General features: G+C 35.9%; 2 protein-coding genes and 1 long non-coding RNA gene across 6 annotated transcripts; 2 read left to right on the top strand and 1 right to left on the bottom strand.

Annotated features, from left to right (window-relative positions):
- The first annotated feature begins 19,904 nt into the window (after positions 1–19,904).
- LOC124826088 (uncharacterized) lies at positions 19,905–21,026 on the top strand. The gene is made up of 2 exons (XM_047298846.2): positions 19,905–20,224; positions 20,494–21,026. Exons 1-2 carry the CDS (start codon positions 20,013–20,015, stop codon positions 20,906–20,908), a joined length of 627 nt encoding a protein of 208 aa, XP_047154802.1. The 5' UTR covers positions 19,905–20,012; the 3' UTR covers positions 20,909–21,026.
- A 1,283-nt stretch (positions 21,027–22,309) lies between these two features.
- On the bottom strand, positions 22,310–40,585 carry SEX1 (Pyruvate phosphate dikinase, PEP/pyruvate binding domain-containing protein). Of its 2 annotated transcripts, XM_047298847.2 has the most exons (34): positions 40,445–40,585; positions 40,032–40,296; positions 39,289–39,330; positions 39,078–39,187; positions 38,864–38,942; positions 38,641–38,732; positions 38,386–38,539; positions 36,920–37,141; positions 36,463–36,801; positions 36,270–36,377; positions 36,052–36,150; positions 35,826–35,963; positions 35,629–35,717; positions 33,730–33,864; positions 33,319–33,481; positions 33,137–33,226; positions 32,862–33,047; positions 31,949–32,011; positions 31,797–31,859; positions 31,647–31,706; positions 31,345–31,497; positions 31,142–31,225; positions 28,232–28,408; positions 28,047–28,153; positions 27,705–27,918; positions 26,589–26,692; positions 26,307–26,445; positions 26,085–26,210; positions 25,440–25,550; positions 24,732–24,830; positions 23,985–24,158; positions 23,776–23,868; positions 23,478–23,593; positions 22,310–22,858 (listed from the first exon to the last, which is right to left on the bottom strand). In XM_047298847.2, exons 2-34 carry the CDS (start codon positions 40,266–40,268, stop codon positions 22,654–22,656), a joined length of 4,371 nt encoding a protein of 1,456 aa, XP_047154803.2. In that variant the 5' UTR covers positions 40,269–40,296; positions 40,445–40,585; the 3' UTR covers positions 22,310–22,653. The 2 variants fall into 2 exon arrangements, with proteins under 2 accessions (XP_047154803.2, XP_087960318.1); XM_088104192.1 differs by lacking the exon at positions 40,445–40,585 and having other exon boundaries at positions 40,032–40,325.
- A 24,505-nt stretch (positions 40,586–65,090) lies between these two features.
- On the top strand, positions 65,091–67,802 carry LOC124826087 (uncharacterized). Of its 3 annotated transcripts, XR_015783535.1 has the most exons (5): positions 65,098–65,322; positions 65,403–65,528; positions 65,828–65,883; positions 66,559–66,693; positions 66,933–67,731. It is a non-coding gene; the product is annotated as an uncharacterized LOC124826087 (long non-coding RNA). The 3 variants fall into 3 exon arrangements; XR_007027814.2 differs by having other exon boundaries at positions 65,091–65,528; positions 66,448–66,693; positions 66,933–67,802; XR_007027815.2 differs by having other exon boundaries at positions 65,111–65,528.
- The last annotated feature ends 4,287 nt before the right edge of the window (positions 67,803–72,089 follow it).

Genomic DNA, 72,089 nt, shown 5'->3' with positions numbered 1-72,089 from the left:
ATATATGGCAATATGTTTAATTTATTGATACCAAAACGGGTTATTATGAATTCATGATTAAAGAATGAACATGATTGAGTTAGGTGGATAAGAGGGTATGAATTGTTGGTTTTATGAAATGTTGGAGTGGATATGAGAAATCATTACTTATGAAATGATGTTTACTGGGAGTAGTATGTTCGAGTTATACCATGAGAGTTTGGTATGAGCAATGTAACACCTGAGGTTTATGAAAGCAGGCAGAAAGTGGTCTGACCATAAGGCTTTGACATAAACATATGATTCGTAAGTTATATAGAAGCAGGCAGAGAGGGGTCTGACCATAAGGCTTCAGAAAGTAAGACATAGTATATAAGTGAGGCTTAAGGAAGCAGGCAGAGAGCGGTCTGACCATAAGGCTTCATGAGTAAGCATGGTACACTTGTAAGATTTATGGAAATGGAAAAGATGATTTTGATAATGATGAATTAATGACATCGGAATAATGATATTTTATCAATTGCAGAAATACATGATTATAATATTTTTATTACAAGTTTAATGATTTTATGATATGGTTGGCTTACCCTTATTTGTTTGTACTATGATCATATAACTCATGTTATATGTGATTAGATAATGTTGCAGATGCGGTTGAAAAAGCTTAGAGATGAGAGAGATGCGGGGAAAAACTTTCAGGGATTTTTGTAAAAAGAATAAATTTGTATTGGGAAGATTATGTTGTGTAAAACTTATAAGTTGAAATTTCAATGGTGAAGACTATATTGTTTAAAGTTTGTAAGTTTGGTACTGTACTTTGGAGTAATTGAAATAAAGTTTGATTGTTTATATGAGATATCAAATTAATTTAGTCTCTACTATTAGTAATACCCTTTAAAATATTAGGGTGTTACATTCCCTCCACCACCACAGTTTCTTCCTCCACCTCCCCAATTTATTTTTTTTTTCCAAAAATATTCTTAAGTTAATTTTTTTTACTTTTACCATTAACTTTTTATACTTTGAATCAAAAATACTAATTCTATACCCTTCTTCCAGCACATACCACACTTACCCCCTCTCTCTCTCTTCTCCTTCTCCCATTTCCGTCACCCACCCTCACCCCCCTCCCCCACCCCCATAGAAACTAATCTGAAATAAACAGTAAATAAATGGAAGGAGATATTGTTATATTAGTTTAAAATATCATAATATCTATTAAAAGAGCAATTGCTTTAAAATATTGGGAATTGAAAAATAATGTATATGTGAAGGAGATAATAATTGGCGAGACTTGAAATTTGTAAAATGGAATGGTTTTAGAAAAAAAAAAGAGACAAAAACATCAATGCATATATTTTGAGCAAAGATGCTTGTATTTACAAAAATTATTAAAGAAATGGGAAAGAGAAGGAAAAGAGGGGGAGGCAGTGTAAGGATTGGTGACGGAAATGGAAAAGAGAAGGAGAAGAGAGAGGGAGATAGGTGTGGTGTGCGCTGGAATGAAGATATAGAATTAGAGTTTTTAATTAAAAGTATAATTAGTTAATGGTAAAAGTAAAAAAAATTTAACCTAAGAATATTTTTGAAAAAAAATTGGAGAGGTGGAGGAAGAAAATTGTGGTGGTGGAGGAAGAAAATTGTGGTGGTGGAGGGAGCAACACCCATTAATTAGTTGTTCTATCCTAGCTTAGGTTCCAACATTGTGTCCAATAATCAGATAGCCACAAATATACACTCAATAAATTATCATGCAATTATGAATGAGAATAGACCCAAGAGTAATGGAAAAAAAGTATTAAATAAAAGAAATCATAAAGAGTTAAGATACATTACATCTAACCCTAGTGAATTAGGGAGTTAGATACTCCTATACATTTTGAACATTGGAAAAATATAATAATGAATGCCTCTAGTCTTTGAAATGAGTCTCCATCCAAGAATTGAATTTTAACTTTGTAAGGTCTTCTATTTATAGATTTTCATAAATGCATAGCTCACTAAGCTGGATATGAAATTTGTAATTAAAGTAACTAGTTCTATTGATAATTAATTTTGTTGATATATTATTTACAAAATTATAAATCAAATAGTTATATTTTCCAAATTATTAAATGAAACCTAAATTATCTAAAAAGATAACAATCAAAATACTAATAAGAGATAAAGAACTTATTATTTTTTTCTAAATTTATGTATAAAATCTTAGTTATCTAAATAGATAATAATCATAACACCAATAAAATATAATTTTTAAAATTATTTATTAAACCCTTAATTATTTAAAAGATAATAATAAAAATACCAATAAAAGATAAACATAAACAAAATAAAAAAACATTATAATATGATAAGGAATAACATGCTTAGATAAAATTAGCCTAACGACAATTAAGAAATGGAAATTGAAAAAGATTTGAAATGGAAGAGATAAGGAAGAGAGGACTTATGAACTTGTAGACACGCCACTTGAAATTATACAAGATGAGTGTCAAGGTTGGATCGTCACTTGCTTATCACAAGATAAGATCAAAAATATGACTTAGAGGCAAATTTCTATCTCAAAGAAGATAAGCAATAATGCAAATCACTCTTAAAATTCATTCAATTCAAAGGAGACCCCTAGGTTGCTTATATAACCTTAAGGATGAATTAAGTGGAGAGTTTAGGGGATGCGGGACTTGGACTTTAAGCCTAACTCAACCCCACAAAATCGGCTTATAGGGTGAGGTTTGCACCCACTTATAAACTATGAATTGGCCTTATCTCTAGTCGATGTGGGACTTCCAACACACACCCCTCATGCCGAGGTATATACATCTCGAGCGTGGGATTAGACATTTTTAATGGGTGGTCCGATAGCGGCCCGATAGCAATATGCCCAGCAAATAACAAATATCGCTAGGATAGACTCTAACGAGGCTCTGATACCATGTTAGAAGTGGACTTTAAGCCTAACTCAACCCCACAAAACTAGCTTGTAGGGTGAGGTTTGCACCCACTTATAAACTATGAATTGGCCTTATCTCTAGGCGATGTGGGACTTCCAAGGTATCACTGACCTGAACCGCTCGGTTGTTTTAATTCATTACACCGTTCGGTGTTAACAGTTATATCGTTCGATTATACTGTTCTATCGTTCGCTCTTGTATTGATTCAATGCATCGTTTGATATCACCGACCTGAACCGCTCGGTTGTGTTGATTGATTACACTATTCGGTCTCACTAACCTGCATTGCTTGGTTTACAGTTAGGCTTGTAGTTTCTGTTATTCTGTTTCAGTTTCTTTTCCTATATATTTCTTTTCATGTATCTCTTTCAAGAATCAATAAACTTTACATCTTTCTCAGCCTGCTTTTCTCTGGCTTCTCTCTTCTCTTTTCTCCCCTTTATCAGCTTTCTTTTCCACTATTGCATAGTAAATCTATGATGGTATCAGAGATAAGGCCAATTCCTAGTTTATAAGTGGGTGCAAACCTCAACCTACAAGCCGGTTTTGTGGGGTTGAGTTAGGCTTAAAGTCCACTTCTAACATGGTATCAGAGTCATGGTTAGAGCCTATCCTAGCGATATTTGTTGTTTGTTGGGCATATTATTCCACCTGCTATCGAACCACCCATTAAAAATGTCTAGTCCCACGCTCGAGATGTATATACCTCGGCATGAAGGGGTGTGTTGGAAGTCCTACATCGACTAGAGATAAGGTCAATTCATAGTTTATAACTGGGTGCAAACCTCACCCTAAAAGCCGGTTTTGTGTCCTCAAGTGCTTCTTAGTCCCACATCTCTTAATTCTTCCATTCCTAAAGGGTTTATAAGCTTCCTAGCAAGTCTAGAAACCAAAAATTATAAATTATGCATGTTTACTTGCACTATAAGCAACAAAAGGAGAAAGCATATCTATTGTTCTTTTCTTTTCAGTCCAAACTATGTGAAGTCCTACATTGCTTGTTCTTTAAAGAAAAGAAGAGTTTATAAACTTCTTTACAACCAAAATAAACGAAAGAAGACAAAAGAGGCAAAAACACGCCAAGAAACCTATTCTACTCTTTTTGTGCTTTTTGTTACTCTTTAAACTCTTTATTCTTGACCTATGTATGATCATATCATCCCCCAGGTGGGAGAGGATTCGACCTCGAATCTTGAAAAACCTACAAAAAAGAGAGATTAATGACTTATTTCTTGTGTAATCCAAAGGACTCCTCCTGGGTCAAATGTCAACCTGCAAAAATCATCAAACATTTTGTGAATGAATTGATGTTGTCCGACCAATGTATATAAACAAGTAATAGTTGAAGAAAGTCTCCTTATATTTTTATTGTATTTATTAGTGAAAACTAGGAGAGGTTTTAATATGACCTTGCGCCCTTGGAAAGTAAAAGACATTATATTACTAAGACCATCATGTTGAACATTTCTATCAAATTGCCAAGGTCTTCCTAATAGGATGTGAGTTGCTTCCATGGGAACAACATCACAAAGAACCTCATCTTGGTACTTTCTAATAGAAAAGGAAATATGGACTTGTTTATTGACCAAGATTTCACCCTCCTCATTTAACCATTGAAGCTTGTAGGGCTTGCTATGCATAATAGTGGGCAACTTGAGTTTGTCCACTATAGTGTGCTAGCCACATTGTTGAAACTTCGACCATCTATTATCATGGAGCAAACCTTGCTAGCTATACGACATCTAGTGTGAAAAATATTTTCTCTTTGAGTTGTATCAAAGTCCTTGTGGACTTGTCCCAATAGACTTCTTATAACTAGTAGGTCTCCATCAAAACAAACTTTATATTCATCTTCACTAGAGGAAGAAGAAGAGTGAGAAGTGTGTGAAGGTGAAGAAGGAGGAGAGTCATCGATGACAACCTCTTCTCCTCTAATGCACATGGCCCACTTGTTTGGGTATGCAGATGCAATTAATATGACCTAAGCACTTGAAACATTTAATTTGACTAGATCGCGTAGGTGACTTAGGCTTAGAAGAAGGCGTGGGGTTAGTAAAAGAAGGGTGAGATTTATGAATGGTCTCCCTAGAAACATGTTTATCTTTTTCCCTTGATGATGAGGTCTTGTAAAAACTTTCTTTTGAAGAGCTTGAAAACTTGTTGCGATAGGACTCTTTTCTTAAAATTTGTTTTTCCACTTTCATGGCCCTATGTACCACAACATCTAAGATCTCATCATCATGGAGTTCCATAACATCTTGGATGTTTCTATTGAAACCACTTATAAATCTAGCTATTTTTTGCTTGATCGCTCTCGAGTGTGTTTGTACGATGTAAGAGCACTTTGAGTTCTCGAGCATACTCCTTCACACTTCGTCTACTCTAGGTAAGTCATTGGAGCTTAACCAAGAGGTCCCTAAGGTAGTGTGGATATCCTCCATACAAGGATATTCTTCTCCTTTGAAGGGTGACAAATTCACTTTAGGCAAGTGAAGGCATTGGTCCATGGCTTTATCTTCTTGATGCCTTCTATATGTACCATGACCATGAGATGTGTATTTGCGGTCTTGGTGTCCATAGGCTTGCTTTCCTTTTGCCTTATCCTCATTATCCATCCTTCTACTAAAAGAATCAAGTTGATGTTGAAGTTGTTGAAGAGCCTTTGCCATGTCCAACTTACTAGATTCTATTTGTGTGATTATTGATTAGCTTTGACTTGATTTTTTATCTTTTTATCTTTTTGTTTATCTTTTTATTTTTTTTTATCTTTTTGTTTTTATCTTTTTATCTTGTTATCTTTTTAGTTTATCTTTTCTATCTTTTTGTGCTAACAAGTGTTTCTAGGGTCTTGTCTTGTGTATGCAGGATACAATTCGAACTAGGAGCAAGAAAATTTTGGAACCTGTTCTTGAAGGATTGGACGAAAGTAGAAGGAGGAGGAGAGTTCGAACATCAAGACAATTATTCCCTTCTCCGGAAACAGTTCTACAACCCTTACCACAAAGGTCTAACTAGAGCACTGAAGATATGGCTGAAGAGAACAATGTTAGACGTACTCTGGCGGATTATACCACAACTGTTGGCCCTCATCACTCTAATAACATTGCTAGGCCAAGGGTCAATGCTGCAAATATGGAAGTGAAACTAGCGTTGATACAGTTGGTGAAGAGCAATCAATTTAATGGGCTATCACATGAAAGTCCATATGAGCATCTACCCACATTCAATGAGATTTGCAACACTATGAAAATCAATGTTGTGCCGGATGAAGCTGTAAAACTTAGTTTGTTTCCTTTCTCATTGGGAGACAATGCTAAGTTATGGTTGAATTCTTTTCCAGAGGGTAGCTTTGTTGAATGGGAAGCTGTAGTTTCAAAGTTTCTTAACAAGTACTTCCCACAGTCCAAAATCAACAAAGGGAAGTAAAAGATTTCTTCTTTTAAACAAGGCATGGAGGAGACGCTAGGTCAAGCATGGGATAGGTACAAGAGTTTGTTGAGAAAGACACTCACTCATGGCTTTGACGAAGCAACATTAGTCATTCTTTTCCTTGGAGGTCTTGGTTCACAAACCAAGTTGATGTTAGATGCCTCAACTGGAGGTAATATTAAATGCAAGACTCTAGAGGAAACCACTGAATTGATTGACAACATGGCTACTAATGATAATGAGATGCATAATGAGAGAGGAGCTCCAATTCAACAGAAGGAAGTTCTACAATTGCAATCAAATGATGCCTTGCTTGCGCAAAACAAAATCATAACTCAACAGTTGGAGAATTTGACAAAAACACTTGCTCAGTTGCCAAAGGAGCTAAAGAATGTTGCACAGGTTCAACAACTTTGTGAACTATGTAGTGGTGATCATATCAATGGTCAATGCGCTTTTCAAGTGGAGGCCTTAGAAGATTTCAATTTTATGGCCAATCAATTTCAATACCGCCAAGGGAATTAACACCAAGGGTAGAAACCTCACCCAAGCATGGGTCAAGGTTAGAATGGACAAGCTGGACAAGCAGGACAATTCAATAGACCACAGCAGCAACCATCAAAGCTTGAAGAAACTCTTCAACAATTTATTCAGGTGACTATTTCCAATCATAAAAGCACTGAAGTTGCAATTAGAAATTTGGAGATACAGGTTGGTCAAATGGCTAAGAAGCTGGAAGATATGCCTGACAAGAGTTTTGGGGCCAATACTGAGGTTAACCCTAAGGAAGAGTGTAAAGCTATTGTAAGTGCAGATGATGAGAGGGTGGACGAGAAAAAAAAAAGAGAGTTGAGTTAGAAATAAAAGAAGAAAAAGAAGAGAGAAAAGAGAGAGTGGAGAGAAAAGAAGAGATAATATGTGAGGATGAGAGAAAAGAGAAAGACAAGAAGAGGGGAGAGAAAAAATTTGAGAAAAATGAAAAAATTCTTCCTTATCCTAAGAGGAGTGAAAAGATTGAAAAAGAGAGACAATATGGGCGCTTTAAAGATATCTTCAGGCAATTAGAGATTACTATACCTTTGAATGAAGCAATGCAACAAATTCCAGCTTATTCAAAGCACATGAAGCAAGTCTCCACAAAGAAGAGATATCTAGATGAAAAGGGAGATTGCAGTGTTATTGAGAAGAAGCCACTTCCTCCAAAAGTGAAAGATCTAGGAAGTTTTACTATTCCTTGCGTCATTGGGAAGGAGAATATAAGGAAAGCCCTCATTGATTTAGGGTCAAGCATTAATTTGATGCCTTTATCTCTGCTCAAAAGAATTGGTGATCTTGAAGTCAAACCAACAAAGGTGACTTTGCTAATGGTGGATGGATCTTCCAAGAAACCTTATGGTGTGGCGGAAGATGTGGTGATTTTCATAGACAAACTAAAATTCCTGGTAGACTTTGTGGTAATGGAGATGAAGGAGGATGAGAAGGTCCCAATTATTCTTGGAAGACCCTTTATGAAAACGGCAAAGGTAATCATCAATGTGGATGATGGGATGATAGTGCTTCAAGACCGAGGAGAAAAGGTGATCTTTAATGTCTTCAAAGTGGAGCAGCAGATTCAAGAGAAGGAGGCTAGTCATAAAGCTGCATGTAAGGATGCACACTTGACTAGTTCTAAAGCTACAAAGTCGGTCATCAAAGGTAAAAATTGTTTCTTGTCACAGGTTAGGGAAGAAGAAAAAGATGGCAAAGGAAGAAAGGTTCATGATGACTTAATGGAGGCACAATTCAAACTTGGCGCACCTGTAAGATTCAAGAACAAGTTGTGGGTTGTGAAAGATTTCAAAGAGAATAGAGTGATTGAGATTGAGGCTCCATATTCAAGAAGAGTCAAAAAGGTGAACCGGAAGCAGTTGATGAGTTGGTGTGGTAAAAGAAAGATGAACACCAACATTGAAGATGGAACTTGAGCTTTATTGGGTCAAGCTAATGACGTTAAAAGAACGCTTACTAGGAGGCATTCATGTGATTTGAGAACATTAATTTCTTTGATTTTGTTATTTTGGTTATGTAATTTTATAAATTTCGAGACATTGATTTATGTTGTTTTGAGACTTTATGGTATAGCATCTACTAATGGATGCTAGGTGATTGAGTATCTATTGAAGGATACTATGCTATCAGACACTTATTGATGAGTGTTGATGAAAAGGGTATACACCTACTGATGGGTGTTGGTAAGAAAGATTTGCACCTACTGAAGGGTGTTAGAGGATTTTAGGTCAGGCTCGTGACGTTAAACAAGCGCTACCTGGGAGGCAACCCAGTTGATTGACTTTATCTTTGTTTGTTTGTTTTGATTCTGTTTTAATTGCATTGTAGGGATTGAATGTTTGAGTGATGTGAGAAACAAAATGCATTGGGGTAGTGAGAGGCATTGGTAAAGGACACCTAGGGCAAGCTAGGAAGAAGAAGAGATGGTGTCGCAAATGTCGCTCAGCGGTAATTACCGCTAAGCGCGACCGTTGCATATTGGGTGGACTGTTTTTGTTTTAATTGGGCTTAGCGGTATTTGGCCCATTAGGACTCTTTTATACCCTAGGGTGTGTTTTGGCCGCCACTTTCAGATTTCACTCTTCTCACACACTCTTAAGCACTCTTCCAAGTGTTCTCTTCATTTTTCCCTTCTTCCCCCTTCACAAAAACTCTCTTCCAGTCACTTTTGCATAAAGTTTTCATCCAAGTTTGGGGTTTGGTGAGAGCATTGTTGTTAGGGGCTGATTTTTGCACATTCCTAGAGCATTCTTCACTCATCTAGCATCTCCACCCAAGTAAGTATAAGTATTTTACATTCTAGGGTTTTTGAAAGCATGAATTGGTATGAACATGGTTGTCTAAGCATGATTCTTGAGGGATTTTGATTTTTATACATGATTAGATGAATTAATTGTTGTTTGGACCGATTAAACTGCTTGATTTGTATCTGGAACTAGGAAGATTGCATTTGGGTGGAGATTAGAACATTTTCAGGGCATTTTGCAAAATCTACAGAATCACCGCTCAATAGAAATTTCCCCTGAGCGCGATTCTGGCAGAATGGTTTTTGTGCTTCTTGTGCTTGCTGGTTTTGATGCACAAGTTGTGCTGAGGGGTTTTGATTGCCCTCAACGGTGATAGGAACTCTGTTAGGGAGTTGTTTGTGGTTTACTAATGCTTAATGATGTTTCTTGTGGTTTTGTGAATTATGTTTGATGTAGGGAGGCCTCCTCATCGGGCAGGAGGATCAAGACTTTGGGATCAAAGAGGAAGGATAAGGAACCAGACCGCTCCTAATCCAATAAGTTCCTTTCCAGCAAGCATGAGCGTCACTTCAATGTTGTCCAAGATAGGAGGCTATTAATGGAAAGAAAGGTTGGACTGATACCTGATAACAGTTGAAAAACTGTTATTTTCATGCTTAAAATTGATACTAAAAGCAACCTTTAATACTTAGAAACTAGCTTGGAATCATACTTTTGTTCATGTTTTGTGAAATAAGAGAGTTGGACAGGTTTATGCTTGATTTCAGTGTTTTATGCAGGTTTTAAGGTGAATTTGGTGAAAGAAGTGAAGAAGGATAGAGATGGAATCAGAAAAGACATAAAAAAGTGAAAAAAGGAGAAGTCGCAACTACCGCTCAGCGGCAGTTTACCGCTCAGCGGCACTCAGGAACTCACGTTGGATCCGCTGAGGGGTGAAAATGCCGCTGAGGGGGAAGAATCAACTCACGCACTTACCGCTGAGCGGTAGTTTACCGTTGAGCGGCACTATTTTGGGCTTGGGCCTAATTTTCTGTAATATTACGAATAGTATATAAGCTTTAGGTGTTCCTAGGGTTTGTATCTTTGGTTGAGACGAAGAAAACACTCTCTTTTCCACCCCTTGAAGGAAGATCTTGGATGCTCGGGCTACCTCCTCATCTTTCTAGGGTTCTATCTTTCTTTCATTCATTATTGTTCATCTAGTTTCACCTTGAATATGGTGAACTAAACCTTGTATTGTTGTTGGGGAATCAATGTAGTCTTGTGAAACTCTCATATATGGAATTTGTTTTAACATCTTATTTTAAGACTTATGCTTTCTTTCATCATTAGTTAGGGTTTTTCCTCTTTGCTTAAAGCTTGCATTGTTTAACTCATTCATTGCCATGATTATTGATTTTGTCGATATGGAAACGTACGGGGAAATCTAGATCCGGGGAATTTCTCCCAATAGCATATTGGTTGCCGTTAAGCTTCTACACTTCAGAATTAATTATTAGGGATGCTAGGAATTGTATGAACTCTCGTAATGAAGGATAGGCCTTCTTGCAAGGTGATTTAGAGAGTGGCATTAGCATTGATGAAAAGAATGATGAATTCCTAAAAGTATATGAGAGTGGATAACATGAAATTGATAACTCCAACAACATACTCATCCATCTAATTCATTAAAGTGTTTGTATTCCTCTTTTCCATTGATCAAATTCATGCATACATGTTTAATTATTGTCTTTTGCATTTAAACCCTATAATCAATTGTTAACAAGTCTTAAATAATCAACAAATCATATAGCTAACTAGGCCGTGAGTCCTAGGCCGTGAGTCCTTTGGGAAAACGATACTTGGTCTTACCTAGTTTTATTACTTGATACGAGTCGGTCACACTTGCCGATTGTTAAACAAGTTTGTGGCGCCGTTTTTCGGTGTTCATAAATTTGTCATCAATACCTGATTTTGCTCCACAGTTTTGAGAGAAATTGAATAACAGGAACTAGGGGAGGCTAGCCACTTATTCTGCACTAGCTAAAATAGCAGTGGTGAAAGAAGTCTACACTAACGCAAGGAGGTTGGGTGATCATCCTACTGAGGATTATTTGAGCTATGTTAGAGGACACGCCATTCGGTATGACCATAATTCTATCAACAGATTTTTAGATACTGAATGGGCTGGTGAGCAGTGTTAGTTTGCTCTAAATATGGAAGGCCAGACTTGGGTGATGTGGAGAGTGTACTATGTGTTCCTGGAGGGAACTTTCAGAGAAAGAGGAATGATGCAATTGTGCACATCAGGAGACCTGATCTGACTCCTCTAGCAAAGTATTGGATGGCATTTTCTCATGCCAACATCCAGCCATGCTCACATGTCTCAGATATTACTGTTAGCAGGGCACTTCTTTTGTACTGTGTGCTCAGAGGGATGAGCATTAACATTGGGCAGGTCATAGCCAATGAGATACAGGTGTGTGCCAACACTATGAACAACAAGGCACCTTTGGGACATCCCTCTTTGATTACACACTTATGTGACCTAACCGGGGTGAATATCTCTACACCGTCATTTGAGAAGCTTAGGAAAGCTATTGATTAGGCCTATTACAGACATTATTGTGGCAGTGATGAGGCAGCTCAACCAGTACCACCACACCATCCTCGTAGAGGGAGAAGACCACCACAGGGCCAGGCACCTACAGAGCCTCATGAGGCAGAGCCATTTCAGATGAGGGACATGTATATGTCTCTTATGGATCCCAGGATGCAGTCCCTTCACAAAGGGAAGGTGGCCAAAGCTGAGATGATTATTCGGATGTATGATACACCCCCAAGACATAGGTGGACCATGGATGAGTTTAATAATGTGGTGGCGTGGCTAGAGGAGCAAACCCAGGGCAGTGGAGTTGGAGCAGTTGGAGCTTCAGCTATGGATGATGAGGATGCTTTTGAAGATGCTGAGGATGAGGAAGAGAAGGAAGATTTAGATGACAACATGGGATGAGATGGCATCTACTGATGGATGTTATCATTACTAAAGCAGGATTTTTTTTCTATCTTTTGTTTTGTATTGTTGAACTCATTCGCTTCTGTTTTTAGAATAAGGTGTGATGTACTCAGTGTGAAACTTTATCTATTATGATGGTTTGCTTGTTCTTTATGCATGATGAGTATTGCTTGATGATGCTTAGATATTGATTGATGTTGAGATTGTGCACTATATGTTGAAACATAGGTGGTTGTTCACAAGCTATGTGAACATATGCATGATGTTGTGATTGTGATTATGATGCTAAGCAGGATGTGTATGTGTTAACCCTCAGCAAGTGTAACCGAAACGTATCAAGTAATAATAAATGGTAAGACCAAGTATCGTTTCCCAAAGGACAAACGACCTAAACAGTTATGTGATTTGTTGATTAAATTAGACTTGTGAACAAATTCTTGTAGGTTTAAATGCAAATATTGAAAATTAAATATGAATGCATGTATTGATCAATTGGATCAAAAGAAGCAAAAGTGATTGATGTAAATTATGGAATGATGATGTTGTTAGGGTTTTCAATTCATCCTATCCACTCTCATGTATTCAAGAATTCATCTTTCTTCATTAATGTTATTGTCACTTTCTAATTTACCTTAAACCCGATGTCTCGGTGAAGAAAGCCTACTCCTAATCACTAGTTTACAATGTCTTGTCTCCCTAGCAATTATTCATGCATTAGATTCGCATAGAAGCTTAAAGGCAACCAATCCTCCTATCCCTATATCTAGGTAATATTACTATTGGGACAATTTCTTCATGTCTAGATTTATCTATATGTGTCCATATAAATAAAATCAATGATCATGCAAATGAATGAGTTAAACAAAGCATGCATAGAGTATAGAAGAAAAACTCTAACAATTAATGAAAGAAAGCATGTGGATTAAAGAACCAATTCAATACATGAGAGTTTCAAAGGATTACATTGATTCCCCAACAACAATGAAGGTTTAGTTCACCATAATCATGGTGAAACTAGATGAAAAATAATGAAAGAAGGAAATATAGAATCCTAGAATTTGAAGACTGGAGCTTGAGCATCCAAAATCCTCCTCCAACGGGTGAAGAAAATGTGATTTTGCTTCGTTCTGGCCAAACGATACTAACCCTAATTCGGCTTAAACCTAATTACAAAAAAGTGGCCCAAGGCCCAATAAAATGGCGCAAAGCGGTAATTACCGCTCAGCGGTAAGTGCGGTTCTTCTATTTGACGCTCAGCTACAGTTTTGCCCCTCAACGCTGACTGCGGAACTTCAGAGTGTCGCTCAACGGTAAAAGTGGCGCTGAGCGGTACTTCCAGCTCTTCTTTTATGCACTTTTTCTTCCTTTTCTGAATCCAACTTCTAGCTACTTCACTTATTCCATTCAATTCATCTTAAAACCTGCAAAAGCAAGGAAAGCCAAGCATAAAACCCATCCAACTCTCTTATTTCCAAAACATAAACAAAATCATGATTCCAAGCTAGTTTCTAAGTCATAAAGGTTATTTTTTATGTCAAAATTAAGTATAAAAATATAACAGTTTTTCAACTGCTATCAGTATGTGGAATGATTGGATGAGCTTATGTGTGAGGTTTTGAAATCTAGAGTTTTTGTGATTGAATGCTATTACATTGAAAGCATGAATGACTTTGCCTAGGTTTCTATGGTTGAATCACTTGCTTGTATGTGTCATATGATAAAGGCCATTTGTTGGTAATCCTTTATTAACCAAATGCATGATTTTAGCCCAATTAAAGAGAGCACAATGTGTTCTATCCTTTGAACCCTTAACCTTGAAATTGATAGAAAACCCTTTTTGAAAAGTTGTACCTTGAGTTGAGTTGAAGATATCTTGTGGTATTGATAAATGTTCAAGTTTGGGGTTGTTGGGAAGTCTAGAAAGGGAAAATAAAAAGCATTGAGCTAAGCATGTGAAAAGCAAAATAAAAAGGAAAGATAACTTGTGTGTTTGAGTGAAACACTTTATCTGGTGAGGAAAGATTCCATGAGCACATGATTACATTTATGCTTAGCTAATTGATCATTCATGAGAATAGCATTTTTGGATACTGTGTGATTATGTGAACACCAAAGCATGTGTGCATCTTGACTAAATTCTCTATGATGAGCTGATTTGAGTAATTACTTGTCTTGAAAGAAAGAGTTGAGTGTGGTGAACCATTGTATGGATTGGTGGAAGACTAAGTTACATCTTTTTTGCTTGAGGACAAGCAAAGTTCTAAGTTTGGAGTTGTAATAACAATTGAAAAATAGTTATTTTTATACTTAATTTTGACAACAAAAACAACCTTTATGACTTAGAAACTAGCTTGGAATCATGCTTTTTGCTTATGTTTTGGAAATAACAGAGTTGGATGGGTTTTATGCTTGGTTTTCCTTATTTTGTAGGAAGTGAGATGAATTAGATGAAAGAAGTTGAAGTAGTAAGGAGCTCGACTCAAGAAAGGAAGTGAAAGTGATTAAAAGAAGAGTCGCAGTCACCATTGAGTGGCATTTTGAAGTCCCGTAGTCACCGTTGAGGGCCAAAACTGCAACTGAGCATCAATTCTAGAGACCCGCATTTACCGCTGAGCAGCAAAAGTGTCGCTGAGCGCCATTAATTTGGGCTTGGGCCTATTTTCTGTAATCTTTAGGAAACTATATAAGGTTTTAGCCGAATTAGGGTTAGTATCTTTGGACATAAAGAGGCAAAATCACACTTTCTTCACCCCTTGGAGGAGGATTTTGGATGCTCAAGCTCTATTCTTCAATCTCTAGGGTTCTATCTTTCATTCTTTCATTGTTTTCCATCTAGTTTCACCATGTCTATGGTGAACTAAACCTTCAATATTGTTGGGGAACCGATGTAATCCTTTGAAACTCTCATGTATTGAATTGGTTCTATATTCTATATGCTTTCTTTCATTAATTGTTAGGGTTTGTCTTCTATACTCTATGCATGCTTTGTTTAACTCATTCAATTGCATGATCATTGATGTTATTTGTATGGACACATATAAGTATATCTAGAACTGAGGAAATTCTCCCAAGAGCAATATTACCTAAACATAGGGATAGGAGGATTGGTTGCCTTTAAGCTTATGTGCGAATGTAATGCATGAATAATTGCTAGGGAGACAAGACATTGTAAACTAGTGATTAGGAGTAGGCTTTCTTCCCCGAGACATTGGATTTAAGGTAAATTAGAAAGTGGCATTAACATTAATGAAGAAAGATGAATTCTTGAATACATGAGAGTGGATAGGATGAATCGGAAACCCCAACAACATCATCATTCCATATTTTACATCAATCACTTTTGCTTCTTTCGATCCAATTGATCAACACATGCATTCATATTTACTTTTCAGTATTTGCATCTAAACCTACAAGATTTCGTTTACAAGTCTAACTTAATCAACAAATCACAAAATTATTTAGGCTGTGAGTCCTTTGGGAAACGATACTTGGTCTTACCATTTTATTATTACTTGATACGTATCGGTACACTTGCCGAGTGTTAACAATAACCACCCGAGGTGTATAACCCTCCATATTTGACTTAATTCTGACCTTTCATATCACACCTTTTTGGAAAAAGAGCTACTACGTTGTCAAAAAGAACCGAGGCACATAACGCTACAAAAAGCATAAAGTAAAATGCAGCGTCTGACACCTTTTTGGTCAGGTGCTACTACCTCAGTTGCTTGGGGATCCAAGGCATATAGTGTCAAATATTTTGAATACTGAAACCTTTAGGTATCGGGTTCACAAAAAACTGAAGTAGTAGCTCTTTCTAGGACTTTTACGTTTCTGCGTGAACAATTTTCTTCTTCGTCTGCACTTTGCTCTCAACCACCACTTCTCAGTCTCTACCACTGCTAGCGCCTCCCTCGCCGTGTCTCCACCGCCACGTTCGTCGTGCCTCTCTCGCCGCGTCTCCACCGCCACGTTCGTTGTGCCTCTGTCGCCGTGGTTGCCCCTCCTCTGTTGCGCCCCGACACCACTGCTCGTGTTCTCCACCACTGCTCGCGTTCTCCAGCACTTCTCGTGTTCTCCATCACTGTAGATTGGTTTATTTAAATAAATGTGTCTGACTTTAGCAATTGCGTGGTGGTGAGGCGTTGTCCGATGACATTTGGTATAGTGAAGGTAGTGTCTTGGGCTTTCGGTCTTTTCGATGATGGCGCTCCTACTGACCCTGGCGGTGGCCATGGAGATCTCGCCCACCCAACAGTTTTCGTTGTCAAAGACATCGACTTACTGGTAGGGCGTGAAGGAGGAAGCAGCGATGAAAACGCGGCGCGACGGCTCCGAGTAGAGGAGATCGAGGAGCTGTGATTCTCTCCGACGAGATTAGGCGACGAGTTTCCTACTATAGCAGCACCTTCTCTAAGGTCGCCAGCGAGGGAGTCCAGAGTTATCAGCGCCCGCACAGGCAAGATGCTTCATTGACGCGACCACCTTCAACAACATCCATGGCAGCGGTTTTAGTCAGGAGCTATCACGCTGATGGCAATACTCGCCGGCGACGTAGGTAAGGTAATAGGTTTGAGGGTGTTTTGGGTTTCTATGTTCTACATGTTTCGCTTCACACGCAATCTTCTTCTTCTTCTGGAATATCAATTTAGGGTTTCCTGAATTTTGGGGTCTCTCTTTGTCGATGAGAACATCCTTCGTGAATAAGAAATATTCCATGTCTGGTGTGAGTGGTTTTTGGCTTTTACTACAGGTGGTTAGATGATTGATGGAGGCATTGCGTGAAAAGGATGATGAACTGGGTTCTTGGCTAGGTGTTTTTGCAAGTCTGGAAATTTCTGGTGATGGACGAAGAAGATGGTGGTTCGCAAATTGGGTGGCAGCGAAGGACGAAGGTGGTCTATGGTGGTGTTTTGGGTGGTCCGATACAAGAAAGACGAACTTGCAATGGTAGATCATGGTGGTGCATGGTCGTGTTGACGGCGTGTGGAGTGGAAGATAATTCAAACTGAACAAAGGTGCAAATATGGCGATCTCGTGGTGGTCGACGGCGTCCTGATGGCGAAAAAAGGAAGACCATACTACATTGGTTCAGAGGGAACCGAGGCATAAAGTCCTACGGAAAAAAAATAAAAAAAAAAGCCTTACTGCTTCAGTTAACTTTGAACCGAGGCAAAAGCCTACCATTTTATGCCTCGGTTCAAAACCGAGGCATAAAAGGGTAGACTTTTTTGCCTCGCTTGTATATGTCTCGGTTCAGGAACCATTGCCTATGGACGAAAATAACCGATGTCATTTCCGCTGACTGCACTAGTGTCAGCACCAACTATAAGCATATGTAGTCGATTGGTTGGTACCTTAGCATGTTAAAAAAATATAAAAAAAATTGATAACTTATTATTTGGTTTTACCTAGAACTCCGTGATCTACTACATCAGATTTATATAAAAAGGGTTAAATATGTTTTTAGTCCCTAAACTATCAAGCGAAATTGTTTTTAGCCCCTCTTTTAAACTAAGCTACATTTTGGTCCTCCTCCTTAAGGAAACTTTAATTTTTCGTCCTCCAAAACCAACAAAGTTAAAAATCAGCTGAGGTGGCTAACGGTGATGTGTCACGTTATTTTTTTTTCTGGGTCAATCTCCCTCCCTCTCCCTCTCTCTCCCTCCGTTTTCTCACTCCTACTCGCTTTGCTGAGTCTTCTTCTGACTTAGTCCAATTCGGCACCACAAGCTAGAGAAAAACCGGCCACCCTCAGTGGCACCACGACGCCTTCCACGACGTCCACGACAACGTCCGATCCGACGTCCGTCGCATGCTCCATTCTCGCGCCGAGGTCATTTTTTTTTTGTCAAATGAAAATCAACGTCAACGTCCAATTAATTGATTTGTAATGCACGAGTTTGTGGTTTGCGTAGGTTTTGTTTCAAGTTCCGCTCGAAGTGAACATGGTTCTAATTTGTTTCAACGGAGACAGAGGTTACAGATACAACATCGACGCGCATCAATTTGAACAGTTTCTCAAAAATAGCTTTCCAGCTCACAGACCTTCGTGTCTGGTGACTGGAGAGCTACTTGATATTGAGCATCACATGGTCTATAATGCATTTCATGTAAGCCACATTTATATTCCTTGTATTCTATTTAGGCTCATTGTTGCTTCATTATCCCTATTTTCTTGGTGATTGAATTTTATTGAAAGTGAAATTGCAGCTCCCAAGCTTTATCGTGGTGGCTACTGTTTAACTGTGTACATATTTTTATATTGGAGAAAAAATAGTCATGATTGGATTCCCATAGGAAGGTCGAGAGAGGAAGAAACATTGAGCTTTTGTTTAGATGACCTTAAATACCCTTATAAATAAAGACTAGTCGGCTTTGTTTGAGAATCAAACTGTACTTTAGAAATCTTATGGATCGATTAGACTGTTATATTTTGGTATTGTTGTTGAAGCATATTTTATAGTTGGACATCTTGTTTCATGTTATTATCTGTTTCTTTGTACAGGTACAAACTGCTAGATATGAACACTAATAATTTAAAATCTAATTTTCACTGTAGGCTGGGCAGCCTAAACTTATAGCACTTGAGAAAGCACTAAAAGAAGCAATGGTTCCTACAGGAAAAACAAGAGAGGTAATTTTGTGGTCCTTTCTTTTTCTTTGCCACTTTCTTTTGTTTTATTCTATATGGCACTTGCTAAAGCTTACCACAACTTGTAGACTGAGTTTGGAAGAGAGGTACCTTTGTTTTAAATTGAATTCCTTCGAGTCGTGCAAGCCCCCTCCTACGACGAAATCCGCTCCATCATCCAAGCCCTTCCGCCGATCCACCACCCCAGCAACAAAGAGTCACACCACTGCTACGTCTTATCTCACCTCCTCTAACCTGACTCCAACAGTGTTCGTGAAGCCCTCGCCAAGTCCAAACCTACCAGTAAACTCACGCGTCTCGCCTACTTCGACCACAGCGAAACCACCTCTGACTTTTGTCTCTGCCTCCTCCTTACCATCCTCCGCGACCTTCGCAGGTGCCACTCTCAAATCTGTATATTTCACCACACCACCGCTGGGTGAGCCGTTATTTCTGTCACTGTAATTACCGCTTCGTGATCTTCGCGGACGTTGTGGAAGGCGCCGTGGTGCCAATGAGGGTGGCCGGTTTATCTCTTGAAGGCTTGCGGCGTCGAATTGGACTGAGTCAGGAGAAGACTCAGCAAAGCGAGTAGGAGTGAGAAAACAAAGGGAGAGGGAGGGAGATAGACCAATGTCAGAAAAAAAATTGACGTGACACACCACCGATATCCACTTCAAGTGATTTATTGTCGTTAGTTTTGGAAGACGAAAAATTAAGATTTCCTTAAAAAGAATGGCCAAAATGTAGCTTAGTTTGAAAGAGGAACTAAAAACAAATTCGCTTGATAATTTAGGAACTAAAAATGTATTTAACCCATATAAAAATGATATAACAACTTACATTTATGAATGAATTCAATAATTTTTTTATTGAAAAAGCCATTTTAATTTTAATTTATTTTACTCTATTTTTAATTGATTTCTTTTATAAATTTTTTAGAAAATTAAAGTTCATCACATAAAAATTATTTAAAGTTAAAAAAAAAAAAATCACCGTCCCATGTTATTTACCGTGGTAAAGAAAAATGGAGTTTGCTTACATGTATAATTTGACACGGAAATCTGCTCAGATTGCGCAAAAAAGTAAAAGAGAAAGGGAACAAAATAGGTAATGATTAAGGACTAAAACCCCACCCCACTCCTGCTTCCACTCATTTTCTGTGTGCTGTGTGCTGCTTCTGCCTATTTAAAATTGGCACATAATTTGGAAAGAGAAGACAGGCAGTGATGGAAACTGCAGCGCTGCACTTTCTTTACTATTTGTTCATAGCAGTTTGTTGGTGCAGTGGTAACATACTGCAGGCAATTGAATTACCCAAGTACACACTAATACTCTCCGAATCAGATTTTCAGATTAGACTCTACGATGAATCCACATGGCTATCATCCCGTGTTTCTGGAACTTCCTTCGACCAGTCCTACAGAATTGGATTTCAGAGGTTTTATCTTTTATTTCCCATTTCACAAATTCCATTGCTTTATTAATTCTACTCTGCATCTTAAAATCTCTTTTTGTTGATGTTTTTTTTTTTCTGCAAAACATGTGCAAGAGTATTTGCTTTCACCGCATCTTCACTCTTCTCCTTCCTTTTCAGATTAACTTTCATTCAAAAATAGATTTTGTGTACGTATGCTGCTGATAATGATGTGCTGATGGCTATAATAACATAATCCTTTTGTTAATAAGTGATTGTAAATGATGCACCAGGTTATACCAGTATATCCATGGCGCGAATTCAAATTCTTCAAAAATTGCATTTACTGCTCCAGCCTTAACGAGTGTGCCGTCTTCATCGTCACCCTCTGGGAATGCCTATATTGTAAGAATATTCATATCAACTCGCTTTCATGGGACACCTCCGCTGCCCAATCCTGAACTGAAGCTGCGGATAGAGAAGTGGAAAAGTCAGTGCGTAGCAGTTAGGAAGTTCAGTGGGTATGCGAATGATGATAATATTAACAAAGAAATCGAAGCTCTTGTAACTACCCTAAACAAGCAATCCATAACAATACAAGATACCAACTCCTATATCATTGCCAACTACAATGCTTCCTCTCATAATACTACTCAACGCTTAAATGAAGTGTGGATAAATGTGTCGGGAATTGGGACGCAGTGCTGACTGTTGTTCTTCGTTGAATTGCAGTATCTTTTTTTTTTGTCATTGTGCTTGGAATGCAGTGGCGGACCTATGTGTACACCTAAAATTATTATTAAGTATCTGAAAAAAGTTAATTTTACCCTCTAATTTTATATATTTGACTTGTCTCACTGATTTCAGGTCTTAGATCCGCCAGTGTTGAAATGGCTTGTCTCAATGATATCATGTGTGAAATGTCTTACTGTTTCGGCGTTTGAGGAGGGTTTAATGTAGATAAAAGTAAATTATAAAACATTTGATGGTTTACTTAGTATATAGAAATAGTTCCTATTGAATGGTTTAGGATAAGAATTATTTGTTACTAATTTCTGTTTAGCCAGCATTTGGATGATGCTAAATAATTATTTGAATTCATTCAGATAACCACCATAATTCAATTCTCTGAATGGGATCATTCTATGTCGCTTGTATTTTGAACAGTTTATTTTGTCCAATTCACATTTTATAACAAATTAGCCTAAAATAGTTATGGCCCAAGTTTGAAGTGAAAAATCTATTGCCAAAACAATGTCAAGGTAAAGATGTCGTTATGGGAGATAATGTTGGAAGGAGAAGCATTTTCAGCTTGTCTAACATCCGCACAACGCGCTTATAATAAAAACTAATACATATTATCAAGGTCAGGTGGTGAGGTTTTAGCAGAAGATTTTGAAAAACAAAAATACTGCTAACGAGTTTTGGAAAATATCTCGAAATTCAATAGTCTTTGATAGAAGAAACAATTACAGACTATGAACATGTGTGGCAATGAGTCAACCATTAACACATTGATAACTTCAAATGATGTGGACTAAGTTGTTTTAATTTTTTTTTTTCATTTTCAAGTGCTTATGCCAGTAGCTAAGACAATGAGATGGATGGAGGTACAGATCTTAAGAATAATAGTATAATTTTGCATGCACAAAAACCTGTGAACACATCTCTTTGCTGACGAAGTGAAAATAATTACTATTTCACTTGGTTGTCATAGCTTTAAAGAATCTGCGATTTCGCAATTATTCTCTTTAAAGAATAAGAATATGGAAATGTTTTTCGCCATGCCAAAAATGCTCATAATGCTCACTTTCTCTTTTTGGTATTCAGCCTTCACAGGTAAAAAGAAAAATTAACTTCTAAAGAAGCATGATCATAGAAGAATAAAGAGATATGAAAGAGGATAGAGGAGGAAGAGATAGAAAAACAGAGGTCAAGAAAAGATAAGATGTCCTGAAAGCCAACCTTCAGGTTGTCCCTAAAAGGGAGTCATTTCTTTTAAGATCGTCCTCGAAACTTCATATAGAGTGCTAGCATCAAATACAGTGAAACAAACAGTCGAACTATCGAATAGTATAGTAAAGTAATGATTTTAACTAATGCAGAATATAAAGAAGGTACTTCGAATATTATTAACCTGATCCCGGTCCATACACCCCTCAAGTAAAAACACAAACTTGATTTAGAAGTAGCTTTAGATATAATTTATGGTGAGGAAAAAGAAAGCTATTTAAATTTTTCTTAATTTACATTATTCTATGTTTATACACTTATAAATTATTCCTTAAAATTGAATATATCACGTGTATTAAATCTATGAAGCCAATTTTTGTAATCCGCATGTTTAAATGTTGAACTGGCAGATGGTGGCATGGGCACATTTGAAACGCCATATTGCACGGGGATGAAGAAAGTAGAGGTAGATGGGTTTAGATGATATGGGTGGTAGAAGTCTACATTTGTGGTCTGGTCTGGACAACATAGAGTTTTCCATCCTTTATGACACCTTCAATGTCCTGAGGAGAGCCATATAACCCTTCAATTTCATTTCCTGCGCGGGCGATGCTTGACAAGATTGACTGGCGAAAATTTCCATCAAGGATCAGTTGGTCAGATGAGTAATCAAGCACCACCGCCTCCTCTTCATCCATTGGCACACTGTTCAGAAGGGAAATTCAGTAAATCAATGTCAGAAAGCATGAAATGGAATTGGAAATAATTACTTCAAGGGGTTCACAGGACAAATCTAATCTCCCAAATATCAATGCACGTACTAATTTCTTATATCCTAAGGGTTGGCATTATTTATGAAAACAGAAAGACCAGAAAATGAGATACATTAATCAGTATAGCCAATTATACTCTCTTATCCATACACATATCATTTGCTAGCCAGGCAAGTTATGTAAAGCTAGACAAATTCCATGTTCAATTGAAAATGACTTGTGTACATTGGATATAATTCTTGCCGCAATTTCATACCACAAGGGGAAAACAGTTAAAATGATTGGCATGGCGTTAAGATAATAAAACATGGATACAGTTCAATGCCATCATTTCATTAGCTATGACCCTGTTTCATAGAATAAAATTAAAAGGTAAATAAATTAAGTTATTCTAAAAGTTCAATTTTTTTTATCAGGAAAAAGATTAATTTTATCTTATGCCCAAGTTAATTTTAACTGACAAGGTTAATTCGTTCTACTTTCTCATAAAAGTTAATCCAAACAAAGTTTATAAGGAAGACGATCATCGATGAAGAGTTGTCAAAGTTCACCTGTCATAAAGACCTGCACCAGCATAACCTTCTAGGTCTTCACCATTGGAATCAGATCGAAAAATAATTGACCGTCTTATAAATAGGCCAACAGGTTTGCTAGGATAACCCATGATCTAAGGAAGCCCAAAAAATTAGCAAAATAAGAAAAAACTCCGAAAACAAATGCCGTACTGGTAAAGATAAATTCATATGTTCATTATGATGTTCTTATATTTGACATAATCAATAAAAGAATGATAACTTGGGTATTAACCATACAAAATACTACAAAAATAAAACGATCTTGCAGAAGTACCTGAGGAGAGTTCAAATCACTCTTTTTGCAGACAAAACTCAAAGCACGACCTGGATAAGCTCCAACTAGTGTTTCTCCAAGTCCCTTTACCACCTATATCAAAACAGTACCACAGTTAAAATAGCTTCTTTCCCATATCGATCCAATAGTGAATACGTTTCCTTAAATGGGCGGAAGAATAGGGGAAAACATGACATCATTATACATACCTCAGCATATATCTCTGACGAATCCCCAGAGGACGGATTAGTCGTGTGGATGACAAAAGCATAATCAGCATTTACCACTTCCTGAACAAGGACAGCCATGGAAAGATACTCGTGGTCCAATTTAACTTTTCGTGTGCTGAAGTATGCCCTTTCATTCCACTTGGAGCCCCACACCTTTTTAATGAATCAAACAAATAAATGATATTGATTCGTGACCACTAAAATAGTACTATACACAAATATGAAGATTTTTTCACTAAAATTCGAAATAGATCTAATCTACATATCTAACATGTATATGTAGGAATATATTTATTTTGACTGTACATTGCAAGCATGTGCAGGTGCAACAACTTGGGGAGATTTTCAAAAATAAAGGACAAACAAGGAAAATCGGTGGATAGTAGACTGTGAATAAATTTTTAACCCACACAATGCATCCTATTAAGTATTTCTATATCCTGAATATCCAGGAGCCAACAAATTCATGATTGAGAAAAAAAAAACATAAAAAGATAACGTTAAATGATTAAGGGGAAAAGCATAGAACATATGTTTTCCAGAAGGCATCATTTGCAGAGTATGTGATAGAGAACTTAAATATTGGTCTCCAATAACATCTGAAAAATATTTCAAATTTATGTTGACCATAGTAAAAATGGGCAGTGGTAAAATACAAAAAAAAATAAGTCTCTTGAATAAGATATATCAAACCTAGTTCATGCAAACAAGGAGAGAAGTCTTAACCTTTTTTATAGCCTTCCAAGCTTGTTCCCATCGCTGTTCACCTTCATCACCCGGCCAAGGCATTCCAGAACTCTTCATTTTAGTTTTCAACTCCTCAACCTGAATATAGTTAATGTATAAATTCATTGGCTTCATCGATAAGACTCCACATCATTTACATGAAATAGTTCAAAAACTGCAGGATAGCCGAAGAACTTTAGACTAGATATCAACTTTTGGTATTCCACCAGGATTAACAGTAATATTTGCAAAATGAGAGATTTGCAAGAAATATTTGGAAGGGGTGAGAGGGGTATATGGGGTGTCATAACAGAAAAATTTAGACTCATGTTCATTAGAATGATTGTCGGAACCTCAATTCAAGTCCAGCTACTAGAGAGGGATAATTTAAAACTTAATTAAGCAGTTTTCTTCAACCAGTCAAGTACATAATAAATAGGGACCAATAATTGTACAGTTTGACATACAAGAAATACCAAAATGCTACACTAGATTACACGGAAACCCTGTGTAATATTAACATATCATATAACCATCAAGACCAAACCTTGTCCTGTTAAGTGGTGTTAGTTACATAAATCAAATCATGCCACTAGGCTCTATATTCAGAGTAGTGGCCTTTTAATAGTAAAAGCAACAATAAGAATCAAGATAAATAAATGTTTATTGTATCATGTAAAAGTTAAGCCAGTACTAAAAGAAACATACCAACGGGGGTGGTGCATTCAACTCTAAAACTGTTTCGCGAATCTCCTTGAGAACACTGAAGTCCCCCTCAATTAGCTTCTTTTTCAAAATATTGACCCTCTCAGCCACTGCCTGTTGGTTAATATGCAGTCCAAGATTTCATTAGACTACAGGAAAGGCTAGCATAAAGTAAATGAAAAATGAGATAAGTCATAGATGTCAACCATGAAGGTAAACAATCTTTTAAAGTATAAGATTTTGCCTCAATTTTACTCCTAGGTTAAAAACAACCACTAATGCAACATGAAGTGGGGGAACTCCATTTTTTAAAGGGTAGTGCACTTGAAATGTATTAAGGTTCAGTTATTATAAATTGTTATGAAAATTCAATTTAGCACCTTAAAAGTTCACAGTCAAATATATGCACTCCTTAAGATTTAAGTTACCAACCTTTTTAAATACAAATTGAAAACTGCAATGGATCGAATACAATAGGTTTAGCAATTCAAAAAGCCAAAATCAGAAGCCAATGTGTGTGTATTCCAAATTCCAATTCAAATTACTAAAAGATCACACTAGTTGATATACATGGAAAATCCACGATAATCACAAAATACTTCATTAAGCAACATGAAAAATATGGACAAAAAAGATAATATATAGAACCTGATTTGATTTATCAGAAAGAACATGTTCAAAAACTCCAAATGGTATGGCAACTGAGGTAGGAATTCCAATCCAAGAAGCTACTTTCCCCTTCAAATATGCAATATTACGAGATTTAGCTCCGACCTGGGAACATAACCTTGAGCAAGTTATTCTGGAGGAAACATGTATTAGAAAAATGCATATGTATACCGACACATGTAGGTCATTTTGAAAACTAACCATTTCTCCAGTGAATTCTTCGGATGAGACAGCATATCTACCACTAAACTTCTTTCTCGCCAGAGATATGGGAGACACAGAACCAATATCTTTCAGGTGAGTTGATTGGTCATCAGTAAACTCCCCCTCCTTGACCTGACTGTAAGAAATGCCACAAAAAGAAAAATCGCATAAGAAAGGAAATAAAACACAGCAATTCAGGTTGGGAGGTGAAGTGAATTTTTTAACAGGAAGGCATTTTAACATCTTTAGGACTTCAATCTAAAGCAGAAACAATGTTACCTATAAACTACATCAGCAGATGTAGGCTTTAAGCGCAAAAGCTTTCCTTTATTTTCTTGGAGGTTAGCAAGGATATTGGGATCAAAGCATGTAGCGAAACAAACCTGGAAAACTCAAAACTTCAGCATTTTACAGTCATTGCATTTCAAAATCTTCTCAGCAATAAATAGCTTATCATAAGCATGATAAATATGACATAACAACAACAATAACCTTATCCCACGTGATGAAATTGACTAAATGGCTCACAACTGCTGTGTTTGGTTAAAAGACCATAAGATAAATATGATAACTAATTTTTCTATTTTATGTCTCACATTAACAGGCATTGCAGTCTATAACAGGTTAGCTGAATAAGCATGTCAAGTCTTTTAATCAAATCTTCATAATTGGTCAAGTCTAAATTTGCAATTTATATCAATCCTGGTAGAAACCCAAGCCACAAAAGAAAAGATGGATAAAATTACTGAAATGAGAAAGGATTTGTAACTCTCTTTCACTAACCAGATGCTAAGACTTCATATAGAAGGCATTCTCTGCCCAAGCTACAGCCAAAAACTGCTAACATTCAGATTCCCGGATTCTACCCCTCCTTAAGTTTAATAACTGGGTCTCACAATGTGTGTGAATATCCTCGTTAGCCTAGTAAGGAGTAACTGACTCCCGACAACGTGAATACAAATTCCAGCACTCTCCCAATCAGTAAGTTCTCCTGGTCCTTTACATTTTGACCTTTTATATATAAACCTTCCAAATCCTGGACTTTTGATCCAACTGTCCTTGAATTTCCCAGAAAAACCTTTTGTTTACATTATTAACACTACAATATCATCGTCTCTGAATGATTGGATGCTGAATTTAATGAGAATCAAATTTTGAATCAGCTGAGAACGAAGGTAAGTAGTTTTCAATATAAATACTGTTGTTGGAGTATGCTAATTTACTGAGGGAGCATGCACTCAAATGTCATCATAGTTAAAGAGTGACTGTGCGCTATTTGACTATAGATACACTAATCTAATGCCAAATTGAACATGAAACACACAGGTTCACCATTTAATAATACCATCCTTAAATATAAGCAAAATAGTCTGGTTATCCAAAGTAAGATGATACCTTGCTGTTTCTTGCTCGAACAGAAACATGAGATAGGACATCAGGCATATCTGGTGTCAGGACAGCAACTGTACCATCTGGAATTTCTTCCTCTCCTTTTACACTCTTGGCTATCAAAATTGTTGGTCGCTCGTATGATTTGTTTTGAACAGCAAGCAACTCATTTACAACCTCAACATATCCAACAGTTTCAACTGGGCTAATAACTTGCCAGCTGTTTGAGACAATTATAATTAGATTAGAAGGTTATAATTATCCAAACAACAGAATGATTATGTAAGATCTAGCCTGTTGACTATATTATAATGAAGATGAAATCAGGAACAAGCATGATCAATTTACCTTCCAAGATTAGCTGTCTTTCGGAGCACAGGATCCAGTCGATTTAGAAGAGTAGACAAAGAGGCCGCAGATCCAGCTCGGATAACTTCTTCAGTAAATATTTCCACCTGCAGCGGGAGATTTTCAAGAGACAAACAAAGGCAAAATAGAAAGATAGAGAACAAAAGAAACCAAAAAATACATACAGCCCATTGGTCCACACCAAGCAGTGATCCTAGGTATTCTGCCGATGGTTGCAGAATTTCCTGGTATAATTGAGCCTTGTTTGTGAGTGCAAGGCGGGTTCTGTCAAGGACTGATTTAGCATACAATGCCCAATGAGTGTCATTACTCTCGCACATGCTTAAGGCAAGATCCCATCCCTTCAAAATAAAACAAAGAAACATTAATGGATATTTTCCTTTATCTTCATATACATATTCTTTTTCTCATATCCAAATGAAATAAATTACTTGTGTTTACCCAGATATTACCGTCAATAAAAGAGATTCATTCATTCAATTCCATTCCTTCATTAATATATTGCTTGTTGTGAGTGTGTGAGAGGATGATTTAGTTACGTATCAACCTCAGGTACGTAACAATTGGTCCGATATGCCGGATAGTCAAGGGAGGAAATTGCCGGATCGAAGGAGGAAAGGGTAAGGCCAGCCGGAGTGACAGAGAAGAGTGAGAAACATCATGGAGGGGAGGATGAGTGCAGTCGAAGTCAAACTGGAGCACGTGGGGTTAAATCAAGAGAGCATACCACTGTCCATAGGCGTAGTGGAGGCAAAGGTGGAGGCAATCTGCAAGGATTTACAAGAGTTGATGAGAATGATGGGAGGACGAACCCATCATCTAGATGGGAAGTCAGAAGGGAGTCAGGATTCCGTCAATGGAAAAGGAAACGATGAGAGGGCAAGAAGGATGGAGGACCGAACGGTGGTGGACCAAATGGTGGTGGTCCGAACGGTGATGGAGGATGTGGACCGAACGGTGGTGGAGAGGGCGGACCGCATTGGGCGCCAGGAGGAACCTTTGAATTGGAGAAGAAGGGTAGAGCTACCTGTTTTCGAAGGGAGTGATCCACTGAATTGGATCAATAGAGCGGATAAATTTTTCGAGTTACAAGGGGTGTCTGAGGAGGAAAAGTTGCGTCTGGCATACATTAGTATGGAGGGTAGTGTCGGATTCTGGTTCAGATTCTAGAGGGAGCAAACTGACAACCGAACGTGGACAGGACTGAAGGAGGCAATAGTGGTAAGGTTCGGAGGCAATAGTGGTACGGTTCAGAGGCAGCAATCAGGGACCAATCTTTGAGAAACTGGCGGCCATTAAACAGTCAGGCTCAGTGGAGGAATACATCCGGGAGTTTGAAATCTTGGTGGGACAGACAAGGGGAGTGACCAAAGCACAGCTGATGGGATACTTCATGGCAGGCTTACATGATGAAATTCGGAAGCAAGTACGACTGCTTGATCTGCTAGAGTTGATGATAGCTATGAGGATGGCGAGGGACGTGGAGGAGATCCAAGGGGGCGTGAAGGCTGGGAGCGGAAGTATGATCAAGAATCAATCTGGGAAAAACCGAACGGTGGGATATGTGGCAGGAGCTCAGTCGCCGTAACCAGAGCCGAACGGTAACTGCCGTGGAGAGCCGAGCAGACATCACGGAGAATGTGGGGACCGGACGAAAGCAAAGAAACGTGAGGGATCTATCCTATGAGGAATATGAAAAAACGGAGGAAAGAAGGAAGGTGCTTTAGATGCGGCGAGCGGTTCTGTCCTGCTCACCGTTGTCTGGACAGGAGCTTAAGAGTCCCGATATTGGCGAAAGATGAGGAGGGATGGCCACCACCCGAGCCTCCAGACCTAAATTGATGAGGATCAAGCTCCCCGTTTCCAACCTTGAGAACAAGGTTATTTTGCAGCGGAGTGTAATGTTAGGGTATAAGGTGGGAGGTAATGAGAAGGAGAAGAAAGGTAGGAGGAAGTGAGTCGTGTATTGACCGTAAAGGCCGAACGGTGGCAGACATGTAGAGGTAAGGTCGGACGGTGTACAAGGGGGAATGGTCAGACTAAACGGTGGATAAGGGGGAGCTACCAGGCCGAGCGGTGGGAGGCAGGGAGCGACCAGGCCGAACGGTAGAAAGAAGGGAGCAAGCTGATCGAACAGTAGAAAGGAGGGAGCAGGAGGGCCGAACGGTTGGGAGCAGCACCGAACGGTAGAAAGGAAGGAGCAGGAAGGCCGAATGGTTGGGAGCAGCGGGGAAGCATCCTAACTGACATAGCAGTTAGGATGGGCGGGAAATTAATTAGAGTATAAGGTCATACCTCAGGATATTATTACGTATAAGTTAAATATAGTAAATAAGGATAAAGATATTTGTATCAAATAATTATAATAAATAGGATTATTCGTATCAGATAATTATAATAAAAAGGAGTAATTTTTATTATTCATTACCTTTTCGAGAGGGAATTAATTAGTATTAATAAAGGGGAAGCCTAGGGTTTAAGGCATGTTTTTGATTATTGAGTTTTGTAAAAGAGGTTATGCTCCATGATAATTGACGGAGGTTATGCTCCCAATTATTGGTTGACTGAAGGAGGTTATGCTCCCAGTTATTGTTTACTTGTGTTTACCCAGATATTATCATCAATAAAAGAGATTCATTCGTTCAATTTCATTCTTTCATTAATATATTGCTTGTTGTGAGTGTGTGAGAGGGTGATTTAGTTACGTATCGACCTCAGGTACGTAACACCAGCTCTCAGCAAACTTACACATATGCAAATGATTTTTGCTATAATCAATTAAACATATAATTTATTTTTGAAATAATTTTGTTTTCTCAGTTATTTCAAACAAATTCAAAATAATGAGGTAATGAGATGAATTTGTAATTTTATACCAATAATACTACTTTGTCGATGCAATTAAATTCAGTTTGCATTCAAAACATTTTAAAGCAATGCACAACCCAAGTCTTCGTTGTTAGTGAAAACATTTTCAGATGACATACCACATCTACAGGCTTTATAAGCCTGAGTCTGCGTTTTAAAATAACCCAACTAGTGAGTACGAAACAAAAATGGACAACTCACTATACCTTCAAACAGTAGATAAGATCTTCATTGTCATCCGATGAAAGTGCAAGATTTTCAAGAACCAAGGAGATGAAGTACATTATCTTCTGCAAAGTCCACACACCAGTGTATAACAGAATTTGATTTTAAAAAAATATGTATCAATACAAAAAAAATTCAGTAAGCAATATTTAAAAACAATTAGACCCCCAAAACAGGGAATTACCTCAGGTGCAGCATTGTTTAATTCCTCATAACCCCTTTCCACTGCTGTTCTAACGGTAGAATCAAGAGCAAGATCCAAAAATATAAGATCTTTCAGACGACTTTGGGATTTACTAAGTGATGGTTGGAGTTCCTGGCGAGCCTCAAGCAATCCCTATTGAATAGAAGCAAACATATATTAATAGGACTGGCGCTTTGTATTTCACATCACATCAAATCAATATCAATTTAACATTATTCATTAATTAAATATTCTCACTTTTTCCTCTTCTCATACATAAATTATATAATTTCAATGTATACCTCAAGAAGTGGTTCAACATTCTTATCTTCAACGTGCTCCATGACAAACTCTAGTAACCCCTGTTTGTGGTAGATCAAATAAATATTTGTTATATTTCAGAAGACATAACATCATCACAAACGGATTTATAAAGAATTAATAAACATTACTGGAAAACCAGCAGGCAAACCCGGCACTGGATTTATCTGCACCCCAACCATGAAGCCCTGACCCTGAGAAACAATTAAGTGTAAATTAATTGCATGAAAATCTCAAGATATAAGAAAAGGATGAGCAACAGAGATCTTAGCTGTCTTGTTACCTCAGATTTGTAGCCCATACAATTTGCAATAGCAGATTCAAGATCTGCACCTGAATGAACTGCCTGCATATAATGTAATCAAACCAAAATCAACATAGGACAAAATATAATCCACAAGGTAAGCCAAATATGTCAAGGGTACTATACTATGGTGGGAAATACAGGAATGGACAATTTTCTAAGACCACCAAAGAGGTAACTAAAGGTGGAACAAATCTTCAAATCAGTAGCAGTATTAGATTAATACAGAATGTGAGGTAGAAGCCCAATGAACCTTTCCCTCGACTTCTGAAAAACCCTTGCAGCTTATCATTGGCAACAACAAACAAACCTTATCTGAAAAAAATGAACTCCACTTCTGATAGGCAAGGGAAAAAGGAGGGGGCTCTTGCAAGTATACTACAGGAAAAAAAATAAAAGCAGAAGCAGTTAACTGGCTAACAGTTAGCTGTTATCTGATATGAGATGACGACTTTTTGTAAAATTCTATATATTGTCATGTTAAGGAGAGCTAGGGCAGTCTTTTCGAATTGCTGTTTGTGACAGGGAGAACCCTGTAAAGAAAGGAAAAAGTAGTTTTCCTTTTTAAGCTTTGGCTTTTACAATGTAAAATGAATAATACAGTACAAGACTTTATCGTTGCTTCTTTTTCTGTCTTGTCCTTTCATCACTGTTTCTAGGTTCCTAACAACTTTATTTACTTATGTTATCATGTATACACAGAGATAGCAACTATTCTATCACGATCACTCCCAATTTATAAGCGGAACCATATTAGCACGACAATAAGAATTTATAACAAAAAGAATTGAATAGAAACCAAGATAATTTTCATTTAATGTACATTCACTAATTGAAAAAAAAAAAAGGAATCAGAAAAACACATAATTAAGACCGTATATATAAATACAACCTTCAAAGTCCTCATGTAGTTTCCCAGATCACGCAGAAGACCTTCCTTCTGATCTCTCCTAAAATTTGGTTCAGAATGAATGGCTCGGTCATAGCTCAGAAGCCGTTCTTTTGTTATTCCGTTGTCATTCAATGTTTTCCAGTAAACACCAATATCAAAGTCACTATTTATATAATCAATTAGTGCCTGGAGAGAACCAAAACAATAAAGGTAAGGAAGATAAGGCAAACCATAAGGAATTACAAACAGAACTACAACTACATTTAATACATTACCTGACAGATCACAACATCATCAGGGCTAGTATTATTGTGTAACTTCTGGTGCCATTCCTCCATCATTCCACCTTTGCAATCATTATTTCTCTGTAATAGAAATTTTGCATAAGATTAATCCATATGCAGCAAAGAGGGAAATATGCAGATGCTATAGAAAAGAAAATAAAAATCAAATATACCTGAATAACAAGTATTTCATCCCGAATCCTTTGTCCAACATCTCCTTCACCTCCACGACCAACAGTAGACAAGATCATCCTCACAATTTCTCTATACTGTGGATAACTTGTATAAACATCCTGGAGCAAGTCTGTAAGCCTATCCTGTGCTTTACTTATCTCACTGTTCCAATCAGTAAGCAATACTTACTAGAAGAAGACGATCAAGCATATAAACAGGACAGACATAATCATAAACTATATAGAAAATGAACAAGACTGTTTACAAAAGAAAGACAATAAACTAGCCAAATCTAAAGCAGAAAGTTAATTGTGATTCATAATCCTTGTTTCCCAGAATGGTTAACATTATTCATTATCCAGAGAAGTTCACAAAACAAGTGATGATAACGATTTCATAAGGAAATCTACCGTGGTTTCACATTGTAATTTTTGTTCCATATGAGCTGCCTTGTAGCCATGAATCTCATCCACACCAAAATTCCCGCAAGACCCAGTCGACCAGCACTTCTAGCTTCATCTATCAAGTCCGATGCAATGTTAAATCTGAAGGGGAAAAAAGGATGAGTGAGCATCTCAGAACCAATACAACAAAGTAACAACATAATAAATATTTTGTATTTGTTCAGTTAAATGCATCAAGGTTCGTTTTGAAAAAGGGAAATTAAAAACGAAAGATTCCAAGCTTTAACACACACTATTCAACACATCCATATTATTGAGTGAAATTTATGTGTCTTGCTATTCATTGGAACCTACATGAGTTTCATCTACTACTAGTATATTGAGAAGAGTGTGCCAGAAAGAACGTTGTTAAAACTTCTCTAAGTAAAATGTTATTATCTACTAGTATCAATAAGCAATGATACATGACTGAACCCCAAAACAGACAGAGCCTTTGACAGGGAACTTAAAAGTATGAACAGTCAACAAACGAAAAAATCCAATGAGAGAAAAACAGAAATAGGAGAAAATCTAGTTCTGTTCAAACTAAAATCCACTAAAGAAACATAGGATACTTTGTTTTGTAAATGCCTGATTATTTCTTTTCATGTATTTCATTAATATTGAGAAGAACTATCTTAGCTTTGTTCTAAAGTCAAAAGAAGGGGAAAAACAAAGGTAAAGGTAGTAGGTAAGTTCATATTAAGCTGAATATACAGACGTCCTACTTTTCTTCCCAAAGGAAGCATGTGATATCCCAGACCCTAGTGAGTATATCGGTGAACCCACAGTAAGTGGTCAGGGAATAAAGTTGCCAATAAGTTGAATATGCAAAATAAACAAATAAGCAAAAGTTAAATATTAGTCCGAGAATATCAAAAAGTAATCGTCAGGACAATTTATCATCTGACAATTAACAACTTTTTCTACGAATCTATGACACCACAAAAGATGCATTTAGGGACAAGACTTTCAATCATTCACCAATACTTCCATGTAACAAAATGGTAACGCCGTCCCCTCTGACATTCATACCTTTGATATTGGCTAACTGATCTTTTACAACGCACACATATCAAAAGGTGATGACATTAATTTGGAGCTGCACTTTGAAATTGAAATCTATGACACTATATTTTTAGAAAATAACCCACATTAAAAAGCCTTATATGGAGGTGGTGATAAGATGAACCAAATATATATAGTTTTTTTACTAACAAAATATAAAATTTCTGAACGCTGTCAGAAAATAGGTTACCTACTTATCCATTAAAATTCCATTGCATATAAATGGTATCAAATTAAAAATGATATATCCGAAATTATGTTAGAAAGGTTTTGGTTATACATATCTCTCACCTATACCGTCACATAAATCAAATTAAGGTACCCAGTCAACCAAATCCAATCCAATAAAAATAAAGTTATTTCACTTAAACCTCTTTTCTTCTTCCATTCATAGTTTGATAGATGTCTAACACTTTCAACATAGCAATTCTTTAGTTTTAATATGGTTCACAACATGACAGATCTAAGATTAATCTGTCATGGATACAAAAAATAACATAAAATGCATAAATAGTATTTTCAAGAACCCAATAACTCAACGAAACCTTTGGTATTACATGCTCAAACACAAAAGACATAGCATATCGCATTGGTAGCTGGTGATAAGAAGCTCAAATTGCCGTTAAGAATACAACTATCAGTGGAGGACCCTTGGCCAGTCTATAAGCCACATGCTTTGCCACAATAGTAACAGAAAATAAGGTTTGCTAAGATCCCGTACAAAACCCTATTTCTAGTTCTAAATGACAGATAACAATAATTCAATAAAGTAGTAAAAGTTTTTAAGGGATTACTGACCGATGCATGAAGGACTTTTGTGCCTCACTTTCCTTTTCTGCTATTTTATCCAACAAGAACTTGGCTGTACCATTGCCATCTCCAAAATCCTTTTAATGGAAAAAAAAAAGATATATTGTTGATCATGATAGCATGGTGACATAGGCCAACATAATTGGAGAAAGAAGAAATACAAACACAATTTCAGAAAGTGTAACCTTTCGTATCTGCTTTTTTCCAGTAAATTCAATATAAAAATTTGATCCATTGTTCTTTATCCAGTTTCCTTCCGATAAAATGACAAATGGTATTCCTTTAAAAGTATCATCATCAACCTCTATATCCAAGGACTGGACCTGAAAATTAAATTAATGTTATTAAACTTTTAAATTAAAATCCAAAGGTCTAAAGACTTAAAATACTTCGGATTGATATTGTAGATACCTCAAAGGAAGGATGAGACAAAGAACCAGCTTTGAAAGGTGTTTCAGCAGCCTCAGTCAGAGCAACAGATCCAGTGGGCAGAGCATTTCTAGGTGGTAACTAAGATTGCCAATGAGTTTATTGTAAATAAAATGCCTTAAAAAATATGATGAAACAAACAACACAATTTTAACACCCAGGTACACCTTAATCTGGTATATAGTACAATAAACACTCACCAACCACTCTTCAGATGTTCTAGATAAGGCCCAGTGAAGTGTAAGAGGTTTCTTTGAGTCTGTAGCCAGGTGAACCTTAATCTTACCAGCATCTTCGGTAACGAGAACCTTAAAGATATGAAAGACTATCAAAATCGGATGGTCAATAAAAGACCTACCAGCTCAAAACATCAATTTGGCAAAATTATCTCACCAAAAGATCATTATCATCAAGCTTATATATTGTCTTGTTCAAAATAGGACCACTTTCATATTCTTCCCTTGCCTCGGCATACTGTTCAATTACTGTCAAGACCTTTGGAACATCTTTAAATTGTTCAACTATATTTTCATCAACAATTCGGTTGATAATCTGCCTCAAATCTTTCTTTTTCCTCTGTATTCTTTCAGCACGGAAGTATTTTTTTGTTTTCAACTGCTTGGCAACTTTAGTTTGTACTTCTCCTTTGATAATCTTCTTTCGTATCTCATCCAAAGAAGCACCCTTCTCAACCTCCGCTGACAACTCTTTTCTTGCTTCCTCAAATTCCATCTGACAATTAAGCAGAGTGCCAAAAAGTTCTGTTAGATAAAATGAATTACAATTTCACAACCTACGTAATTAATATTCAACAGAAAAGTAGAAATTAGAGAGGATGTCACAGAGTTACAAGTTGTTGTTCCTGAGAGTAGTTGGGCTTCCCAGCTTTTTCCCAACGAATATAAGCTTGAATTTGTACAAGTTCATCAGGGATAGTCTTTGTTTCAGAAACAGAAGGCTCCTTCACTTCAGCAGCTTTAGTATTCTTAGTTAACCTTGCACGAAGATCTTGTACAGAAGTACCCCTAGATACTTCCTCCAATAGTTCTTGCCGAGCTGCTTCATATTCCGCCTAACATAAATGAGGATGAAGTTATATACTAATCATGTATGTGAAGGGAAAATGCAGTAGTTCAGAGGAGAGCAGTAAAATATGACAGGCTAATGTTGAATTCCAGCAAAAGTAGAAGGCTGTCACTAAATCCATTTTCCATATAATCTTAGATTATCCAAAAATGAACTATACAGAACAAATTGCGATCTTAAATTTCCAAACCAAAAGGAAGGAATCATAATTGTCATTCTTTTTACAAAAACACAAGAATCAAATCCAGTAAAAGTAACCCCCACCCACCTCCTCCACTTCCTCTTTACTTTTCAATTCTGGCAATTTCACGTAGAGAATTCTTGTTCAAGAGAATAATTTAAGGAGCATGTAAAGCAGTGCTTTTTATAACAGCCATGAACAATCAAATAATAACAAATTTGGATAGAAGATCTAACTCCCAGACCCTGTTGTACAAGGGACTTTTCCTTTTAACTTCCCCCATATAACCCCCATTTTATGGCAGAATAACCACCACTAACAAAATGTTCACCATGACTTAAGTCCTAATAACTGGCTAATCATTACAAAACCAAATGATGAATATAATAAACAATATTTGAACACAATTATCAGTCTATTTAGAGTGGTTAGCATATTGTAGAGCATGGATATCCAAAGAATAATTTAAAAATAATAAAAAATATCAAATATCTTGTATGCAAAAGTGTTCTTCCAGAGACACTCTATGGTGTAGTGAGGTGCCTATCCAACAGGCACAAGAAAATAATCTTAGCTATGTATCATGTTATAGAAGAAAGAGATGATGCTTTTGGTAGTTTATTCTCAATCACAAGTGCAAAAATGCTCTTTCTTCTGAATAATATTTCATGTAAATAAAGACAAAATCCAGAGAGTGGGTCGCGTAGTAACCCAATGTGATAGAATCAACTTAAATGAGGAATAGGAGTGGGAATGTGAATAAACCTGCACAATACATGAGCATAGAATTTATACGAGATTGCAAAGACTAATCTTTTTCAGTGATTGTTATGGCAAGCATAACCAAGAACGTTTACCATGGATACATTCAGAAGAACATTCTTCGAATGAAAAGCAGAAAATTAATATAACACAATTGGAGAGCAAACAAACTAAAGGGAGAACTAGGAAATTATAAAAAAGAATCAGCTGAAAGCAACAAAGTAGGCAGCAAACTTCAAAAACTTGCAGCTAAATGCAAGATATGAAAGACCATTTTTATTACTGACCTTCTCTTGCTCTGGAGTGTACATCTGCTTACCCTTTCGTTCCCACCTAAGATATGCTTGAATCTGTACAAGGTCTTCAGGAACTGAAACTTCTTGAGATAGCTTATTTTTTACTGGTAACTTAATGTGAAAGTTCTCACCATTATTTTTAAACCTACATTTAGAAGAAAAAAAACAAAAATAACTATGTCTAAGTTTACCGTGAAACTATTATTCAATAAAGGCGATAAAAAATCAAGGCTATGAAAAACACACCACTTATTTTTGGCGTCATCAAGTATGAGGAATTCAATGGATTGCGCTGCAGGATCGTAAATTTCTATTTTAAGGAAGGATTCCGAGTCAGCCTAATAAGAGAAAAGCAAGAAAAAAATTTAGTCAAACGATATGGAAATCTATATTTAAAGATGTCAACTCAGTTTACCAACATTCCGATAAAACTTTTTTTTTTATGTTGCAGTTAATGTTGAAAACTTACTTTCACGAAAGGAGTTCTAAGAGCTTTGTTCTTGTAAACTTTAGTTCCTTCCGGGCGACGAGAAGGAAGTACCCACTTCCTGAAAACAAAATAAAAAACGGGGGGAAACAAATCTCCTTCAAATTACAAGATATATTAAAGACTATTATTAACTAACCCAAACACCTAAAATGCTTGAGGAATATCAAAATAACTTAACTAGTACAGAACATACCCTGGCTGATCACACACAACTCCCCAATGTAAAAGCAGAGAGCCACTACTATATGAAACTTTAATATCTACTTGTGTTGCAGCTCCTGGTTGTGAAGAACTAACACTAACCTGCTCCATTGAATACCACTATCATTAACTAATAATGTTTTACTACAATTTCATATTTACCATCCATGAACACAATTCAATATTACGGGCCACATGAATACCTGCAAGTCAATGTTTCCATCAAGGTTGAACCTCCCAGAAAGCTGTTCAATGACCAAAAAAGGCAGTCAACACAACACTCAAATTCCAGTTAATAAAAACAGACAAGAAAAGGAACACATTGAATATTATTGATTAAATTTTATACGTTCACAAAAACGCGTAATGTTGATTTATGCCCAAATTAACAGTTACATGACAAGCTACTGTCTCTTGTCATGTTCATGTATATGAGCATTCAATCCAATGCCTCAAGAAAATAAACGCAATTTCTTAACGTTCTGCTAGAGACATTATAAAGAGCGAACATTTCCATGAAAGTTACTGTTTCTTTATGATTACATTTTTTACAAAGCTTCATTCATGATTAACTGTCCAGTAATTTTTTTCTCAGCAGCATTAAATAATTTAAATAATAATAATAATAATAATAATAATAATAATAATAATAATAATAATAATAGAAGGAGAGACTCCAAGAGTTACTCTTCCCTATCAACCTTTACGTTTTCTAAATTTAGCATTTAACCACTAATTTAACAAAATGAACCCTTCCTTTTACTTTTTATTCTTAATATAATTTTGATCCTTAAAAAATGAAGAGTGTAAAGAGTAAGAACTATTTTAGAATGATTAGTTCTCCGTTCAATACAAATAATAACAATAATAAATATATGATGATGATAATATAATAATAATGATCAGATTGAAAGGACGTAATGATGTTATGGTAATTGGAGCATACCTCAGAAGCCGGATTCGTGGTTAACACAGCGCGTGGAATAGCGTCGACGTGGCGGTGCTTTCCCATGGCTAATTTGCATTTCCTCACACACAGCCTGTTCCCGCGAAAATTTGTACGAAGCGCGAGATTCTTCTTTACTCTGTTCACACTAACCGGGAAGGAACTTACCTTACTTTGATGTTCCGCAACCGTTTGCGTTTGGCAAAGCACCGTTTGGTGGAAGATACTTTGGCTCATCTTCACGGATCCACTCCTTATTATTCCTCTACACAAATCCAAGGAAAGCGTTAACATCCGTCAATCATTCAAATTCACAATGAGCAATAGTCGCGATGCCAGAAACTGTGAATAAATAGGAACGAGAAAGAGAAAGGCAAATTTGGAAGGAAACGGAGAAAGAAAAGAAAAGAAACCTTCGTCTTCTTCAATCGGTGGAAGGTGAGAGTGGCTTCGGTTGAGATTCGAGAAGAGTGTGAGATTGGAATCACGTAAAATTAGAAAGAAAATCTTCACTGTGATGATAGAGAGAGCTTGGAAGTGTGTGTATGGTATCGGTTGGTTCACTTGGAACGCCGAGAGAAGTAATATCAAGGGGAATGGACACGTGGCAAAATGATATTGGACAGGATGGGGCTGGAGAAGTTGTCACGTGCTTCATCGCATGATGACATAGTGTTTGTGAGAGAAACCCGTGGGGCCCGTGAGAGCTGATACTTTCTTCTTTATGATATTCATAACTCCTTTCTTTCTTATTTGCCCCTGCTTTTCAATTTAATTCCAATAGTACCGTGATTCACACGGTTAGAATTGTCCGCGTCAAGAGGAATTCCAAATTAAGTAAGCCTCTTGTTTGTCAACAAATGAATTTGTGTAACCTTAATTGTGATTTTACTATTATTGAAGTTACTTCAAATGCTTAGTTCCCATTGGTTTATTCAGCGACAAGTTATGAGGATTTAACGTTCGCACAATTGGCACCCATGGATTCACCACGCAAGAAGTGGAAAAGGTTAGTTTTTTCTTTTTTCTGTCTAATCAATTAAATTCATTTTAGAAACTAAAATTATCTTATATGTATTGATACGTGTAAGCGACATAGGCAAGTAAAAATAAGATTTTGCATTGCTGTCCATTGAAAACATGATACGTTGAACCACTTGTAAGGCTCTGTCTTGAATTTTTCAGACCTAAACCAATTTTTTATATAGACTTAAATAATATTAATTTAAATTTTTATATTGATATTCCAATTTTTTTAAGGGTTAAATATGTTTTTAGTCCCTAAATTATTAGCCGTTTCTGGTTTTCGTCCCTCTTTCAAAATAAGGTATAATTTGGTCCTCATTCTTTTCAAAATTTTGGTTTTAGTCCTCGAAAACTAACACCGTTAAAGATGTGGTAGTTTTCGAGGTTAGTTTTCGAGGACTAAAACTAAAGTTTCGAGGACTAAAACTAGAGTTTCGAAAAGAATGAGGACCAAATTGTACCTTATTTTGAAAGAGGGACGAAAACCAGAAATGACCAATAGTTTAGGAAGTAAAAACATATTTAACCCTTTTTTTAACTGCTAGTCATTTTATCTATTTATAACCAGACATGTAACATTTTATTTTTTTAACGAATAGTTCCTTTTAACATATATTATGACTTTGTTAACTTTATAAAACATTAAGTAATTCTCATTGTGAAAAATAGTTCCTGGTGTAATAATGGTTCCAGATAATGTCAATAATATATTACAAAAAAAATGCTATAAGAATATATATGTATACATACATATATATATATATATATATATATATATATATATATATATATATATATATATATGTGTGTGTTTGTTTTGGTAGGGATTTTATGGGACCAAGACATTAATCTCTCTGACGTGACTTCGATGCTTGAATTGTGTGCTCCATTTGTCTGCTTTCAGTCTGGGCCACTCGGTTGCCACAGTATTGGCAGTTCGGTGGACTTCAATCTTGACCGAGGGGGGAGGTACCTGCAAAGGCACTCCGACGCTCAAGTTAGGCGTTTGTTGAAGGAGCTTTTACTCAGAAATGAATGTTTTGTATTTATTGTAATTGAGTATTGTGAACTCAGTCGAACGTACCTGGTTGTTAGCCCTGACTTTATATTTATAAGTCACCTCATGGATCCTAAACTCATACAAGCCCAATAAAATAAAAACAGACTTACTTTAGATTTGACATTAGATTCGGTCGGTTGCTCATAAATAACTTATCAATATCTTTAATCAGATATTTTTGATTATTTTATCCTCTATTGTATCGGATATAGTGTATATCGAATGGTTACTAATTGTTAATTGTCCCGTCACTACCATAATAATGGTCAACCAGGCCATCATCCACTACATCAACTAAGGTCAACCGCGTTAAATGGTGTTGGGCCATAATTGGGCCAACACTTAAGGTATTATTGGGCCAGTAGTCCAGTAGAAGATAAAATAATCAAAGATATCTGATTAAAGATATTGATAAACTATTTATGAGTAACCGGTCGAATATAATGTTGAATCTAAAGGTAAGTCTGTTTTTATTTTATTGGGCCTGTACCAGTTTATGGTCCATGAGGTGACTTATAAATATAAGGTCAGGGCCAACAGCCAGGTACGTTCGACTAAGTTCACAATACTCAATTACAATAAATACAAAACATTCATTTGTGAGTAAAAGCTCCTTCAACAAACGCCTAACTTGAGCGTCGGAGTGCCTTTGCAGGTACCTCCCCCTGGTCAAGATTGAAGTCCACCGAACGGCCAATACTAACAGCAACCGAGTGGCTCAGACTAGAAGCAGACAAGCAGAGCACACAACTCAAGCGTCGAAGTCACGTTAGAAAGGTTAGTGTCTCGGTCCCACAAAATCCCTACCGAAACATTTTTGGCGCGAACCGTGGGGCCGAGAGAAGTTGAAGAAACCCAATGGTGACCACGAGGAGCATGGAGGAACAACAAAACACAAGAGATTTGATAGCACAAATGCAAGCACAGATACAAGCACAAGCACGAACCATACAGGCATAGGCGCAAGCACAGCAAGAGTTGCAGCTGAAGCACGCAGAGGAGATTGCGGCACTAAGAGCAGAACGAGGCTGCGCCGAACGGTCAACTCAACACTCGGTCTCCATGGCCGAACGGGGTAACAACCATCAGAATGAAAACGATAGAAGTCGTAATCGACAACCATATCAGCACACCAACCCGAACGGTAGAGGAAGGAGAGAACCATCGCCTCTGCAAATCGTTCGACCCTCTAGTTTACTCCCTTTTACGGCGACCATAATGCAAACTCCAATGCTAGAGAAGAATCCTCTTATATAAGAGAAGTGTGATGGCTCGACAGATCTCGACAATTCATCTCAGGATCTTCACCAATGCAATAGCGTTCTACACGAACAATGATCCGGTTATATGCAGAGCCTTTTCCTTATCACTCAAGGACGAGGCGTTGAGTGGTATAACACTCTTCCTCCAAACACAGTGGACTGCTTTGCCACCATGGAAACCTTCTTTAGAAGGCAATACACCTATAATCGGAAACAGGAGATAACACTGGCAAAATTAGTAAGTACTAAACAGGAGAAGGATGAAACCTTGAAGGCCTTCATGAAAAGGTACAACGAAACCGCACGGCGAGTTAAAGATGTTAATCACACTTTTATCATCAACAATTTGCCTTCATGTTTAAGATTGGGGGATATTTTGCTGAAAGGCTATATACCCGACCACCAAAAACTATGGACGAACTTCAAGAAAAGATCACTAAGTTTATTCGTATTGAGGACATGAGAAACTCAAGAAAGAAACAACAAGAAGTCTCTACATGTGGAAGCAAGAAAGAAGGCAAACAGTCATTCAACAATAACGACAAGAATGGAGGTACGTTTCACAAGGATTTCATCCGAACACCTAAGTATAATAATTACACCCCCCTCAACACACCTAGGGTAAAAGTTCTTGAGGAAGCTCTTAATACCGAACTTCTTACAATCCGAAAGAAGTCTTCTCCAAAAGACGCTGACGAAAGGAAAAGTTGTCGGTTTCATCTAAACCGAGGACATACTATAGAGGAGTGCGATGTGTTGAAAGATGAAATAGAAAGGCTCATCCGAGGTGACCATCTGCATAAATTTGTAGAAGAAGAAGGAACTCGAATAAGAAGTCCTCCCAGAGGAAAATCTCAGTGCAGGGAAACCGAACGGTTCTATCAAAAAGTCGAACGAAGGCATAGACATAGTTGCAGCAGCAATCGCAGCCACAGTCACAGTCCTGACCGTAGAGTTCTTCGGCATATCAACTATAAGATATGATAAAAAGTCCTTCCTAACATGTGGAATGTGACAAATCTCAAGTTTACTTTAGTTGAACATTACTATCATGTTTATTTCACTTTCCTCAGACATAGACTTTTGTTGATTAAATTCTTTTGTTGGAATAAACGCTTATGACATCATGATCACATTTTATCACATGTAGTCGGCCAATTAGCCTTACAGGGTCGTCCACAAAATTCAGGGAACGTTCCAAAGCAAACTCCTAGGTTCAAAATCGAGCGGTGAAGACCGTCTCCCATGGACTATAAATCGAGTGGTAAAGATAGTCCCCCATGGACTATAAATCGAACGGTAAAGACAGTCCCCCATGGACTATAAACCGAATGGTAAAGACAGTCCCCCATGGTCTATAAAACGAGTGGTAAAGACAGTCCCCCATGGACTATAAAACGAGTGGTAAAGACAGTCCCCCATGGACTATAAACGGAGCGGTAAAGACAGTCCCCCATGGACTATAAACTGAGCGGTAAAGATAGTCCCCCATGGACTATAAACCGAACAGTAAAGACAGTCCCTCGTGTACTATAAATCGAACGGTAAAGACAATCCCCCATGGACTATAAACTGAACGGTAAAGATAGTCCCCCATGGAATATAAAACGAGTGGTAAAGACAGTCTCCCATGGACTATAAAACGAGTGGTAAAGGCAATCCCCCATGGACTATAAACCAAACGGTAAAGACACTCCCCTATAGACTATAAACAGAACAGTAAAGACAGTCTCCCATGGACTAAAAACTGAGCGGTGTAGACAGTCCCCCATGGACTATAAACCGAGCAAGGGAGGCCAGTCCCCTATGGACTATCATCTAAACGGTAAAGGCAGTCCCCAGATGAAGGCTCAATCACAAGTATTCAACCATTCGACTTCTCAGGTATTCGCCCATACGGCCTCATAGGTATTCGCCCACTTGGCCTCACAGGTATTCTGCCATTCGGCCTCATAGGTATTCGGCCATTCGGCTTCGACTGCTCGGCCTTCCATGGCCTCAAGTGTTCAAACATTCGGTCATCCGGCTTCATAACCCAAATTATTTAATGTTAATTTGATTGAGTACATTTTCTTAATCACATGTGAATTCGAATTGTTTTTCCTCTTCAGTACAGGTGACAACATCCTACATAAAAACCGTCTGGCCTCTCTCAAAGCTCATAAGTCCTACAGTTAATCCTGGCTAAAATCCGAACGATTAACTCGGACTTGAGGGGCATGTATCGGATATAGTGTATACTAAATGGTTATTAATTGTTAACCATTCGGTCACTACCACAATAATGGTCAACCAGGCCATCATCCAATGTATCAACTAAGGTCAATTGCGTTAAATGTTGTTGGACCATAATTGGACCAGCACTTAAGGTATTATTAGGCCAGTAGTCCAGCAGAGAATAAAATAATCAAAGATATCTGATTAAAGATATTGATAAGCTGTTTATGAGCAACCGACCAAATCTAATGTCGAATCTAAAGGTAAGTCTGTTTTTATTTTATTGGGCCTGTATCAGTTTAGGATCCATGAAGTGACTTATAAATATAAGGTCAGGGCCAATAGCCAGGTACATTCGACTAAGTTCACAATACTCAATTACAATAAATACAAAACATTCATTTGTGAGCAAAAGCTCCTTTAACATACGTCTAACTTGAGTGTCAGAGTGCCTTTGTAGGTACCTCCCCCTCGGTCAAGATTGAAGTCCACCGAACATCCAATACTAAAGGCAACCGAGTGGCCCAGACTAGAAGAGCATACAAGCGAAGCACACAACTCAAGTGTCAAAGTCACGTCAGAAAAATTAGTGTCTCGGTCCTACAAAATTCCTATCGAAAGAATATATATGTTCTATAACGTTTTCATTGCATTGTATTTTTTTCATTCGATAACTTTTTCAATATTTGCCGCTCTGAAAATACACCATCGCCATCTTCATTTCCACCGTAACTAAAAACAAATTGAAGATTAAAATAATATTTGTATAATCCATGTTAATACAAGCCAAACACAATTTGATAACATATAATTAATCAAACCTAACACCTCACTCTCATAATATGAAATCTGTTACATATCTAAGTTTTTTCACGCCAGCATTGTAAGTCGAACAATTGATAGAAAGAAATATGTTTAAATTATAATCGATATAAAGTGACTTTTAAAATATGAGATCCAAGTTATATTTGAAAGGGGGAACCATTTTGAAAGCACGTTTTAGATTGAGGTCCAAAGTTAGCATCTGGAAGGGGTAATGACTAGGAAAAGGCAAAAGCAAAAACTGAAACATATGTGGTCATTTCTGTAGCAGACAGCGGACAAAGTAAGGGGAGAATGGGTGATGTTTGTTTCTTCTTCTTCTGCATGCATTTATGTGGTGGATCTAGATTAGTGTTTTTTTGTTTTCAAAGGGGAAGATGCTAGCTTAGTAGTCTTCAAAAACAAACTTTTCTTCTTTTATTATAATGCTGATTCATGTAGAAATTTTTTTTTATATATAATTTTTTGTTTGTTTATATATATATATATATATATATATATATATATATATATATATATATATATATATATATATATATATATATGTGTGTGTGTGTGTGTGTGTGTGTGTGTGATGAATTGGAAATACTATTTGGTATTTAAAATATATTTTTTAAAAGAACATTTTAATTATATAGATTTTTAATTGATTAATTATAATATTTAATTAAATGAATTAAAAGGACTTTTGTTAATTTTTATCGTTACATTTAAGTTGTTGTATTGTAATTAATAATTCAAATTTAACTTTATATTAATCTAAATTTCAATATTATTACATATATATAACTCTTAAATAATATTATAAAAATATTTTTTTTAAATTATTTTCTATTATTTTTAATTAAAAATTTGGCGCAGCAGACTAAAGAAAGTCATAGTTTCATTTACTATATTTGTGAATCATAAATAGAATTACAGATGTTATATTTCAATACTATAGATGTACATTCAAAAGGGAAGAAAAAATATTAATTTATTTCACTTGTTAATCTATATTTTTGAAATATTTTTAGTCAAAATTATAATCTAATTTTTAAGATTTTACTAAATTTTGAATTTTTACACTCAATTCTACATACTTTGTATAGGTCAAAACTCAATAATCGAATTCGGAGTGTTTCAAACCAAAAAAAAAAACATAATTAAAGTTGAAGGATTGATAAACTTCTTGACATTTGTTTGTCTACAACCTAGTTTTTAAGTTAGAAAATTATTTCTTAATAATGTTTGATTATATTAAACCTAACATTATTTAATTATTTTTAAAATTTAGATCAAACTTCTAATGTTACAAAGATAATTATAATTAAAATTAAAAGCAAATTATTTCTTCCTAGGAAGTTATAAGACTCTTTAATCTCCCCTTTAAGATATCCAGTTCTTAATTTTTATTATTATTATTTCTATCGGTCTCATCACATCACATGACCTATAAGTACTATCATTTCCGTAGTTTCATTCATGTGACGAACCCAATTTTGTAAATCCAAAAGTTGCTTTTCTAGATTCTGAAATGCTCCTTGTATGTAAGATACACTTGGAATCATACTCTTTTATCTCGTTGATCATTAACACATCAACGGTTTCCAACAACAGGCCCACTTAAATATCTTGGACACCTTATTTAACCACGGTTTCTTCATTATAAATGTTTTATTTAATATTGACTTATATCTTGATATTATAATTTATTGTTTTTTTCGTTTCTGTAATAATTAAATATCATATTATCGCCGTAGAACTTTCATTGATGATATAAATCAATTAATTTAAAAAATCAGAAGAAGAAAAAATAGTACATGAGGATCTTAAAAGTGGACAAATCAATTACTAACACATGCATTATCACGGACAACTTGTCCAAGCAAATAGATTTAGGTGTTTGAAAGAGTAAAGTAGGGTTTAAAATCCACAACTTTCACAAGCAAGGAGCTGTAAAACAAAGTAAAGTTGATTAAAAAAAATAGAAAACTAAAGCCCAAAAATCTTTACAGCACTCTCAAACTTTATTATTAATCAAAGTTTACTAAAATTAAAAAATTAAAAATTAAAATTTATTAAAGGGAAAAATATACTTTGTATATTTTCTCTTATTATGAAAATTTATTATACTTTTATATAAATTATATTTTGTTCCTTTCAATTATATTTTGGTTAGAGTAAAATATCAAACACTATGAAGATAAGATGATGAGAAGCGTGAATTTGATGAGCAATCAATACATCCAAAAATCTAATCTGTTGGTGATGAGACTTTCATATATCTTTTTGCTATGTTTATGGTTCTTTATGATTCAAACTCAATTTAAAAATTCGTACGTTTTATGCGAGTGCATATAATTTTTTTTATAAAAGTATGCCTTAAAATAAATAATAAAAAAAATGGACTCTAGTCACACAAATGTATACATTAATGAATAATGAAAATAGATCTTTATAGCGATAAATTTGAAGTCCAAGAAAAATGATAGAAAAATGTGTTGTAATATTTTTGGGAATAGCAAAATGATTCGAAGATGATTTGTTGTGGTTCCTATGAAAAGGAAAGGTAAAAATGAAAGGCGAGAGACACTTGCCTAAACGCAGAAGCAAAGGCACAACTCATTTGCTTTATATTTGTCGAGAAATGGCTGACTACATCATATGATATGGATCACTATGCTCAGTAAGTCACCAAAGATATCATTGGCGGTTAGATATCCACTCACAATAGTGTGGCAATGGTATGGCTCATCCCTTTCAATATATACCATTTCATCTAAAACAGTAGAGAAGGCTAGAAATAGAAGCAAGCAACAATAACTTCCTTTCAAATTTTCATTTGCTTGGTTAGAGTATTTAAGAAATTCTTTCCATTATAACTTTTCATTATATATGTTTAAATGTCATTTCTTAATTTTAATTATCTTTAAATTATATAGATTTTGTAATACTATATTATATTATATGACTCTTTCATCATTTGTATTGGGGATTACATAATCAAAACATTTAAATGTGTACATTTGTAGTCCATGCAAATGAAATGATATTGCTCCCCGAGACGTCTCTTGTTAGGAGCTTCTCATCCTTACCTTCGATATACGGCCCAATCTTTAACAATTCCTGGCTGTTAAAGAGATTAGATTAGTGTCTTCCACTGGTTGGATGTGATTTTTGCCTTATATTTTGGGTCAAAATCTTTAACCTTTATCTTTCGTTGGGGAACGGGTAACTGGAGGCTTGCGATATAACATTTCCATGCAATTTTTTTATCAACTTGAACTGTGATAATATATACTGCCAATGACAGGAACTTCATTGTTGAGTAAAGTGTAAACACTATGACCCCAATGCATTAAGTGTAAACATTATGGCTCCCAATGCATTAAGAGAAGGTTGTCCCAACAATATATTAGAAGAGGTGTTGACGTCTCCTACCAATTACCTTATGGTTCTTGAGTTGTTCATTACTGTTTCGGTTATTTGGGGCTAAGTTACCAAATGCTTCCACAATTTGTCCTTGTGTCTCCTTGCCGTCCAGTTTCGTTCCAAACTCCGTTGTTCACTCCTGCCGTCCAGGAGGAACCTGTCAAAGATTCTCCGATGCCAAAGTCAGTGCGGAAACTGTTGGCGATTTGATGAAACAGTAATGAATGCGTAGTAAATGCAACCTGCCTACCACTTACTTCTGACCTCTATTTATAGTTTTTGCTATGGGCTTGGGATTAGTGAAAAGTTAGTCACGGCCCAATTCCAGCCCAATAGCTCTAATCCTAATTTACCTTAATCTTTGCCCTAACGACCTGATGTACCGCTCGGCCGGTCTTAATCTGCCGCCCGTACGGTAAACCAACATTACTCACCATAGTGGAAGAACGGACGGTCAAGTTACACAACGCGTGAGTTGAGTTTCCACGCGAACAGCCGCCCTCCAATGCTGTCGGGAATGAGAGATGGAAGAAACACCGGTGGTTGTTTAAGTCTCGAGACTGTTTTAGAACCGGCCGGTCCATATGGTACAATTACCTTCGCCAAACGTGATTTACAAATATATGTATGATTGGGTATCAACCATTTCCACTACGAATCCAACAATTTATTGACATAAGGGCGCATAATCTCATTAAGATTTTGTAGTTTTTTTTTTAAATTTCAATAAAGGACATCAATCGAGTTTCTCTAATCGATCAACATTTTCTTAACGTTGAACTTTTTTATTTTCATTGTGATCATCATTGGATCATCTTGTTTGGAGTCAATGGCATGGAAAATCAACATTGGTGGCATGCATCTTCTCATGGGGGCCAACACCACATTTACATATTGCATTACTCACAAGTGCTTCTTTCAAGTTGTTGTTGAGGATCCATATCCAACAAACCCTTTTGATATTGTGTTATCACTCCCTATAAGGGCAGTTTAGGATCAGACTATTGATCCTCTCACTCTGCACCTTTATATCAACTGTGACAGTTGTCAATCAGTAAAATGCAGTCGATAATATTTACCAATAAAAACTAAAATCCTTTAGTAATTACCGACATATATATTTGTTGGTAATATCATGTATCAAGTATGGGACATTACTGACGGATTTTTCTGTTAGTAAAATTCATCCATATATGTAATATTTGTTTACGATGTAATGAGCTATATTCTATGCAATCGACCAGACCTACCGAGCATACAATATAATATCTAGACAGACATATAATAAAAGTACAGTGAGTTGTATTATATTCTATGCACTCAATCATACCTTCTAATCTTACAATATATCTAGACAAACATACAATAAAAGTGCAATTTTGTATATATAGGGCACCGAGATAGATTTGCTAATACCAAACCATTCAGAAAAATATCAATTACAATACCAAGCAATCCAAACAAACATCAATTACAATATGTGTATAAGTAATGTATCAACACATAATAAAAAACACATAATAAGTACGTAAAAAGAAATCCTAATAATCTACATAATCATCAAAATTATTGCCTTTTATCTTGAGGGTCTTCTTAAGGGTGTTGTTCTTGCTCTTGCGATTATGGTTGAACTAGGGTAAGTTGGACCAGAGTAGGTTGCTATTGGGACAATGTTGGACTGGACTAAGGTTGTTGAAGGCAAGTTTGGCATTCAGAGGCAAGAATTTTACGACCAAATTTTTCAATTTTTCAAACTTGTAGCTTAAATCATCATAAGTCTGATCACGTGCTTCTAACTTTGTGTGAGGTATGTAATATCCTCTTTAACACTGGTGGAAGAAGATGATTGGTGCTTAAGGGTACGTCTTCTAACAGTGTAATTTGCAGCAAATTGTCATTCCTTATATAGTCTTCCTTTACTTTTTTTTTTCCACTAAGAACCTCAATCTAGCATTGTGTCATAATGATGTCATCTAATGACCCTTTCTCATATATGACATGTCAGAGTCTAGTTTCAAATCTTTGTTGTTAAAGAAAAAGAATTTGAAATTAGTTAAATATGCTACTATTTTAAGTTTAAAGGAAATAATAGTAAAAAGATTTGCTTACATGTGTTATTTGAGATCTTTCATCGACAAACTATCAGATCCCTTGCAAAGATGAGTTTAGTGAAATACCTCATCAACAAAAGTAGACTGTCCCAACTCCTACGCCTGTAAAAAAGTATGAGGTTACATATATACATAAATTTTAAAAGACTTAAGTTATATCATTGTCAACACCCAATTTCGTCCGGGTGACTAAATAATATGTTTCTTACTTTTTGCTTTGTTTTATTTTATCTCATTTTATATCTTTTCATCATTTTGTTTCATTTTATACTATTTAATTTTAATTCTAATTTTATTTTATTTTGTTTTATTTAATTTAATTTAATTTAATTTAATTTAATTTTTATTTATATGTTATTATTTAGAGTTATTTCGTTTTATTCTTTTTTATGTTAGTTTCTTTTTGGTGTTTAAGTTTTATTTTATATGTATATATGTTTTTATTTAATTGTTAACAAACAAAAAATCTAAAAAAAAGAAGAAGAAAAGAAAGAAAAATATAATGGTCAACTAAGCTCTTTTAGGAGTAGAAGAGTTGTGTTTCTCCCCATTTTCAGGCCATGCAAGCACGAATTAAGCTTTCTCCATCATACCACAGCATGCTTAAAGTACTGTAACAACGTGCACGGTACGCTTACAGTGTACAAGCCGCTTTTACAGTGAACAAGCCAAAAGGTTACAGACCAAATTACATCAAAGGAGAAATCGCGTCTGAACAAGGATGGCTTTGACCAGCAAGGAACGTGAAAAAAGAGGAAAGACAATTTGAAATCCCAAGTCAGAGGCTTCTTGCTCCCCAGGAATCTGTCCAAGTTTTTAGGAAAAAGGAGGAATCATTTTAAAAGAAAAGGACCATTCGGTTTGGATCTTCTTCGATCCCATTGGGAGAGCCTGGCTACACAACGTTTGACCCTTTCTCACCTCCACCTTCAACCATAATCCACTCTGGTTACCACAACCGAACGAGAAACTCTTGACTCCCTCACCTCCAATACCATTCATCATTCATCATTCATCAGCTAACTTCACCTACAACAAAGAAAGAGTACAGGCCATGTTCAGGAAGGAGATAAGTAAAGAGCATTGACCGACGACTACAAGCCATAACACAAGTACGAAATCAGTCCATAGAGGTAAGTCTTACTACTCCAGCCATATGTGTTTCAGTTTAAGAGTTAGCATTTTCGTGTCTGCTTGCTAGTCCGAGTTGGTCTTGTATATGTGAATCGGTCGGTCTTGTATACGTGAATCGGTATTTCTTCCCTGCTACTGTCATACTTCCCAGCCATCACTGATCTCAGTCTCTTTGCCCTTGAAACCCATCCCATTCAGTCAACATGAATCACGCCATCCCAATTCCATTCATCTGCTAGAACAATAATCTAACCCCAACCACCCCTTGATTACAGCAATCACAAGCCAAAACAAACCATGAATTTAAACCTCTATGCCTCAGTTCATTTCCAAACCCCCAAACATTGTCTCGGCAAGCCTCTGTGACTGTCCTCTCTGATAACTCAACGGTGGAACCACGCTGGTGGTGGTCTCACTGGCGGCGGCTCCAGCCTCTTTGGCAACGACGACAACAATGGAGAAAGGGAGAGAAAGGAGTCACACGCCAGTGACGGTGGCTGGGAATCGCAGCGATTCAGGTGCAAGAAGGTTCGAACCGCGGAGGCACCGGTGGCGAATGGATCTGGCCGGCGCGGTGGCCGAACTCGCCCAAGAGGCGATTCACGAAGGAGAGGAGGAAAGGGGAGCCCGATTCCATGGCCGACAACCGTCGATGAGCGACCGTTCCTGCGACGTCTCGGGCCGCGACTCGCGGCGGTTTGCTTGGTGGAAATGGCAGCACGCCTGTAGGGCAAATCCCTCCTTGGGTTGTCGTTCGCGAAGAAAGGACGAGAGAGAGAGAGAGAGGGCGGTGGCGTCGAGGCCGGCGATAGCTCCGGTGGCATTTAGGGTCGCCGCCGACGTCAAGGTGGAAGGCGGTGGCGTGGAGGCCGGTTCTGGCTGGGAGCGGCGACGAACCTCCGGGAGGGGAAAGGGATCTTGGGTCTGAGAACTGAGTATGAGTGTTGTGAGTGAAAGGGGAAATGCTGAAACCCCTAGGATTTCTGAACAAAACAAGTGGGCCAAACCCTAAAACAAAAAAAATAGATGTTTTTCCTTGCACCCCCTGCTTTCCTTTTCACACTCCTCTCTGCTTGGGTTTAAGCCCAGTCCGTTGCCGGGAAGAAAAATGGTTTAGACACCACTTGCAACTTCATTCACACCCCCGTTCAATTTGGGCTTAAGCCCGTCCGTTTCTGCTAACAAAAATATAAAAAAAAAAGGGATTTGGACCTAAGCACACTATTTCAGGATGCCTCCTTTTTTCGCTCTTGCACCCCTGACAGATACAAAAGTTAGAAAAGAGGATGTTGGCCCAAACTAAAGGGGCCCCATTTTTACTCCGCATGCACCTCTGGTTTTTATCTTTGCACCTCTATTCTTATCGGGATGGCTTCTATTTTATTTTTATGCTTTTATTTTTGTTTTGTTTGTATTTTATTTTTATGTTTTATTATTTGTTTGACTGTTAGGTTTTATTATATATAACCCCTTTGTATGATAGCCCCCCACCCCTTTGTTTTATTTATATCTATTAGGCTCGTTTGTTTCGTTCTCCATAAAAATTACGAAAAAAATATATTAAAATTATAAATATTTTAAAAATTATAAAAAAAATGTTTTAAAGGTTTAAGCACATGTGTGATCACACGCATCGTCCTTGTGCTAAAAAACCTTTTTCTTCCTTCTCAAGTAAAAATACAAAAATATATTTTTAAAGGTTAAACACATGTGTGATCGCTCGCATCGTCCTCGTGCTAAAAAGCCTTTTCTCTTTCTTTCATAAAAAATACAAAAATATATTTTTAAAGATTAAGCACGTGTGTGATCGCTCGCATCGTCCTCGTGCTAAAAAACCTTTTCTCTTTCTTTCATAAAAAATACAAAAATATATTTTTGAAGGTTAAGCACGTGTGTGATCGCTCGCATCGTCCTCGTGCTAAAAAACCTCTCTTTGTCTTTTATAAAAATATCAAAAAATATAAAAATCTTCAAAAACTAAAAACAACACTTTCAAGCAAACAAACAATATTTCTAGCCAGAACTACGTGATCCTTGATTCTCCATCAAAAGTGGAGATACGTAGGAGCAAGGCTAGTCCTTGTCAGGTTCACTTCCCAAAAATCCAAAATCATTTCCAAACAAAATTCTCAAACAATTTCCTAAACGAAATTTTCAACACAATTTCAAAAAGAACTACGTAACCCTGATTTCTCATATTGAATGAGAATACGTAGGAGCAAGGTCAATCCTTGCGGGCCCAAAAAACTAAAAAATATTTTTTCTCTTTATAGTTTTATTTTAGGAAGAGTTAAACATTTTGAAATCCACATCATATTCGTGCATTTAGTTAAAGGTACTGCCTTAGGGCAGGCGTTGTAGGGTGCTAACACCTTCCCTACGCGTAACCGACTCCCGAACCCAGAATATGGTTTTCGTGGACCGTGTCTTATCATTTTATGGGTTTTCCATAGTTTTCCAGAATAAACTATGGTGGCGACTCCAAATCTCTTTTCAAAACGCCGTTTCTTTTTTGGATCGTCGTCCCGTCGCGATTCCGGTTGCGACAATCATAATATGAAAACAAAAGAAACTAAGGTTTATACCATACAAATGACGTGCTTATGAGTGGTAATGGAACCACCAGTGTGTAGGGTCCCACCCTTTTCTGAAGCTATATTCTTTTAGGCTATAACACAGTTATTGCAATAGTAAAGAGAACTCCAATGTATTTGCAAATTATTCCAGATATCTTCCTCAACCCAATAATGGTGTTCTCGTGCAATCCTAGCATCTCTAAACATCTTAGCTAGCCAACAAGATGCTTTGGTGTGAATTTTTTTTTTAATTTGAGCTTCATGCTCAGGTCTCCACTGAACCTTCATTTATAACATTCAATCAAATAAATAATCATCTTGATGACATGATATCCATGGTATTTAAAGCATCATAGTAGTGGACATTTATTTTGCATTTGACTTAATATACATGAATAGGAAATGAGAATAAATTTGGTGACGTTTCATCTTAAATCCCTACCCAAAAAGATCTTTATCTTCTAGAGGTATTGCTCCTCATGCTGGTGAAGCCTTTAAAAATTGTTTCTTAATATACCTTGTGATGGTTTGGGAAGTAATTCTTAAAGGAAGAAACCTAAATATGAATGCAAAAAAAGTCATAAAAAAACCCAAGGTAAAATTAGTCATCTAATACAAATTAGTTTTTAAGATTATATCATATATTAACCTCGACCCTAAGGTTCAATCATCGATCAATCACAAAGAGGACGGTCAACTTTTGCATTTGAATCATAAGCATTTGATGTATTATTGTTCTAAACATTGACCTAATCAGCATATGGCCTATTGATCCAATTGGTATTGGGCCTAATACCACACAATCTCCTTATCATCGCAAAGCGTAAGACTAAAATTTCTTTAGCCAAATCCAAACATTGACTCAATCAACATTGAGCTTATTGATTCAATTAAAATTAGGCCTATTGACCCAATAATATTGGGCTTATTGACCCAAATAGTATTGGGCCTAACACTACACAATCTCCTTAGCCTTAGCATCGTAGAGCGTAATGCTAAAAGTTCTTAGGTGAACTACTTATTCACCACCGAATGCATTAATAGGTCACCCATTTTCTTGTTCATTGTCTTAAAAATTCAACAATGAATAACTCGGAAGATTATCCTTAAGCATCTTAAGAGGTCATCCATTCACCTTTTGAGAGATTAATGCTTTATTTTAAAGGATTTAGAGGACTTTGAATTTTTCACACCATTTATGTTAAAGACTAGTACTTTGTGTCTTAAAAGATCGTCGTTTTCCTTACAAGAGACTAGAGCTCCATTTTCTTTTTAGTAGATTAGATCTTCTTTCTCCTTTTAAGAGACTAGAGCTCATATTTTTTGGTGCCTTAAGAGATCCTTTTTTAGGAGATCCGAGTATTTTGCTTTGGAAGTCTTTTTAAGGGTTAGCTCTTTTATTCTTCTATCACCCTTGGGGAACTAAACTTTTTTATCACCATTCATAAAAGTAGTGTTCTATTATAGTTTTTACTAAGGAGGTTAAAGCTCACTTTATTGAGGAGACCAGGGCTTCACTTTATTGGGTGACCAAGGCTCAACTTTATTAGAAGACCAAGGCTCCACTTTATTAGGTGACAGAGGCTTCATTTTTGTCTTTGAGGAGTCTGGTTGCTCCTTTTATTTTTTAAGAGATTGGTTGCTCCTTTTGTCTTTTTGGAGACTTGGTTCCTTTCATCTTTTACTTTTAGGACATTTAGCATACTTACTACTAATACATTTATTATAAAAGGAAAGCACATCATGTTTTATGTAAGGCCAAAAGAAATGATCATGGAATATATCCAATGTCTTTTGAATCTCAAAATGTCCCATTAACACCCACCCACTTCCCCTCTTCATGAGCTTCTTTGACAAATAATTCTCTCAATAAACCTTTAGGCACACACAACTTAATTCCCTTAAAAAGAAAGTCATCTTACTTATAAAAATCATTAGAAGATCCTTTTTCACAATCTTTATAAATTTTGCCAAAATCATGATCATCATAATACAATTCCTTAAACATTTCATAACCAAGCACTTTAGTTTCAACCATGAACAATAAGACATGTCCCTAGATAAGGCATCAACTATAGCATTTGTCTTGCCTGGTTTATCTTAATAACATAAGGAAATTGTTCAATAGGGGAATGTCTCTTATTGAACTTGCCTTGACTCTTAATGTATTTAAGGAATTCATGATCACTATGAATTACAAATTTCTTAGGAAGCAAATAATGGTTCCAAGTGTGCAAGGCTATTGCTAGGACATATAGTTTTTTGTCATAAGTAAAATAGTTTCTCACTGCCCCTTTTAAATCTTTACTAAAATAAGCTATAGGATGTCTTTCTTGCAAGAGAACACTTTTTATGCCAACATTTGAAGCATTATACTTTATCTCAAAAGATTTTTCAAATTTTGGTAAAGATAAGACAAGTTCATGTGTGAGCTTGTGTTTAAGACTATCAAAAGCCAATTGTTGTTCCTTTCCCCACTTAAACCATCAAAGGTTACCTTTTTATCATATTGTCAAGGTCTTCCCAACAACAAATGACTCGCCTCCATAGGTACCACATCACATACTACCTCATTGACATATTTACCTATAAAGAAGGAAATCTCCACTCCCTATTTTTCTTAGATTAAAAGTTATTTTTAAGTTCTTTTAGTTTCTAATTTTCTAGAATTAGGTTAGTTTAAAATTTTTTTCTTTAATTTTAGGATTTTGTACATATAGTGTTAATTTTGTGTTTTAGACAATAAATAGTATTTTTAAATAAATAGTATTTTGCTCTTTACTTTAAATGTCAAATTAAAAATGTTTTTAATACAATCAAATTAAAAATGTTTTTAATACAATTTTGTTGTTATAAGCTTCCATTTTTTCTTTTTGCTAATTTACCCTTTTCCATTTTTCTTTCTTTTTGCAGGAAGGCCCCCGGTCAAAGGGGCCAAAATCTAGTCAAACTAGATTGGGCTGATGATGTTGGCCTGAATTAAAAGTCCAGTATTGTTTGGGTGTTGCTCCCTCCACCACCACACCTTTCTCCCTCCACCTCCCATTTACTATTTTGCTCCTAAGTAAAATTTTATTTTTAGGGTTATTATTTTTTAATTTTACCCATTCACAACCTATTATACTAATAACCTATTCTAGTCCCTCGTACATGAGTAAAATACTTTTCTTTTATTTTAACATTATATTTCTTCCTCTCTTTCTTTCGTCACTGTGAGATACTACAAGTTGCAAAGGTTGGTGGTGGTGGAAAGAATTATCAAGCAGTCTCCCTCTCGTGGTGCAGTGTTGCTCTCGTGGTGCAGTGCGTGTGTTGCTTCCTCCAGGTGCGTATTCGAATAAACCTTCAAATAAAACCCTAAAATAAAAAATGTCTCCAAGTGCGTATTCAAATAAACCTTCAAATAAAACCCTAAAATAAAAAACGTAACCGTTAAACGGAGGTGACATCCTTCAGTTCTTGTCTTTAGTTTTAGATTCTCCAAGCTTTCGTAGAAGTAGAAACACTTGTTCTCTACACTGGAGTTCTTGGAGATTATCATTGGTGACAGACTTTGGATTCTTGGACTCTGGTATCTTATACTTTTGATTTGAGTTTTCAATAGAAATTTTATGTTTCAATTCATTTTAGTTTACATCTTTTCTAATTGCCCTTTTTAATCAATTTACATTTATGTACATGAATTTACTTTTCCAACACTATTATTGTTTCTGCATCTACTTAGATTGTTGTATATTTCTTTCTTGCACAGATTTGGGCCATTTGGTTTTCATTTATGAGTTTGATGATGTGTCATATTGTACAATTAGTGTTCTGATTTTTATTCCCGTTGATTTTAATTTTAGATTAGTATAGTGGTGTGAATAACATATATATGTATTCTATCTTTGCTTTTAGAAGAAATTTCTAATGACTGTTGTGGTTAAGGATATATTTCTGGATTGTACAACTATTGGATTGAAGAATTGAGTGAGACTCACCATTTCAAGTTCTAAAATGTGAACTCAAAGACCCCAAAGTAGGCTTTATATTACAGGATGTCTTCTTGAGAGTGATCGAGACCTTTTTCATCAAATCAATGTTTGTTAAGTCTGGAAATTGTCTTTACTGAATTTTTTTGTATGATTCTATGCTTTTTTTGATTTGATAGATGATAAAATTAGAATAGTTGCTTAAATTCAATTTTGTTTAGTTTAAGTTTCATATCTTCTTCAATATTGTTGTTTTTGAGATTTATTTTCATATTTTGCATTATAACTTCTCATTAGTAGAATTAGGATTTATCATTGCATGTTTTGGTTTTTTCATAAACAATTTACTTTCTTATTTTTATTTTTAGCATATTAGATGATATTAATTTCATTAGTTAGGTTATGATTTTCCTTCCTTCGCAATAACAGAACAATAGTTTTTTGTGTAACTTTAGGCTTTTGCTTATTAGGTTCCATATATCCTTTCTTCATTCATTGGTTTTCTTTATTCGTCTTACATACATCATTTAGATAGATATAATCATGCATTATCAATTAATTTCTTACATTAGATCTCATTAATTTTTCGTTTCCCCACCTAGCTTTTAATAAATAGTAATTAAGTTTTAGTTCTACAATTTTAAACTTAAATTAGCCAAGTCCTTGGATTGAAGATATCACCAAACCAAGCTTTTCCACTAGTCGTTTACTTGTTACATTTTTACATCTTCCTCCACAACCATACATCTAGAATTGAAAATATTTCTTCTTTGGGTTTCTTCCTCCTCCTAATTCCTAGTACCCAAAAATCTCCTGACCATAGAAAGAGCACCCTCCAAATGTGGTACTTAACACTTCATGTCCTCCTCCTCATTGCTAGATGATTTAGATGATTCTCCCGTAGAATGTTCACTAATGTACTCCTCATTCTTCAACAATATTATAGTTCTCCTGTTGGGGAATTCAACTGTTATATGTCCCCTACCCAAAAATTTAACACATTATTTTAACGTAGAACGTGAAGAATCATTATTATTAGATTGAGAAGTTACTTTACCACTTGAAGACTCCTTTTCCACAAATTTAGGAATGCTAAAAGTACCTCCCTTTATGAGGTGGATGACTTCTTGTGATGGCTCATTCCAACTTGATGATCGGAGAAGAAGTAGCGGATGAGGTGCTTGTGGTTTGGCAGCAATGGAAAGTGATGAAATAGTGGGTGAAAGTGGTGGAAGAAGAGCTCTAAGTGAGAGTGGAAACTAGCTCAGGCGGCCTTCACACTAGAAGGAAGCTAGATGGTGCAAGGGAAGCTCATTTATGAATGACTTTTGTGTAGAGCAAGGGTTGGGGATGGCAGTGGAGTTTACTCTATATATTCCATCAAAAGTGCCTTTCTACAAGAGATGAGGGGTGAATTTATACTTGATTCACCCTTGTGTGCATCAGATTTACAAGGTTGATCATCAACTGTGATCTATGGATCTAAGGACACGTGGAAGGGTGCAACTCAGGTGCTGGGTCATCACAATCACATGGACCACGTGTTGAATGAGCTGTTTGACGATGCCCGCGCTTGAACGCCCCATGGTCTGCACTCCAACGCGCGAAAGAGCTCTTTGGATTTTGCTGATCATCGTGCGCTTGAGAGGTGGAGGATTCGATGCTCAGGCACCACCCGGATATGGATTCTTCAAGTTTTCTATCCCTCTCCATGAGTTGGTATGGTTCTTGTTGATTCGTCTGGCTGAGCTTCTGGCTTCCATTCAAAGTGTGCAAATAAGGCTTGTCCGTCTTGTGATAGTTCTTCCAAGTCTTATTGAAGCTTCCTAGCCATACCCCGAATAATGGGTCCGTGACTTGTCCTAGGACCCAAGCCATCATCTTATAAGAGCTTCTTCTCTTGAGTTGTTGTTCCAATTTGGTGGCTTGATGAATAAAATCCTCCAAAGTCTCATAATGGTGCATTTCCACCACATCTTGAATCTCTTTATTTAACCCATTCAAGAATCTAGTCATTACAGCCATAGGTGCATCTTCTACATAAACTTTTATCAAGGTAACCTCCATCTCTTATACATATTCTTCAATACTTTTATTTTTTCGTGTAAGTCTTTGTAATTTGTTGAAGATCTCTTTTTTATATTAAGGAGACAAATATTTCCTTCATATCTACCTTTAATTGCTTCCATGTAGAGATTGACAACCTTTTCCTTCTAACTATGTCCACGGTAATTTGATTCCACCAATTCATAACATAATTTTCAAACTCCAAGGATGCCCATAAGAACCTTATCGTAATCCTCATACTCATAAGAGTTGAAGATTTGGTTACACTTCATTTCCCATGTCAAGTAGAATTTTGAGTCATTAGCTCCATTAAATTTATGGATTATAATCTCCATCCACATATTATCTCTTCTAGGCATGTGGTTCCCAAAATCCTCTCATCTTTGGCTCGCCTTGATCTAAAACCATGCTTATTATCCCTACCAATCATGTGGTTCTCAAACTCCTCTCGTCCTTGACCCCTCCTTGGTCTAAAAACATGCTCCTCTTTATCATTATGAGAATAATGGTCTGAATCATCATGTATCTTTCTCCTTCTCTCCACTCCCTTCAATATCACACTCACATCTTCATTAGACTTTTGTAAGTTGAGTGTGTTGTTGCATTTGAGCCATTTGTAAGTTGAGCTTCTTATGTGTAGTCATAATTTTTGTAGTCTTAAGTGTTGGAAGATTACTATTTTGGGAAGAAGTCATGTCCTGCAAGAAAATGTAAATAATAATAATAATAATAATAATATATTAGGACCTTATCACTATTCTAAGTGTTTCACTTAAATTCCACTTGTATATCACACTTATAGGCTTTTTCTTGTATGCACTCTCTTACCTTTTACCACTCAATTTTTCTTTAGCGTTTGATAGGGAACTCTAGTAGCTTAAGAAAAGAGTGAACAAACAATGTGAAAAATGTTGTAAGATCTAAAGATTGACTCAAAAGTTTCAAGAAAATACAAAAATCTAGACACAATTTTAAGGACTTTTAAAAGACATAAAACAATAAAATAAAAAATAACAGGACTACTAAAAAAAGTTAAATGAGACAATGTGAAGACTTTAAAAAAGGATCGAATATAATTCAATAGATTAACCATCATAAACAAAAGTACAATATAAAAGCAATAATATAATATGAAAATTTTGTTGAACTAACTTTTTTTTTTACTCTTGGATCCTTACTTTCTTTTTTTCTTTTCTTTCAATATATATTTTTTCCTTTTGACTTAGATACACTATTTTTTTTTTCAATATTGTAATTCAACACACAAACAAAGAAAACTAAACAAATTTTCCTTAAAACATCAAACCTCATGCAAGATCAAGGTTTAATTGAGACTTTAATTAACAAAAAAACACAAAAGTAGATAATTTACCTTAATCAAATGTAGAAATGCACATTTTAAACAAAAAACACAAAGAACAGGAAAAATTAAAAACTCAAAAGAATTGGATAAAATATTAGGGGTTTTACTCCTAAAATTCTAAGAATAAGAAACCAAACAGAATTTTAAACAAAACACAAAATACAAACATTCAATAATTTTTAGGTTTTCTTTAATATGACAGAAAATAAAATAAAAGAGGATATTTAAACTAGAATCGTGCTCTAGAAACCATATGATACGATTATGTCCAAGAAATAGTACGATTGCTTTTGAATTCGAATCATTAAGAGGAAAAATAAATAAATTAGATAAGAATGTAAAATAAGACAACGATGAGAACACCACAATCTAGCAAATTGATAAGTCAAGTGAATATTCACCACAAAGATGTTAATCTTTAATAAGAATCAGAGTTCTAATCCAAGAACCAAGAGACTCTTGTGTAAAAGAATGCAAATGCATATATTATAACTTAAAAGTGTCTACATGTGTATTTAATGTCCTTATATATAGGCACAAATGTTTAAGCCACCTAAGAAATCTTACAAGAATTCCTAAAGAAATCGGGCCTAAAAATAACTTGAAAATTTAAAAACAAAAATGAATTGTTTGCAATTAAAAGAAAATTATAAATACGTTAATTTTCTAAACTATTGTATAATTTCTCTTCAGACCACGATTTTCATGTCCTTTAAATTCTAATGTTCATGGAACATCATGAGCCTCGAAGAGTTTTTTCTTCCAATTTTTGCTCCTTGACCTTATCATAGGTCCTATGAATTACAATGACTCTTCCTCAAGTTATTCTTCTATAGGATCAAGGGATAGTCCTTTATCAATATCTGTTAGTAAAATTCTATCGATAATTACTGGTTTTCTTGTAGTGATTTATAGAAACTCTCCCTTCTCTTTTTTGTATATTGACCAAGGAGATTAAAGTGAGGTGGTGAGGTCAACTTGTAGCAAACTAGGCACCAAAACAAGTAATAGTTGATAGAGAAAGGTGGGAGCATAGTAAACCAACTTAAGATTGTGTTATTAAGCGAGGTAGGAAATACCCTACACATGAAAACGTCATCAGTTGTATATAAGTTGATTTTGGTAATGTAAATATTTATATGTTCATCGAGATCAATGGTGTCATCGAATATGTCTATTGTAAAGGCCTTCCAATTAGGTGGGAGGGATGTTTCCATTATACCATCTATGAAAGAGTGTCGTCTTGCTCTTGAGAGTAATGTGGATGTGTTAGTGGTAACAGTCATGAGCTGATTTGTACCTTACATACTTTTTCTACAAATTTCAATGTGTGTCCAAAGTGGAGACGTCATTTGTGTTTTGCTAGGTTGAGATTGACTTTTCTCTCCTACTACCTCTTCCAACTTCCTCTTCATTTTATCATTCCTGCTTTTGGCACATCCATCTCTTCGACAAATTAGCTAACTCTCTTTATAACTCCATAAGCATTGTCATTTGGTTGGAACCATCACTAGGTACTTATGTTTTTTCGTTTCTTGCATGTTTCTAGTACACATCATATGTATAGACATAATTCAACCCCATGATGTCAATTGTTCTTACAAGATTGAGATATCTCACAACAACATGTGTCCACCTGTGTGCTCTTCACGTTTTGATTTGATATGTTTTAGGTATCTCTTTGTCGATATGTCTTCTTTTGATTTGGTAGTGAGAGTCCTTGGCTGAGAAGCATGCAAAAATCCTTTGACGCTCAAGTTATCAGTGTGCTGTATAAATGACATACCTCAAAAATAGTAATTATTTATGGTACTATATGAACCATTACCTTTATGGACTTATATTCTATAGATTTATCCTATTTTTAAGTTTTTTCCGTATGATTAGTTATCCTTAATGTTCTTTTGTTTAATACAAGTTATAACTCTTAAGGGGATATTGCTTGCATGAATGCTCGGTGACATGTCAACCGATGTCGAGGCCAAGGTCACTACAAAAATAGTATATTATAACACGGGTTAAATTCTGGCAGTATTAAAAACCTCATATAATTTTCGGTCGATTTTTTCTAAAACCGCAGTTAAGTTTTTAATTATTTTTTTTAAAATATATTTCTGGCAATTTTTCTTCTAAACCGTCCTTAATTTTTGAATTTATTTTTTAATAAATAAATGTTTACGTTTTTAACGTTATATTTTTAGCGGTTTGTTAGTAAAAACATCCTGTAACTGCTAAAAAAATTCCCTCAAATCCTTCTTGCTACCTCAGGTTTCCTCTTTCTTCTTCTCCATTTTCCATTTTGTTCTCCAGTGCCTTCACAGCTGAGCATTTGCTTCTCCATTTTCCAGTTTCCATCTTGTCTGTTTTCACAGTTCAGGACCGTCTTCTCTCCACTGCAGTTTTTGACTTGCACTCCTTTTTCGCGATTCGTTAGGGAGTGTACGACGGTATCCTTCGTCGTTGGTCCCTCACCGGTAAGTTATATTCTTCTGCAATCCCTAATTGCTTGGCCTTTCGTTTGAACTCCGTTTTTCAACCGCTACACTATTCCGAAAACCCTAGAAATTAGAGAACCTAATACCTATTGGAATTTTGCGAATCTCGTTTGTTTGTTCTACCTTTCTCTTGCTTTATATGCATTTTCAATTTACCTATTAGAGCTTCACTATGACCTATGTTTTGTTAATTTGGCCATTTCGCATAAAGCATATTTGATTTCGCTTTAATTAAATAGGTTATGAAGTTATATGCACAATGTTGTTTCCTTTCTCAGGTTTTTATGTGTCTGATAGAGTTTGTTCCACCATTGTGCAAAAGAAGCAAAAGAAGGTACTCGTTTTTTTCACATTCTCCTAACATATTTTATAATCTTTTCCTTCAATATAAATAATTTGCATAAACTATAATTGGACCAATAATTAATTAATTAAAAAACGACAAAGATTAATCAGAACCCTTCACATAATTACTCCTGCTTCATGCTCAGGTTTTATGAATCATTATACAATCAACTTTCGTAGATATTTTAGTAAAAAATTGTAATGATAGTAAACTAGACAGTACAAATTCTTCTCACCAAAACTAAGCATTTACCTTTTTAAGAGAGATTCCTCACTTTGTTTATTTGTCTTTATGTAAACAGAACAAATATAGGAGTGTGTTTTCACCCTATTAGTGGATTAAAGTAACAGAATAAATTAAATTAATTTAAATAAAATATATGACAGAAGTTTAGTGGTATATGACAGAAGTTCTTTTGCCCCCAAGGACTTAGAAGTTCTTTTTTGTATATCCATTTATTTTATTTATGATTTTGGAGTTGACTTTTATGTTAGCATTCATCCAATATTATCTCAGAAAATATATAATTTTCAGTAGTATTGTTTATCACAGGTTCTATACCAAGAAAACAGCTTGAGAAGCATAAAAGAACTCCATGTGAATGGATTTGAGTTCGTCCCTAAAAAATTTCATTGAGCAGCTTGTAATTTTCTTTTCTTGTAGAGTCATGTGCAATTTGCCTCTTGTGGATCGAGGAAGCAAACACTTAGTGAATGGGAAAAACATACAGGTTGCAGAGCGAAAAGATGGAAACATAGTGTGAAAGTGAAAAGTACAATGCTACCTCTGGAAAAATGGGTATGAAGTGTTTCTTGCTAGATTAGAGGGATGCCTAGTATTCTGTTGGGTGGTTTTTAATTAACAGTGATAGCATTAGTCTTGTGACATGAATTTCTTGATTACCGCCTATATCTATTTTATTTCCAGAAGTCTCCAAGTTTGAATACTTTGTGTTTTTTAGTGTCTATTATTATGCTCTTGTTTTGTTACCGTTCTGTACTTATTTCTTGTTGTTGACTTGACATGAATTACTTCAGTTGGCTGAACACATTCCATTAGAGGGAGTGTTAGGAAGTGGAAAGTTTATGAAAGGAGGAAAAAGAAGCGTACCGAACGGTAAGGGACCAAACGATAAGGGAGGAAGGTGTGAAGGACCGAACGGTATCTACACTAATATCGAACGGTGGGAGGAAAGGGTGAAGGACTGAGCGGTATCTACACTAATACCGAATGGTGGGAGGAAGGAGTGAATGACCGAACGATATCTACACTAATACCGAACGGTGGGAGGAAGGAGTGAATGACCGAACGGTATCTACACTTTTGGTTACTTTGTGTGGTGTAGGTTCTCTTTGTGAGGTGATCCAATATCTTAGAGGTAGCCTTCTAGGCGGTGGAGACCCAAAGGGAACTTGAAGTCTAGAGTGGTAGCCAAAAAGAAAGGAGAGAAACACCTTGGGAGGAAGCTTTGATTTGTTTGTAATTTTTTGGTTTTGTAATTTTTTTTTTCTCTTGTAACTCACAACCTTGTTAGGTGTCTTAGGGGAGTCTTTGGTGCCCAATCCCATCTCCTAACAAAGAACCTTTATTTCATAGTAATTTTTGTTTTTTTAGTTGGTTGGTTGGAGGAACCAAAGTTCTTCTAACGTAATCATTAGGCCTCATAGCTAGTTTATTTGCTTTCTTTAATTATGATAGCTTAGTGTGTCAACTTTAATTTCAACTTTAGTTCCCTTTGAGAAATCTGGTTTAAGAGTGGCTAAGGTAAACTTTGGCTAGGAAATGTTTGGTATTTAAGAAATCCATTCTGATTCACCTCCCTTTCCTAGAAGTGAACTTGGTTGTCTTTTGCCTCCTTAAGAGTCTTAAGGAACTTTCTTTGAAATTTAAGTATTTGTTTGTTGCAATGCATCTTTTTGAAAACCTTTAAGGATGTCTAAGACTAATTTCTATGAAATTGGAAGTGACTCTAGTGAGGATGTAAAACCCACTTTGAAAATTTTAGCAAAAGAGCTAAAGTCACTTAAAATTTGGCAAAGGGAAGAAACTCTTTTCAAAGAAAAATAAAGAATTGAAAGAGAAGAGTATCTTGCTAAGTTGGAAGAAGAACTTAGAACTCTTAATGAAAAACAAGAAAAAGTCCAAAAGGATTTAAGGAGGATAAAGAGAAGAAGAGAGGAAGACAAAAGAAGGAAGAAAGAACAAAGGGACAAAGAAGAGCATGAGAAAAGAGAGAAAGAACAAAGAGAAAGAGGAGCAAGTAAGAAGAGAGAAAAAGGAGGAGGAAATAAGAAGAGAGTATAAAGAGAAAAAGATAAAAGAAACGAATGAGAAAGAAAAGAGAGAAAAACAAGAGATTGAGATAAAAGAAGAAGAGGAAGAGTTACTAAAGCCCCATATCACTCCCACAATTAAGGTTGAGACTAAGATGATGAAGGGAGTTTTACAATCCTTGAACTTTTCTCAATACATCCAACCATATTTCATAACTCTATTTTTTACTTTTGAAATTGCAACTTCTTTTTCACCTTCAACTATTTTTAACTCCTCAAATTTTTCCAAATCAAACTTTGAATTGATGTTACCTTTTAGGATACAATTAACTCAAAGTAAACACAAACAATTTTTGTGGAGTAGACCTTCTAAGTTTTGAAGTAAATTCTTTTAAAATTAGCATAAGGTTTTATTTAAATCTTTCATCTAGATACATGTTGTTTGTGGCTGATAAGATTATTGGTTTTGAGTTTGATGACACTTGCATATGAATCTTTGATCATGGTGGAAAAATACACAAATTAACCAATAATAAGAAAAATGTTTTTGTCATAAGAGAATAAGAAGATTTGAGGGCAAATCCTTTTCAAGAGGGAGGGGATGATGGCATATCCCTTGCCATGACCTAGCACATTCATGAAGTGTTGGAGGCATCTATGAAAGATGAACCTAGATTTTTTCTCTTGGGCCATCTTAAGTCATCATGAAGATTTAGTAGAGTAAGAATAACTTTGGCCTTGTATTTTGGGCCAAGTAGTCTAGATTTTATTTGAGCTTTGTATTATAGGCCTAGTATTGTAGGATTTCAATTGGATCTTGTATTTTGGGCCAAGTATAATATGATTTTGACCAAACAAGTCAACAAAGGGCCAAGGCTCAAAGTTGACTATCCTTGGACCTTCAAAATGGGTGTGTTGACCAAGGAGTCAAAATTTTAGCTAAGCTTGGAGAACAAGGGAGAAGAATTTTGTCCAAGACATGTGAAAGCTTCCCATTGGAGAGTTTTCCTCCTAGTTAGTGGCCATATGTCACTCTAGAAATGGAGAGTTTTTCCATAGGTAGTGGTCATATGTCACTCTCTCATTTGAGAGGATTTTTGCCACTTGTCTCCCTCCTATTGGAAAGGATTTCTCCTTGCACTCCAAGCCAACCAAGGTGACTTTTTTAGGTTAAAGTTTTAGCCTATTTTGAGACACCTTAGCCTATAAATAGAGGTGCTCTCCATCATGTAATCACCTTTGATTTAGAGTAAAGTTATGCTACCATTTTTGTACAATACTACTCTTTTAAGGTCACCCTAGGCTAGAGCAACTCAAGTGGCCTCATCTAGCCACCTTCCTCCAAGAGTTGGCCCAACCTCTCTTAGAGAACCCTTAAACACATCTTCCATCACCATACAACTCACTAAAACCATGAGTTATCAACACCTTTCACCACCACCAAATTCCGCAATCTTCATCCATGAACTTATGGCTTGATTTGCTTCAAGATTTGGCTTGTCCTAACTAGAGTATTGCCATCATATTTCTTGATCAAAGAGACGTAAAAAATGCAATTACCGTCTGTTCCTTTGACCAACAAACGTTTAATGAGTCTCTTAAAATATCTTCGTGCTCAAATTTTATGAATTTGAACACCATCTCTTGCTTGACCAAGAGACGTCGAAAAGATAATTAAAGTTTGTTCCTCTAACCAACTAACGTCAATCACGCGGTTTTATTTACGATATTGCCATCCATAATTTTTAACGTGCTTAGTTAAATATTAGACGTTGTATGCCTATTTTACACTGGTGATATCCAATACCAGCCTCATGTATCGAGAAAATAATCACAAATTCTTCCTTCCTAACGATTCTGACGAGCTTGATGTGTTTGAGGCAACAAGGTACTTCTCATGATACAATGAAATTGTTGGCTACAATGGCTCCACCTTTACTCAGAAGATCATGAGAGAAGAAATGCATCATGCACATAGACCCAGAATCAGCTTAGACATGCAAATGAGAAGCTTGCTTCCCAAACAATTCCATGGCATAGAGAAGTAAATAATGAAGGAGAAGAAACATAACCAGCCTAGCTCTCCAGTTGGGTGAGGAAACACAGGGAGAAGAAATCCAATCCAGAATAAGAAAACCCAATTTGGAAATACTTCCCAAACATAATATCGAAAGTATTTTTTTAACGTATTTCAGTTTTTTATTCCGAATGTAATTTTATCTAAATATATTTTGGATTATCCAATATGTTCTAAATCCATAAATACGTTTAGAAATGTATATTTCAAAATAATTTTTTTAGGGTATATTCTGAAATATATTTTAAAATGTAAATTCTGAAATATATTTTAAAATCTAAAAATATCTTTCAGTGCACAATTCTAAATGCTTTAAAAAATGAAAATGCATTGGTAATTTTTAGCTTTTTAGTATAACTTTTAATAGGACTAGTTTGGCGTTTGAGTTCTATTATGTTGCAGAAAGAAAAAAAGGGAGGTGTAGAAAAAAAAACAAACATTCACTTTTGGGTGTTAATTATATTGTGGACAAACCTTGGTATTCAGCTGATAAGAGCCCATACATCTTATTGGTCACTTTCAAAAACTCAAGATCAAAATTGTATGTAAACAATTAAATAGTTTTGAGATTTTTGCTTTTAGAAACACGTTCAATATAGAGCAGTTTTCTAAAGATTGATAATAGTCTCATTATGTGTTCTTAATATGAATTTTCCACTATCTCTTTTCAGCTTTGTCTCATCAATTCGAGGTATAATAATAATAATAATAATAATTAATAATAATATATTACTATTTGGTGTGAGAGGGAGCGTGTCACTAAATAATATTTATCATTTAATTTTTGCACGTGAATCATTCTAAACAGTTTCAGTGAATTTAATCATTATGCGATTTAAGAATTGTTTTTCTAATCTCTCACACTTCCATTTCATACACTAATTGCATTCAATAAAGATCCACCTTACAAAGTCGTTGACCATGTAATGGCTTTTACATGATTACATTCAAGAATAATATTTGGTTTTAAAATTATTATCTGTAAATCAATTTTTTATCATTTTTAAATATTTAATAATTCAAAGTAATCATATTTAAAAACTTATTATATACTATCACTGTCAGAACTCATTAAAAATCTCAAGTAGTGGAAGCCAGGTGTCAAGGAAAAATGTTCAAATTTTCAGAGAGTAGAAGACAGGTGACTGCAGGAGAGTGGACCGATCGATTTTAGCAGGGGTATTTAAGTCGAGATTTTAAAATTCGGTCCCACTTTCTGCATCCACCTTTCTTCTCCAAACTGCTGAACTCCATTTTCTCCTCCTTCTCTCTATAATCTCCACCTTCTCTCTAAGAAATTTTCATCTTTTCTTCTTCCGATCACCACTCAGGCACCGTTTTGAACTCTCCCAGTGTCAAGGGCTTTCGTTTAAACCGATCAAGTGGTGGTTTCAAGCCGGTGAGTTACTTTCTCCTTGGAACGTTAGTTTTCTGTCACATGCAAACCCTGATTTTTGGTTGCATGAGTTTATCCACTCATTCTGAGTATTTTTGGTCTTTTGTTTGGTTTAGTTTCACAAATCGTGACCTTAGGACTCTAGGAATTCTGGTGGTGATCTATTCTCTGCAAACTGTGAGCATTCGACTAAGATTTAGAGGTAAGGGAAGCTTATAATTTAATTAAGATTCTCGTTTGATGATTGTTTACTTGCTGGAATGAAGTTATGTTTGATGATTTGGTTGATGTTGAAATATTGCATGTTTGTTTGGAAGTGTTGATGATTGATGAAAGCCATGAAAAGGGTAGGAATATAGTCTGAGAGTGATTCTGTAATAATCTGCAAAATAATGTAAACTGTAACCGAAAGTCATTAGTGACCGTTTGGTTTTCCTTTGTTGTGTTC

This window comes from Vigna umbellata, chromosome 1 (genome assembly GCF_029865625.1).
Source record: "Vigna umbellata cultivar VRB3 chromosome 1, Vumbellata_1.0, whole genome shotgun sequence".
In the NCBI taxonomy this organism is placed as follows: domain Eukaryota; kingdom Viridiplantae; phylum Streptophyta; class Magnoliopsida; order Fabales; family Fabaceae; genus Vigna; species Vigna umbellata.
This window is presented reverse-complemented; position numbering and strand designations above follow the sequence as displayed.

What these genes read in the sequence shown, in the direction of transcription:
- LOC124826088 (XM_047298846.2), top strand. Translation starts at nt 20,013, where the DNA reads ATGGAAACTGCAGCGCTGCACTTTCTTTACTATTTGTTCATAGCAGTT. An exon ending in TACAGAATTGGATTTCAGAG is followed by an intron (nt 20,225 to 20,493) that starts GTTTTATCTTTT and finishes ATGATGCACCAG; the next exon opens with GTTATACCAGTATATCCATG.
- SEX1 (XM_088104192.1), bottom strand. Translation starts at nt 40,325, where the DNA reads ATGTTAACGCTTTCCTTGGATTTGTGTAGAGGAATAATAAGGAGTGGA. An exon ending in GATGACGCCAAAAATAAGTG is followed by an intron (nt 38,540 to 38,640) that starts GTGTGTTTTTCA and finishes TTCTAAATGTAG; the next exon opens with GTTTAAAAATAATGGTGAGA. An exon ending in TTCGAGCAAGAAACAGCAAG is followed by an intron (nt 26,693 to 27,704) that starts GTATCATCTTAC and finishes TGAGTTTTCCAG; the next exon opens with GTTTGTTTCGCTACATGCTT.